The following is a 72,089-nucleotide window of genomic DNA, read 5'->3' as shown; positions in this document are numbered from 1 at the left end:
AAAATACAAATTTCTTTGTCTGGTTAGGGATGGTTAATACTAGAGATTTCCTTTCAGCTCTGAATTCATATGATAAAACTTGTTATTAAATTGCTTTAAAAACAAAACAAAACCACATCTGATGGGTTATTTAATGCTTGGAAGTTGCCAAGAAAATGTATACTTCCTTTTCCTTTTTTTTGGACTTGACAAGCTCTCCTACAATGAAAGAGCGGTGGCAGTCTGACAGCCATTATAGCTACGAACTCATTTCCCCCCCGCCTTTGCCATCTGCATGTTTAAGGTGCGCGCTTTAAAAGGAAGAGGGTTGCTTTCCATTTTTTGACATTTACAAATCCACTGTGAAAAGGTCAGCTACTTATTAGAATCCTTTATTAACACAGGAGAAAAATCACAAGGAAAATGTCACACCTTTTACCTAATATTTAAAAACCTCTTTGCAGTGCACTTTACAGAAAAGCCCAGTCTATTTGATAATTTTCTTTTTCTTATTATTAGTGGTAGTAGATGGATGAGGGGGTTAGAAGAACAATAGCTTTTGTATATGGAAGATAAATAAATAAGACACTGATTTCTTTTTTTTTCATTTGTATGAAAACTATGGTTCCTTTCTTCATTCAGATCCCATTGTCACTTTCCCCGTCAAAAGGGCAACAGAAGGTCCTCTGCTTTCTCCAAAGAAAATTGATCTTTAACCCGTGTGTACTGAATCACTGGTTAAGTAAAGCCTCGTGACTTTTTCAACAGCCTCTTCAACACTGACCTCAAAAGCAACCGTCTACGGAAACCAAGAGGTGGTTCACTGTTCACTATTTCAATTCATGTCACAGACTGGGCTATGGGATACAGTCTCAACTCAGAAATGCCTCGTTTTCCAAGAGCAATATGCTACATCATCCATAAACCAAACAAAATATTTGTCATAAGTATTTCCATTACCATTTAGTTTTTCTAATATATGGGATAACTGCCCAGGGCAAAAAATACTGCATTGGCTTACTGTAGTGTTTATTCTGATGATAGTTATAGAATTTAGCTACTTGATGTAAAATATGCTATGTATTTGTAACACCACTGTAAAGACCACTTACAATATAGTTGACTTACAATATAGCTCCATCTTAATGGATGGGTTCACAGTGGTGCATTTAACCCTTTGTACTGATCCAAAAATATAAGGACCAAGACACCATTGCCTGCTGTCATAAGAGTGAACATATTATTTAATCAAATTATATATATCAGGATGAGGACTACATTCAACAGGATATGAAACCAAACCAAAACTGACCTACTCATTCTAAAATTCTAGAACTTAAAACCACATCCCTCATTTGATTATACAGGGCTACGATCCAAATTACTACCAAATCTTTCTGTCTTGCAGAGGCCCGACTTAAGTCATATTTCATTAGCTGTTGCAGACTCTACCGAATAAGTGAGTTTGAGTGCACTTTTCAACTTGATGGCTCCTTGCCATGCTACAAAAATACAGACAATCACAGCTCAATTCCAAAAGGTGTCACAATGCATTTTCTCCTGGTTCCTCCGTCAGACACATTTTACAGCATCAGCAGCTTATCGGGAACCTGAGAATAGACCAAACTTCATTGCCAATAAAGGGGTAATTGAAACCAGATTATGATGTTACATGATGAATGCTAGATCGTAGCAAGGACACTGCGCACCCAGGCTCATATCTATCCTTCAAGGTACATGCTGTACAGAGAACTGAATGACCTTATGTCTGGAATAGAGGAGATTATGAGGGGACTTAAGTATTCACAATACTGAAAGATAGTGTCAAACCCAGAGCCCAACTTTAGCATCAACTCAATAACTCAAGGACACAAGTGGAAATGAACAGGAAGTGTATTTAAGATGGAAAATAGGGGGTGTTGCTTTACACAAAGAGTGGTAGCAGTCTGGCACCAACTACTCCAGCTGATTGCGTCGGATCCTTCAGAAAGAAACAGCTCAGATCAGCAAGCTGCAGTTGAACAAAGGTAACTTTTGATTGCTTTCTAATACTCTTAATGGAACGCCTACCTTGATACCCTTGAATTCTGGGAAATGCCTGTTGTCCAGTACACAAAAGCTACATTTCCCACACTTGTTACTACAGCATTAACACTGCTTCTGAATTTTTGTGTGGTTTTTGCACCTCTCCAGAGTGTTTCCCTGGTAGCGCAGTAATAATGATTAAATTGCTGTCAGATGCTTGGCTGGACATTTGCTCTGCACAATGCACCGGGATACACTGCTGCTCCCCAGCACCCATCTGCCTAAAGGACGTTCCTGGATATTGACAACGTGGAAAAGAGCCCCATTTAATTGACGGTTTAATAATCGAAGGTTGTTTCAGTATGCCAGTCTGCCGGGCAAACGTGGGGCTCAAGTGGATTGTTTCACAAGAGCTGTCACACTCACAGAGGCAAGCAGGGATGTGTCAAAACATGCACAAACTCAAAAAAAATATTAAAAACAAAATGAAACAAAAAGAAAAGGATTCAAGGAGAATCGTTGCAGAAGATTGTTTCAGCGAATCTCCTCAGCAATCGCAAAGATGTTTTACGAGGGCCTGAAGTTACAGGCAACTTCAGAGAGCAGTTGTTCTTTCCTTTTTCTAAACTTCAAAATCTAAACTGATTTTCACAGTCTACATTGTTGAGAAATATAAAAAATACTATTATTGGAGACATTGTTTTTTTCACAAAGAGTTGTGGGGGTTGAGAACAAGATACCTACCCAAATAGTTGAAATTGACTCTAAGAATTCAAATTCAAAGACAAGTTGAATGGTCTCTTCTCATTTAAAATTTTTTCTAACGTTCTTATAATCTATAAAGTAGCCGTAAGATACAGGTACTGAAGTAGCAGCAGTATAAGTGGTAGAGGTAATAACTGTATCACTCAAGAAAAACAAGACTACCACTACAGGCTGCGAGAGGCAACTCATAAAAGAATCTGAAACAGTTTCTGCAAAACACAAAAGGTCAAACTCCAACACTGGAAATCGCTAAGCAGCAGTAAAAAATTTATAAATAAATCGGCACTTGGAAGCTGGGAATGATTCAATGATGATAGCAAAGCAAAAACAACTGTTCAAAAACAAAAATGTGTATTGCAGAACAGCAAACTCATCAACTCTAACTCAATTAGCACATTTTAAGATAATACATTAGGCCATTTCAGACACAAAGTTTGCATTAACCAGTCCTGAATTGCAAATGTATTCAGAATGAGCATCGAAAGATTACACTGGTATTAAGAAATAATATCTTGCTGACCCCCTGACCTTTGATCTTCACCCCCAGTGGCTTTTTCATCAAGGCGAGATATATGGCTCGTCTTCAGTCCAAATTCTCGCCATATCAGGAGAAATTAAGTGGTCTGAGTGCCTCTGTACAAAGACCCTGTCTAATAATCAGTGAACTGAACACACAATATGTCTTTCTTTTAATGAGAACAATATAATGAGTTTGGTAAACCTTTCAACTCCCTCAGACTCCCTTCCTGTTCCTGTCACCCTCCCCTGCGCTGTTCTCTCCTTCCATCAGGGACACAGAAACATCCACTCCAGGATCCTGATTTGTTTCTTCGCTTGAAAGAAGGGGTGGGAGGTGGGCGGGTTGATGGGGGCTGGTTTTCCTTGACAGGGCTTAGTCAAAGCACGAGGGAGAGCGAAACAAAGCAATGCAATGTGATGCAAAAGAAAAAGGACAGTTGGTGCACATCCGCAGTTTCCAATTTAGCAGTACTGCCAGAGTGAGGACACAAGACCCAGTTCTTGGCAGTTTGTTCTTCAAAGACGGGTTCACACTGCGTTCAGCATGGCACTGGAAATAGGAGGCGTACTGAAGGAAAACCAACTATAAAGAGCAAGCGGATCGATATGCATCCATTGGGTGGGTGCCTAAATTGCACTTCATTTCCCTGTTTCCATTTCGATGGGGTCAAACGCTCTCTTTTCATCTAGTGCAGTCATATTGGTCTTTTTTTTCTGTGTGTGTATGTGTGTTGTGGTACTCATGTCAGCTGTACCTGCTTGGCTAGTCTTTCCTTGTTGAGCAAACCCAAGAGACCGTGCCAGGTTTCATGTTGACCTCTTGGCTGAACACACTTAAGGGAAATCCGTCTCTGATATCAGGAAGTGAGATTCTGAGAAACCTGAGAAAAATGAATGCCAGAAACGCGTCCGGTATATATGTTTAAAGATGTAACAGATTTCCTGTACATATTTCACCGCCACCTTGACGCCGTCCAGTCGCCACCAATCCCATCTTTTGTGGATTACAACTAGAGACCTTTTATTGGGTGGAGGGTAGGAAAAACACTCATGGGATTGTATCGACAATGTGACACGGACTGGAACATTGCGGCAAGCGCTCTGTTCACGCTTTTATATTATTTTTGTCTCCTCCATGTTATTACAAGATAGAGTCAACTGCTTGCAGCCATCTGTGAGCGCTAATCCAGTTTATCCCAGTACGCAGAGACAGTGGCATTGCTGGGGATCAATTTACCAATTGCTCTGTGACCTTAGAGATGACTGTGAAAATACTGCGGAGAAGCAGGAAAAAAAACAATACAATACAATACAATAAAATAAAAGCCTTGTTCTGACATCTTCCCCACTGCCATCAAACCAGCAGGTGACTCAACCACAATTGCATTAGAACCCGGAAAAGAAGACCTAATTTCCAAACAGTATGAACCAAACCAAAACAAGCCATTTCACATGCAACCAAGAGTGACTTATGACCTATATTAACTGTCGTATTTCCCCATCTTGCAGTACTGTACTAATGTCTCCTTTAATAATAAGAAAAAGGATGAATCTAATATACAGTAAACTCCCTCACTCCCTCTCCAACCTGAAACACAGCTGGGGTTAGATGAAACGTAAGTGAGGGCAAAAACGACAAAACTAACTTGAATCACTCAATTTCCTCATTGGGACGAAGAAGACCTGCAGTCTGATTGCTATATCACATTCTGGACAGCAACATCCAGTGATTAGGAGATATAAAGTCTCCATCGCTGGACGACACAGACGTGTTTAGCATTCATTAGCCAGAGCTCCATAAATAATCAGTGCCGAGGTGCAGCCGTTATCAGAGTTGCAGTCGGTCTGTCAGAGTCAGGGCTTTAGGGGTTATTTTCAGCGCTTTCAGAGTGGAGAGACCGTCTGATCAACGATCGCTGAGGAGCACGGCGATGTCCTTTTACTCCTCTGTTACGAGAAGACTGTAATGAATCTTTCAGAACTCCGCAGGAAAAATTAAATTGGCAAAACGGAAGAAATGTCTTCCACAAAAGACAGAGAAAGCCTGTTTTTTTGCACATTTTGTTTTCCCATCATGCTGGTTGCATTGGGAATGAAGAAGAAAAAATGTTTGTACTATTAAGAGACACCTTTATCTGAAATGACTGTAGAAACGTCAATGGTACACTAGTCTTAAGTTTACAAATCCCTTCTTAACCCATTTCAGGTAATCAAAAATATGTAGTTCAGAGTCAGTGTTCAGGAAGCCCAGAAAAACAATCAGTATTCTTATATCACTATAGTATAATGATCAATATTAATGAAACAAAATGCATCCTCGAATAACAGAGTGTGAATATTTTAAACCACAACTGGACTCCTGACTGGACTTTCTCTTTCCTAGATGCTCAGAACATCTATACAGTACAAGGCTAATTAAGAAGCCCAGCTGAATGCATGCAAGTCCCTGTGCCCAGTATGGCGAGTCTGTAAAGATTGAAATGCTTAACAAAATCAATCTGACTTCACACAATCTCTGTCTCTGATCTTTACTCAGCGATGGCGGTTTTGGTTGCATCTGCTAAAGCAATTACTCAGTAGGTTTTTAAAAGTTTTCACAACACACACACAGTTTTTTTTTCACTTCTGTTTATTCTCCTGCTTTCCAGTCCCTGTGGTTCCTCTTTCTTTGAGACACTAACGGCTATGGCACTGCGCGACTGTGTGCTGCTGACTAAAGAAACCATCCTTTGTACAAGAAGGGCTTTGTACGTCTGTAACCAAGCACTCGGCTGAGCGATTCCACAGTGGCTGGTCCTCAAACACTGCAGAAGAAGGGGAAATAAATAAAGAAATAAAAACATGGAAAAGAAAGGAGTTATCCATTATGGATGTGAAGAAAGAATATGTACACAATGACCCACAAAAAAACATGAGTAGAGAAATGGGGGGAGGGGTATTTATTTATTTGTTAGTTAACCAATACAGTTTACTGGGCTTTTGATTTCAAAAATGGATGCTAGAATTCGATATGGTAAAAATAAAACTCAGAGAGGGGGGAATAACATACTTAAATCAGTTTCCACTTTCAATACACACTCGGCAACCTTGAATACAAAATGACAACATGGGCATCCAAACAATATCCTCAATTATTTCAAGTGGATTCAGTCATTACACAAATGCAGGAACACACAAGCTGTTTCACTGCTCTTACTGGCATAATATAACCTATTAGATCATGAGTCAGGTATTTTTGGGGGCATCTTGATTTTGAGAGAGAGAGAGAGAGGGAAAATAATGAATGGTTTCTCACTCCTCTCTGGTTTGGGAGTGACTGCAATTTGACACACTTTGATTAGGAAACACAAGAAGAATAAAAAAGAAACACAAACAGAAGACAAAGACATATCAACAGGGAAGAAAATGAATGCACGGTTTATTAGTAAATTGTTACCAAATAAGAAATAAGAAAATAAGGTAACAGAAATAAAATAAAATACAGCTATAGAGATCCCCCAAACGTGTTCCCTGCAGCTGAGCACAATGAAACAATTGGAGGAAAAAAGACCTAATCCTACTGCCATTATGACGGGTCCTGCAGAACACTATAACCAATTAATCTCCCGAGCCATACTGAGCCTCCCCCCCATCTCTATGGCTTCTACACAGCCTGTGAAAATGTCCATGACGCGAGGAGAAACATCCCAGCGGCAAATCCTACAAAATCGATACTCCGGCCCAGCCACCCACCTTGCGGAAGACACTTTCCACGCCACCCAGCGACCAATAAACCAATCGTGACGGCTAAAGCCATTTAAGACCCGGCCTTATCTCCATCTGAACAACAGCACCGAGTCCTGGCAGTAATAGGGTCTCGACCCCTTGGGGGGTTTTCATTACAGGCCCAATTAAATGGTGTGTATAGAGTGCATGTCAGCTTTCTGTGCGGTTCAAACCAATACCGACGGGGACTTGACAGCTGAAATGGATGTCGAGGGGGCCCCTGTGTATTAAATACTGCTCAAGACAAGGCTCAATTTCCAGGCCCACTATGTAGCCAAAGTGGGAAGGAAAGGCTTTAGGAAACGTTTAATCCTTATGATCTCCCAAGCCCATATGGGGGGAGATCAACCACCTTGCTGGGGGGTTGGAGAAGAGATAGACTCCAGTGGTTGATTGGGTGTCTCTGAGCTCCCCCACAGTGAGACAAGTGAGAGCTGCTAAATAAAGGAAATCCAGATTATACAGATTTGTAATAGGAGGGCTGCACTTAATCTCTGCAAAGACTCACTTCCATCTCCCTGATGCTGGGAGTGGAGGACATCAGAAATAAAACAAATAAAAAGTTAATTAAGTTTATATTTTAAACAAGTACCTCAGATTACAAATAAATCAATACAGTCAATCAGAATAAAAATAGAAATGCTGAAAAGGGTCAGGGCTTTGGAAGCTGCGAACGCTACATCAGAGCTAAAACTAAGTGCCGGTGTACTGTATTCATGTGACATGTGCCCAATGGGGGGATTATTAATCCAAATGACACAAAAGGAGGGCTATATAAAGCAGCCAGCGAGTCTGGGAGCTTGAGTGGAAAAGACGCTGTTTACAGTCTGGTAAGTCCTGATTTATACAGCTCCGCTGGGCTGGGGGAGGTCGATGAGCTGTGGCCACGGTGATGGCTTATTAAAGACCACTTGAATCCTGTGAAAAACCCCAAGGCAATTTGAGATATACCTTAGGTAAGAGCCGAGCGCTCGCGTCTCTGCAGCCAGCCCCTGCCCCTTCATGCGTTCGACAAAGTTAGAACACTGTAATTGAAATATTTGAGCAGACCGGGAGAAAAATTGCCTCCACAATTGCAGGATGCTGACAAATTACTGTTTGCACTTAACAGCTCCAGAATCTATATGTTTTTTTTTAAAGTTCTCCAAATACTCAATGGGAATGGTATAATTGCAGTTCTAAACAATAGTGGAGACCTTCAAATTCCAGTAATTGTGTCCTGGCAATGTTGAAGTCCAAACTGGTAAGATGCTCCACCTCTAAATCTTAACAGGAGAGAGAGGAAGTGAGAGGGGGTTCCTTGTGCACTTGGAAGTATCCAGACCTTTATTGGAAACTATTATTTGGTGATTTGTGAAGCTCAATATACAAATTGTTTCATTAAAATGTATCAATTATCTTCCTGGATACCAACTTCACTTTTAAAACTGTTCAATTAACTGGAACTTTCCCAGCTTTCTCTGGGATGAAACAGTGTGCAACAGACTCTGACAAGAAATCACTCAGTAGAGTTTAATGAGCAATATTTACAAAACTAAATGAAGAACATTGCTTCAAATGATATTTGAATACTTTAAACTACAACCGTATGTACTGCAATTCCTTGTGCTATAGCAGTACAGGGTCAGTTTTCCATGGACAATATTACAACATAACAGTACCTAGTTTTAAGCAAAGTAAAAAGGCTCAGTGCTTTCTGTAATGTTTTATTCTGGGGGGGAGAGTATAAATTTCAGGTGAATTCTTGAGAGCTTTAAGTAGGCTGCCTTGAGATCGAAACATTATACACCCCTCACGCTGGCTTGCTCTGAGTTGTGGGGGGTGATCCTGTCAAAAGCAGCAGGAGACTTTGCTCAATCCAGAAGGACTCTCCATTGCTTTAGGGGTAATCTTCTAAAAACCCAACAGTGATACAAAACAGTCCAATCCCCCCCCCTCTCTCTCTCTCTCTCTCTCTCTCTCGTTTTTTCTCATCTCTTTTCCAAGGTTAAGAAAAACATCAACAACTTGTTATTACCGCCGTGAACTGGAAAATACTCCAAATGGGAGTCTGGAGATCACGGCTATAACTGCCGAGCTACGGAGCAATTGCATTTGTGATAGTCACCTGATTCCAAGAGACTGCCAAGACCAAACTTTGCAGCCTGTCAGTCAAGTAGTAGTATTTCCTCCATCTCACCGATCAAGAACTAATACCAGGCAGAAACATGGAATGGGAGCATATTTCTAGAATGGCAAATATATGTCAATAAACATTAAGCCTCTTAATTATTCCACTACTGGACTAAAGTAACAGTCAGTGCTAATACAGCAAATCAAGAACAGCTTTTCTCATAATTACATATCGACGATGAAACTCCTAATGATATAATTACGGTAGGAATCGCAACGGCTGGGTTAACAGGCACATGAAGATTGTCTCTCCAGTCATTACTTTGTGACACGCGTTCCACACATTCCTCACAATAAAGCAAAAGCTGATCCCCCTGGTGGCATGTCTTAAAGGGTAGAGTCAATCACTTTCTCGTGTTGAAAACGCCTTTTACAAAACGTCGCACAACCCAGAGCAGGAGTCGTAATCGGGTCTTCAGCACTCACAATCCCATTTAATTGGTGCGAGCACACGTTCCTCCATAGGACAACTGCCAGGCCAATTTAAAAACCATGAGCAGAAATCCAGCAGGAGTACAACTGCACAAGACACAACGTAGGCGATCAAAGTTCAACAAAACATGCTGGTGATTTGATGTTCAGTGACAGGCTGTGTCTGCCATTTTCAAGCCATTTTCCCATCCACAGTTCTCTGTGTGTATTCGCCTGATCAATGCCATCTCGCTTATTTAGTATGCCATTGTGTGTTTTCTGTTGTGTATCCTTGCTCGCATACTTTTAGCTGCGTGAAAAGCGATCAGCTCCCTGTTGGAAACTGAATTGAGGACCGTTTTCATCTGCACTCTTTATCCTTTAAAAAAAAGGGTCTTATGTATAAAAGTCTCACACTTCTATTCTGCTTTCACTCTGCCCAATTGAGCAACAATTTGTGGGCACGAGATTCAACTGGGAAAATTGAAAAACGTGTCTCAATAACATATAAATGGACACAATACAATGCAATTGTTTGGCATTCATTTGCTTTCTTGGTTTCTGACGTTCCTCACTTGGAAATTAGGAATAAGAGAGCCGTGTAAGAGGTAATGCAATTATAGCCACAAGGCACCGACACTGGAAATGAAATTATGACCGCCTGTCGTGTCAACAAAATGAGAGAACAGTAACTAGTGAGACCTCAGCTAACAACTGCTTCAAATGAAACCCATGCATTTTATATCGAAAAAGGGTTTCGTTTTTTCCCTTTATGAGGAAAAAGTGGATAAAAGACTATACTTCAATGGAGTTGTGCTGTGTTACAAACCCAGCTTTGAGAAAGAAGTGAAATATGCTGTTGGTAAATGTGTAGTTTCTTAATCATTACATTACCTTCAATGCTGGCAGTAACACAGTACTCATGAGGGGTATCTTATATAAGTTTACAGTAGTATATCATGGGGAAAACACAAACGCAGAGAGGTATACAAAATCATGACAAAATGACAAAGCAAAGTAAGTGTGTGTTATAAAATTTGAATAAAATATGCAAAAACTGTCAAATTACTGTGGTAATAGTTCACAGGGGTACACTCAGCCAATACTAATCTCTAAATAGCACCAAAACAAAAACCACAACAGCGCTGTCCTATTATATTTGATAATCTATTGTGTGTATTATATAATAATGAGAAAGTGTTCTAAAGTTCCTCGTTGACCTCATCCTAGCAAGGCTATTTACTTGTGGTCGAATCTGTCCACAACATATAGACTTAAGTGAAGAGGCAATTTGGACGGAAGCTCAAGGCCTATTCTGCTCAAGCCAAGCAAGCTGATAACTCGGTGCAGTAGGCGGGGGGCATCCCAGTAGCAGGGAATGTAAATACTCTTGGCAGGATTAGACATAAAACAGAGCTGGAGCAGATCTCTGTAATGAACTGTAGAAGAAGGCCAGAACTTTTCTCTTTTTTTTCTTTTCTTTTTTGAAAGTTGCTGCAGCTCAAAGTCATTTATTTATTTCTACAGTTAATTTGGTTGGTAATGAGCAGAGTTCTCAGTAGACCATTCCTACCTTCATCTGCATCCCTAATTCATACTTAGCATGGACAAATTTCATATTTTCATTTCTTTAATAGTGAATGGTTTCTGATATATCCAAAAACTTCAGTTCATATTCAAATGGTTACTCATTAGCCTAATAACTAAATGATATGCCACATCTTTATACTGAACAACGATACTGTATATACCCTTGCATTATTTATGTTAACACTTCACTTCATTTTAATGCACAGTGTAGTTACATCATTTAGTTTGGACACACAAAGATTAAATAAATAAATCCTAACAGAAATACACAACTCTGTAATTCAGGATAAACCCAGGGTTCTCCCTGAAAGTCAATTTTGTTTTAAAGGGGTGGAAGATTGTGTCCCCCACAGCCCTGCTGCAATACAGAACAAAAAAGAAAAGAAAGGAAAAAAGCGACATATGACCTATAAGCAAGACAGAGTATCCAGACTGCCAAGAAAGAGAACGGGATCAATCGGGTAGCTGGGCACTTCCTGGCAATAGATTGTGTTAATGTCAGTTATATTAGTTTCTGTCCAATTGCATGGCTGAAGGGACATTCGTTTACCACTTCAGTCTGCAGGTTGCTTAAAAAGTGAGCTGGCCTGTTGGACATATTGTATTGTGGAAGCTGTGCACTGCGGAGCGCTGGAATTGGGTCCAGTTACAAATGGATGCATTGGGTTCATGCCATCTAACATCAGATTGGCCTCTTGGAAACCAAACAGCTTCACACAGCTGTGCTCTGTGTCTCTCCATGCATGCGAGCTGCTGGGGCCGATTATCGCTGTCCATGGTCCTGCCTGTAAGTGTGGCCAATTTCCTCACTCCAGGGTGCGTGGGATTCACAATACAGATGTTCAAAAAGGCCAGCTCACTTCATAGGCACATTGCACTGTTCAGTCGGGACTAAAGGGGTAGAAGGACTACAGTGTAGTGGGACAAATTATTTGTATCATAAAATTGTATCATAATCCTCTTCAGAAACTGAGGTAACACACTTTATATTGTGGTGTCATTAATAAATTATTGGTAAATGGTTTATAACACCATTAGTAACTGTAAATAATTCCATTTATGAATGATCAATAAACCTTCATAGAATATCATTTATCATTTATCCAAAATCAATTGAAACAAAGCAGTGTTTTGGGAGCTGCCAAAAACACTCATTTGTTTCAAATATGTATTAAAGATGTTAAACCATATCTTATAAAGGTTTATTGATGATTTATAAATGGAATTAACCTAACAGTTTAATAAAGTATTCACTAATCATGAATTAATCTTTAATGTAAAGTGTTACACACATTTAAATAAATTAGATAAAAGTGGGCCAAAAAGCGTCATGTTTAAAGGGCTAAGAGAAACAAAAATGAGTGCCTGTTGTAAAAATGAATAATAATGAAAAAAAAAACTACAAACAAAACACTAGAGCAACTTGAACAACCCTAGGCGTTGAATATTAGTCATGAGTTTTCATAATCTATGACTCAAACACATCATTCTTTCCTCCCAAAGAGTCCTCCTGACAGGCAACTTATTTGGATGGATGAAAAATCTGCCAAGATTTTAAAATAAATAAATAACCAAGCAAATAATCTCTGGGCCAATGGAAGAGAGGAGAGAGAGAGGGGAGAGAGAACAGAGAGAGAGCATAAAAGGAAAAGAAGGAAGGAGAGACAATTTGTTCAGTCACTGAAGAACAAATAAGCCTTTTCTGCAAGTCCCGACAAATTGCTTAACAGGATGTCAACAGAGGTGAAAAAAGAAGAAAGAAAGAAAACCATTTTGGCATAACAGTAAGAAAAAGCCTTCAAGAGGATCTGCAATAATAGTCATTACCTCCTATTACTTGAAATATGAGGAGGTATTCAAAGTGGCTGAGTGTCTCTTCATTTGATTTTTGTACAACACTTGCAATCTATGACTTGTACAGGGCCAGGGAGACATTATTGTTGCTTTTCCATCTCATGGCTTTCCATCATATTTGAGCAACAATTGGAGATGAGGGATTTTAAAAGAAAATGATCTGCAACCTTGGTCACAGAGAGCCCCAATCCAGTTACTTTTATAGGTCCCCAATTTCTAAAGACTGGGGACAAGTGTTCGTTGGGGATCCATCAAGCATATCCATTGACTGGTTCAAAGAACACCCGTGCTTGAACAGCGAAATATACTAAATGAACTGGAAACGTATGTGCAAGATTGTGTCTAATGATTTAAGGGTTCACAAAAAACTGCATCCACTGTTTAACAGCCAAGAGAATATTGACGTTAAAGCCATTCTTTAAACAGGAAGCATGTCAAAAGAATCACAACTCTAGTCCCAACAAAAAAGGAAGGCGATCTCACAGTGTAGTTCACAGTGCTGCTACACCGAATAAGCATAAAAATCATTTGGCAGAACAAACTCTCAATGGAGACTTGTTCAAATCCTCCATTCAATGGACCTCGACAGCACTCGAGCTTTTCCCTGACACTCTTGCCAACTGGCGCTGCAGGACACTGTCTTGTTGACTGTCATGTACGGGTTTACCCTTGCACCTCCACTTCAAACACAGACTACAGCTGCGTTCTGCTTCAGAGATGCAGGGATGATAGGAAACCATGCCCGTCTGTCTTATTCAGAGATTGGGATACCTGAGCGCAATTTGGTTGTTATTTACGCCGCCGGGTGTAGGGAGATGGGTAAATGGTGTGTTGGTCAAACTTAAACACGAGAAAGAAAGAAAAAGAAAAAGAAAGGAAGAAAATAAACTGACACCCTGCCCTGAGTCCTTTGCCATTAACACTTCTGAAACTGAATGGTATAATATTCTTGTTGAGACCCATTTATGCTACAATGCCAGGCATACCAGTCAATGTACTTTAGCTTAAAATTGTTTCAAAAAAGTCTATTTAAAATCTAATTAAAAAAAGCATAATAGCAGGAACAAAACCTTTAATGTACAATTCTCTTAATGAAACAGAAAATGCTCCAAGGCTGAAGACCTGGCCACAGTGGTTACTTAGCCCAGTTAATTCAATAATTAATTCAATTAAGCCATTAACAAATCAAAGGGGAATTAAACCCAAAGGAGCCTGCAGATTTCCAGGACCAGGGGTGAGTGTATCTGCTGTGGCTGGATATCATTTACTGGGCCGTCAGTGGAGGCTGCCAGAGGGACAGACCCGACGCCCCGTGGATTTGGACACGACCTCACTCATCCACTGGTGGAAGAAAAGAAAAGAGCACTAAAAATGATCATTCTACAAGGTCACAAATGTGTGATTTGTAGCCAAGAAAATACACTTGCAAGTGCACATTAATATACATGCATTCATACACACAGAGATTGACAGATATAGAGGAGGAATAAAGGGCTATAGATAAATGCAACCCTCCAAAACAAATGAGACTTAAACACAGGAATTGTACCAAGATAATGCTCCCCAAGGGCATTTTATTGCTCTATAAATTGTTGTTTTGTTTGCTTGTCTGTGCCAATCTTAAACAAATTGTCAAGTTATCGAGATGAACAGATATTTACATTGGGTCAATGTCAAACTCAGGCTACTGTAGTAGTTTTCTTCACAGGAAAACAAAAAGCAAAGACCGAAGGATAGGATTTAAAAAAAGCAACAGTAGAGAAAATTCTAACAGTTCATAAATACTTGTCTTGTGGGCATATCTTGATTGTGTCTGGTCGGTATCCAGTACAACATTATTGCAGTTCACAATAACCTGCAGATGGCAAATTGAAGTTACAAGTTTACAACAAAATGTTTTTTTCTTTTTTTTTAAGGGGACGCCCATTTGTCTCATTCAATCTGTGTACAATTCCTCTCTCACCCCAATGGGCTGAATTACAGAAACACACACAGACCCCAGTAGCCAATACAATAGTGAAAGAGCCAGCAGGGTCCAAGGTTACAAGTTTTCCATCAAAAGAACGATTCCTTATGCACATAACCATTTATGGTACTAAACGTCTCAGTGGAGTTTCCCCATATCTTTCATTTTCCCATTTAGCAAGCTCTTATTAGAAGAATAACAATATCTCATTTAAACAAATATATCAGATCAGTGTTCATGAGCATTTTTACAAAAAGCATTAGCGTTGTGAGCTAAGCACCCTATTGTTTGGTTATAACCTCTTAAAGACCCTTTAAAAGCCCAGACAAACCCAACAGACCTATAAAATGGCCGTTTTAAAAAGGTGCCATGAAATGAGAATAAAACCCACACCATTAATTCCTCCGATGTTTGCAGCTGTCAAATGCTATTGCCTGCTTAAATGATCATAAGCCAAATGCTTTTATCTGTACTTTACCAAGCCTAAATCATTATGTGCAATGGGACACTGTTGACATTATAATGTTCTGTGTTAAAAAGATAGAATTGATCTGGGTACAGGGCAATACATAACTAGACCTTCTTCTCAATGTTAAGCCATAATTTATATAAAAATAAATAAAAATCCTCTTCCCCCCAGATTGTCTTACACCATTATCCCCGGGGATTGATACTACTGCACTGCCTCAGGTATACAATTATTGGAGATAAATCTCCTCGTTCACACAATATAGTAAAGAGTGACAACCCGAAGTGCAGCTGTAGACCCAATTATCCCATCTCTCTGCTTTGCAAACCTCTAAACTGTTATCGCCAGCACTGCTCTACTTCACAGGTCCCAGTTCAGTTCAGCTACATTTATAAACTGCATTGTACAGCACTTTGTTTGCTCTGGCTGCACTGTACAGTATGTTTCCTTCACAATGAACTGCATTGTGATGTAGTCATATTTTGTATTACTACACCAAATTGCAACTTTGTCATTCAGACTCTACTGTGCCTGTAACTTTTATAATTGTATTCCACTGGATTACAAAGAGAAGGAGGAGGTATGCTGTACCATGTTTTGCTTCGGTTTATTGTTATACAAAGCATTTATTTTGCTAAAGCACTCTCGGCTATGACAATGTTCACATCACGTATCATTCATCCAGTTCCTTGTACCTTGATAATGCAATTTATGTTTCTGAATGAGAGTGACCTTCCTCATAAATAAAAAAACAAGTAACCATGGTAATATTATTCTAACGCAAGTCACACTACACTATGGTATTGTACATTTAGGAAAAGGACAAAACATTAATTGAAACCAAGTAGGCCAAGTTAGAAAACTATTCACTTATTCATCACGAACGAGTGCAAAAGTGCTTTATACTCTTCAAATTGTCCTTATGCACAAAACCAACAGTGTTTTATTATGCGTGTATTAGATATCTGACTTTAATTGGCACCTGCTTTCAAATAGTGACTGGTCATGATGTAAATTAAGCCAACTATAAACGTCTGACGTTGCTTTCAAGTGTTCCCTTTTTTATTTAAATAAAATAAAATCGAGATCGCCTACGGTTTCTTTTTATACTCACACAATTATACAGTATCCTCTGGGGAGTTCAGGGCCACAGTTGGCTAAGAACCCAGATTCAGACAACTGGTAGGCGAACTGCATGTGCCAAAAGAGTATTAAGTTTTAATATTGAATACAGCACCTGTTTTTAATTTGTTCGTGCTTGATTCAAAAGAGACATCATCAAGATGGAGTTTCTGATAAATAGCAAATCATTCTGAGAAATGAAAACTAACATTTTATTTGAGTTCTGTTGGGGTACAATTGCCCCCTATGTATTGTATATACCCACTGTATAATACTCTGCATGTTGGGAGAACAGAGTACAAGGATTTTTATATAACATATTCTACTAACTGTTAGGAATTATTAAACTCATTGTATTGTATTCTTATTGTAGGATTAGCCTTTAACAGAAGTTGCAGAGTTAACATTGTTATATCTCACTGGAAACGTTGCCGTGGCAAGGGGGGCTGAAATTTGTCATTATTGCAGAAATAACAGAAATAACATACTTGCGCATAACTATTTCTGTGAAAGTCTAGACACTTGAACTCACGGCCATCCCCTCACCTCTATTTTGGAAATGTCAAACCACAATCTCGCTATATTTATATTATATTTTGAGGAACAGCTCAGAGCTGACATCATAAACAATATACAAGCTGCTCTTCACACAAACCAGCAATAAGATAGAGTCCCACGTCATCTAGTGCCAGGCAAACCGTGCAGACGTGTCAACCGAAAGTCTTGAGTGTGTTAGGAGCTATGATATTGGACACATCCCATGTCTGCCCAGCAACTAAATCTGTAGTATGTCCTGCCCCGAAACGGACTTCTGACATGTATAAAACTGTGTGCTGTGGCATTGTGTCGGTGACTTGCGGAGGATCCACCATCCTGCACTGACGGCGCTGGGTTATCCTAGTCCAGGGAACCTGAAGGGTTTACTTCTGGTGAAGTGGTTGTACCTTAACATGCTCGGAAATATTCTAGCTGAAAGATGTTTTTCTATAATTATACCCTATTATTTTGCATTCTCCTCACTATTGTACATTTGAAGGCTACAGCTACATTATATTTAACTTACTGCCAATCAATGCACAGTTGCAGACCTGCTCGGTTATTGTATAAGCTTGGATAAGCTATATGAAACTCTTGCAAAGGCAATTGTTACAAATCGTCTATAAAATCTACATAACGTGCCTGCAAGCACGCACTCATATTTATTCGAGTATAAAACTCTACTTTCTTAAGCTTTCTTTTTTAATGGAAACTACTTTTACATGCGTCTTTGTCTGATGATTTATGACGCAGATTGAAACAGGTAGGTAATCTGTAAAATAAAAATGGATTTCCCAGTTGTCTGGCTGACATCTGACTGAGGTGACTGACAGATCTGCTGTGCACTTGACATTGGACAGGACGAATCGGATTTTAGCCCATTTGATGAAGAAAAACTTGTGACCTACCGGTTTAAGACGCACAGACTGTCAGTCGCCATATAAGCGGACAGATCAAGTGGCATTTTAATGACTTGACTTATATTAGCAGGCGATTTACTTCATGCATTTAATGATGCATAGCTGTACTGTCAATAAAATATATCTCCCTCCCTATCAGATTAAAATATGTCAATTCTAGACTAGAGGGTCAACTTTTTGCTCAATGTTATTACAGTGCATGACTACAAACAAGCATTGTACTGTGCATGAAGCAGATACAATGTTATGCATTAGAAGGAGAAGGAGCAGAAGAAGAAAAACCAACAGATGAATACTTGACTATGCTCAGGTCCAATCATATTCTGCATAACCTGTTCCTTCCCTCGTCTGGAGCAGACCTGGCTATAGTGGCGTCTATGGCACAGCAGTGATGATTTACTGCGATCTGCTCTCGTCCTGCTCCCCACAGCTACCCTTCAGCACATGTCCCACGGCAGGTGTCTGCGGAGGAGAGGAGAGGAGAGGAGAGGAGAGGAGAGGGGGATGCGCTCTCAGCCCCCCGGACACAGCGGACCCCCGGCGCTCTTCTGCTCCCCGCGCACTGCGCATGTGCGCACAGGCAGCCGCCGCTCGGCCAGTTATAAGCAGCCGATCTGCTGGGAACTGCGGGAGAAACGTGGGGCTGGGAGGCAAGGAGAGACGGCGAGGATGTGGATATAAGGATTGGCGGTGTCCGAGTGCGTCCACAGCAATGGGAAAGACGGACAGGACAGCGGATTAGCGACACAGAGAGAGAGACGCAGAGACGGGCTGAGCGCTGCAATGCCCGGCACTCAGCCCCGGTGATGCGCTGCGCTGCCGGCTTCAGGCTGGATTGTTCTGTCGCTGAAACTTAAAGCCCTGCAGGAGGAGATGTGTTTCCCACCAAACCGCACTGGACACAAGGTAAGCAATTGCCGCATGCATCTCCTGCCCCAAGTTTGCACATGTCCAAATGAAAGTGAATCTTTCAGTGTCCTTCCTAGGAGATATTATCCCAATAGGCTACTTCACACATTGCGGCTCATCAGTAGCGACTAACATCCTCAAATGTCATCCAGACAAAATATAATGTTATGTTTTTTTCTTTGCTTGCCCTATATATACATAAATATATATATAAAAATATAAATAACTTAAAAGTAATATATCAGTGGAACTGAAATAGTTTAGGTTACTTGGATTGATATGCTGTGATCGCATAGAGAAGTATAGCCCACACACCAATGCTACAGTGACTTATTGTGCCTGGCATTGCAATAAGGACTCATTTCATTTCAAGGTGCATTTTATAACTGGTTTAGGCGAGGTAAATGGAGTGGCATAAATATGTGTTAAGTTAGGGTTAGTGTTAACTTTATAATTGAACATATTAAAATTACACAACTCTTGCCAGATCTACATTTAAATGCGTACTTGTATGCGCTGTGTGAGCTGAAATAATTACCTTTAGGGGAAGCTCTGGTGACAGCACTGTAGTGCCTACTTAAAATGATTTACATTTCTCTTCCGTATTATTAACGATACACCTACTACTTTGAGTACTGTGTCCACTTTAAACGTGCTCCGTCATCGACATCCAGCTATATAGTTATTATCAGAAGTACATCAAATCGTTGAAGGTTGGCATTACGATGATGCATAAATCTTCAGGTGTCCAGATCGCACCGATAGTTATTGGTGCCACAGCACGCAAAATGTGCGTTTAAATATCGATGAACTGGCGACACTGTTTCTCTAAAACATGACACAATAACTAAACAAAATGTGCAATTATACATATACACATATAATACATTTCTGTCAAGATTTAACTTGGGAAAGGGTATATCCAGATTATACAAACTGAATGGATGTGAGTCCAGGCTGCGCCAGTGGACAGCGGATTGATACGGGGGTCATTAGTGGGGGTTTACTTGCAGTTACTCCTGGCAATGGAGGCTCAGCAAACATTCATACAAAAGTAGTCCTGCTGTTTTTACCTTTTACATTACTGACAAAACAGTAAAGTAAGGGTCTCCTATTCGTTTAGCCTGGTATGCACGGAACAGTTCAAATACAATAATCGTCCTAGTGCAACACCGGACTGATCTAATGGACATGATGAGGCAGAAGTCGCGGTCATGTAGCGCAAATTTCCGCAGCTCTGCACAGATCTGCACTTTGCATGTAATGAAACTGGTTCACAGGTGCAGATCTGCGCAGAACTGCGGAAATTTGCGCTTCAAGAACGCGACCTCTGTGACGTGAACACAGCTATTCCTGTGCATGAAAAACATGTGACCTATAAACTAATAATCAGAGGTTATACCTGATTTCCATCTGATTCCAAGAATAACGAGAAAACCGTCAGTGGCACTTACATGGTGTTTCTTGTCGGTACTTTGCACGGCTGAGATGCGCTTGTTCACAGAGTAGCGCTGTTTGGACCCCAGTGCTGAGCTTTTGTATTGCGATGCTGTTTAGAGACGTGCATTGACAAACCAAGCTACGAGTTAGTTACATTTCAAGTACACTAAGCTAATTCAGATACATATTTGAACATACATGGTAGCGCGTAGAAGATGCTTTGGAGACGCATTCGTGTTTTTGTATTCCGAAAAAATACATATTAAGAGACCAAACATTTACATTGCTGTGTTGAACAAGCAATCGCTCCTGAAAGATATACAACATTCATTTGACATGCTTGTTTTGCATTCGTATTTGCTGAATTTGAATTAATTATAATAATGCAAAATCACTCTGGTGGTTCTAAACTCAGTATGCAAGAAATAACAGCTAATAATAATCATAGTTATAGTAACATACAAAATGTTAAGAACTTGAAATGTTCCAGTATGTGCTGTGGAAGAGCTGGAGGTGAAGAATAGACTCCAGTGATGCTGTCCATTTTAACTGACTTTCAGGAATGTGGGAGCAAAAGTCAGCAGCCAGTCTGTGTAGGTCTGCAGTCGGACCCCAGAACTGAATCTGCACATCTGTCTAAACTGCAGCATCCTCAGCACTGACTTGAACTGGGTCACCTCTCAGTGTATACTCCCCCAACTGCACAGTGCAAACAAGCGACCAACCCATTATGAAACAAGGAAGCCCCCTGAGATGTGAGGAATTGGTGCAAATAGCAGGCTACATTCACACACGGAGAACCCAAGGGAGTGTCTCCATTGTCGCACTGTAGCAGACTCTTCACACACGTTGTGCCCAGTTACACTTGCTTTATAGGTCAGAGCAAATAACTCCCCTCCTCCTCCCAGAATACAGCTCTCTTACAATCACCAGTGCAGCCCGTTAAAAAACCACTCAGAAGATCCCCAGATAACATAAAGTTAATAATTTTAAATCTGCATGTTCAACATAATTGTAGTGTGAGGCCCTGCTGAACGTTCTGCTGCCACGGCAGTTTATTAATGCTCGCTTTAACAAGACACACAAAAAAAAGCAACTTCGGAAGGGAGCTGTTATTTATAGTGATATTTCACGATCGTGGTAAAGGCGAGCGCCTTGCGATCGGTCATCATTGATATAGAAAAGCAGCCGAGTGCCATTGAGCACTAATGTGGGCCTCCAAAATGCTGCTCATCCTAAGTGCACTTTGGGTAGGTGATAAAAGATAAACACGTTAATAAGAATAAAATGCAAATGCACTTAAAGCAGCTTTCTGTGTTGGGAGAACCAGGGCTGACAGGTGCTTATGAACTCGTACCATTACTCCCAGTGACTGCAATGGGCTGTCATAATGGGAGTACCACACCTTTAACAAACACGGAAATGCAAAACAAATTTTCCAAAGTACTAAACTGGATTTTCCTCAGCAAATAAGTATTGAATGGGATGGATTACTGGAATTCCACATGCTTTAATGGAGAAACATGACAGAAATGTCCAAAATGCAAACACAGTAGTTTTCAGGGGATTCTTATTCCTCTACTAAGAACAGACTGAGGCAAGGTTTGTTGTACATAAAACCAGTTGTGTTACATGACCTTGTAATGGTCCGCTTATACAGTCATTCTGATGTCAGCTCAATTGATATTAACCTATATAGCTGGATCCATACGCGGTAACAATCACTTTCAAATCAGCAAAAGGCTTCACTGTGCACGATCTTATTTCCGTCATATGTTGGCCATTATTGAAATGCAAAAGCAAAACAGCGAGATTTGTTTGTATGGCGGCATATTTCCATGCGTTCCAGTGTTGATTAATCAAACATCTCCTAGGGGCAACTTTTGGTCTTTTCCACTGCCCTTTAAATGACCCAGTTTGCATCTGTCAGTGTACGGGCTTCTCGGTCTGTGCAAATGGGGTGTTACGAAATAAATGAGCTGTACTGTGCCCAGCAGTCGTAATTCTCCTTCTCCACTGTTCAGAATGCAGAACTGCGATTTTAATGTTCCGCCTCTCTCCCTGGAAGAGGAATAAAATGCAGCTCGTGACCCCCAGACAGTCAGGCAACAACTGCGCCTGCTTGGGCAGTGTCCTGGATTGGAACGGATGGCAGGGGTCAAGGTTAATTCGAAGGCTTTACACTCCTGTAGGCTGGGGTTAGTGTATGAGGAATTGAACACTGCCAACTACCTGACGCCTCTCTAGCCAGTACTGTGGATGTTGTGAGTCTCACACGAACGAGACACACAGATGCTCAACATATGGGTGGTAGGGAAGCCGTGAGATTTCTAGGGAGTGATTCATGTGCGCTGCTTCTTCCCTCAGTACCGTTAGATTAACATTATTATTTTTCTCTTTCTTGCACTCAGGATGATTTTTCTAGCTTCTAAAGTGCAGCTGAAACTAACTGGCAGATCTGGGGGTTTTCATCGGACACACCCCTCCTTCCATATTCCCTCTAGAGGATACAGGTCAAGTCAGGCCGAACCTCTTTTAATAAAGCTGTTCACTACGGGGATCTCAGAAGTGCCCACCTCTTCTTAAACATGAATTTGTTTGGGGGAGAAGGGCTGGTTTTTAATCCTAATTAAGCTGAGACAAGCGCTGGATTGTTTTGAACTACCTAAGTGGTCTCCGATCCACTTAAGGTAGAGGCAGGAACCTAAGCCTCTCTCTGACATCGCTTTTGCCAGATTCATCTGAGGCAAGAAGCAATAATCTGTCCCATTAATAATTGATTGGGCTGAGCCCTTGTTACATGCAGTTCACTTGTTCCTTTTTTGCCTGGCTGTGTGAGTGTGTTTGTGTATTTTATTCTATTTTTCATACATCATATATTGCAATCCCAGCAGAAAGAATAGCCTGACCTACTACCAGCATGCTTGGGGCAATACCGGTAGACATACTGAATGCAAAAGTGAAACCACTACTGTAACTTGGAATGAACTAGAACTTAAACCATGCAAAAGACAAGGTAAAAAAAACGGACCGAGTGTCGTCCAGTGAAAGAAATAGGGGAAGCAGGCTTTTGTTTTAAGGGAATGTGAACACAATGACTAAATTGCTTTAACAGCTTTAGGCTTGGTCACCTCTTTAGTCTTTTTGGGTTTCAGGGCTTGGGTTGAGAGTTTGGATGTGGTAGCTACCCCAGAATTAAAGGGTTGTGTGCGCTTGTGTGTGTGTGTGTGCATTCATGAGTGAGAGCTTAGGGTTTCCGACATATAGGCTTTTTCCTGCATTATCTCCAAATGATTATTCGGAAAGCACAGATTTGGCAAGTCAGGCTAATAGGACACTTTGTGAAATGGACTGCGATATTTGAGTGCAAATCAAAGTCAACCTTCCATTGAAATTAGTGGCAGGTTGACGGAAGCAGCCATTTGTGGAACAGCAGTTTGGTGCGCATGAAGTTTGCCTGTTTTTTTAAAGCAACAACGTTAGCGAACACTCAACAGGACATTGCGAACACCAATCGCAGATTAGTTATGGAACCGGGAATCCAAGTGCATTCTTTTACGTACACATTCCGACAGAGTGAATACAAAAAAAATTAGCGAGGCCTTTTATTGCAGGCATCCATGGCTATTCAAGAGCCTTTTTCAGTCTGTGGGATTTATTTGCAATCGTCAATAGAAGAAGGAGCTGCATTGTCAGTTAATTGTGAGGCTCTGGCATTCTTTGTGGGTCTAATGCCGCCGGAGAGGGACTGTGATGTGAAGAGAGAGGGACCATGAGGGAACAGAAGTTTGTCGCCTGACTCAGGGTTTTATTTCTTCTGTTTCGTTTGGCGACGGAAGCTGCATAGAAGGTCATGGTTGCCTCTTGGGGGCCAGAGTGGCAGACAGTCAAGCTGAGAAAAGATTGTCAGCTGCTTATACCGTACCCACTCCCAAGCACTTTCCTGTTATGATCACAATGTAGGCTGCTTAATAATGTGATTACAAACAATTGTGGCATTATTTCTGCAAGACGTCCAAATAATGATCATTCAATCATTGTCTTAATGCGTTTATCGAATTTCCTCTGGTCATAAAAATATATTTGCTCTGTGATTTTGTGCAAACCTCTGCTTTTCGCAATTGATCCTGCAGCAGAGGGGCTGGGTATGGCATACCCCAGCACTTTTCACATCCTGTGAACCCATCGATGTCCAACGGCCGTGTAAACAAATTGCTGCGCGGTGGGGAGGGACGGCAGTATCCTTTCGCGTCTTCAAATCGAAATCAGCATAGCGAGCGCAGCTGGAGTTGAAAATGTTATTTGGTGAGTAATTTATTGCAATAAAGGATGTTCATTATACTACATGTTAATTTCTTTGTACCTAACAACCACACAACCTGTAATTACAGAGAGATGACTGTGCCAATGCAGGGTTGCACTACTATGAACAGATCCTGGGCTGTGATCTCTGCACAACCGGGACATTGGGCTAGACCAAATCAAAACGTTGGCCTATCTGCGAATCGCAAAGTACAAATTCGTATTTTATCGCGGTTTAATTTATCGTTAGAAGCCACGATATGTCTGCTCGAGTCGAGTCCTGGTTTGAACTGTGGGATGAGGTGGCGGGTTCATCGGAGGGCTACAGTGCGCCCTTCTTGTAGGCCGCCTGGGGTCACTGCATATGGAAATAAACGCAGTGCATTGAGGGCTCTCTTGCGGATACGGTTGATGTCCCCAGTTCCATGTGAACTAGATACACGGGCGCTTGAACACATTTCTTTTCTCCTGCTCTGGACCCTAGGCAACAGTCTGCCGTGCAGTTAGCTAATGCGAAACTCCCCAGGTGCCGCGGAGCTGCCGAGAGACGCTTCTGCCTCGTGTCTGCAACACAATCTCGGCTCTGCAGCTTTTCTTTTCTTTTTTCTCTTTTGGACGCACTTCCATTTTATTTTAGTGGTCAATAAAACCATGTCCAGGGGCCAGCATGTGTGATCACTTTCAGCAGGCATTTATCGACCCGTTTTTAGTTATAGTGGCTTGTTTACGGGCTGGCTATAAATCTGGGAATGTAAATGTGCCTATAGCAACACAAAGTATAAATAACTAAGGACAGTCCATTTCCTAACAAAATTTTAATGCCTCGGTTAATATATTTCCATACCCCCCCAACAGTCCTCACCCACCCCCTTAAGTAACTGGTAAGTCTGGTGTCTGCCAGTATAATTCGTGACATTTCCACAGGTCACGTAAGGGGCTGCTGTAAACTGGAAGCAAATTTATGACATGGGCTCCATTTTGTATATTTATTTTTTAACGTCTTGTCAGGAGGTAATGTTGCCAACTTACAGATCCGCTGTCGTAAGTGGATTTATCAGTATCACTTATCTTATTAAAAGAAAGAAGCTATTTTATTTCATGATATTAATTTTTCGCTACATAAAATCCTGTTTCCTTGCTTTCCTTTTTTTTTTGCTGCAATCTCTTCCAGATCTGTTCACGCGCAATAAAGATTTGTTTTGTCTTTGTTGCTGTTGCTAATTAAAGGATGGCGCAAGATTTGTTTTAAAAAAAGAAATTTGAGCTGCTGCCGATTGCCTTTAATTTAGTTATTACAGAAATATGTATCCGCTATACATGCTTCACACTCTGTTAGCTCTCTCTGCTTCTGGCAAATGCAACAAAATAACAAAAGAAAGGGAAAAAAGAGATTATATGACTGTCTTCAGCATTTTGATCTAAGACATCTGTCAGAGAACAACTCCCTTCAAAAAGTACAGAGAAGAGAGTTTTGTGGTGCTGTTTTTTTCCCCCCTCACCCTACTTACAACAGTGTTGGTTGCCCTGGGCTGCTGTGCATTCGTAGGACAGAAATACACAAAGAAACTGATAAAGCTTAGTCTAAAGCACAGCAAAGCCGGCAGAATGTGATGTATTTGCCTTTTGATATGTTTACTAGTAAGTGTTAGCCTGTATAAAGTATAGCTATAATATGAAGTTCCTTGTCAACCTGTAAATATAGGATCTAAACTTTGCAAGTGGAGCAGGAGCTACAGACTCCCCGGAGAAAAGGCATTTTCAAAGCAAGGCAAGGATGGGGGAGGGAGGGGAATAAAATAAAATGAAAATCAAAATAGATGGGTTCATTTCAGAACATAAGCAGGGAGGGCTTAATCGATACTGACAAGGAGATGCCTCTGCTTTAAATCCTAAATTACTCTGAGCCATAAATGAAAATATGTTGAACTCTGGCAGTAATCAGGGTCACACATACACACACACACACACACAACACACACAAACACTCACACACACTCGCAGTAAGCTGCAGCTCAGATTCTGTGAGTGAGTGATAGGAACTTTAATCTCCGCACACGGCTCGCCTTATTTTATTTTTTCTCTGGCAATAAATCATATTGTGGGTGTAGGGAGACAGATGGGGAGCGCTCCAGGCTGGAGTTTATCCCAGGGAGCAGGTACAAGATGTTCAGTCTCAGTGGCACTTCTCCCTCTCCGTCACCCGCAAGCCACTGCCCTCTCCGAGCGACCGTCGTCTTCCACAGAGTCCAGCGCACCATATAGTTAGCGTGGAGGATTTAAAACTACCCTTAGACTTGAAAGAAATTAACGTGTAAAATCAGGAATCTGTTGATTGTGCCTCCAAATTTAAAATAAAAAAAATCTTTACACCCAGAACCCATACAGACACGCACACAAACACCTCTCCATGCCAGGCTGAAGTGTTTAAAAAGACCCCCGGAAGAGACGAGGAAACATCCAAGCTTGAGAACCACTTTCCTCTGACAAAATTTCACACTCACTCCCAGATAACAAAGCTAAAAGGTTCACCTAGCGTTGTGCGCTGCAAGGAGACAGCGTGCCTCCACACCTACACACTCGACAGAGACTGAAACGTATACACAGAACACAATCTCGGTGTCTGTACAAACGACCCAGAAATAGAATCAATCCGGAGCGACGTGTGAAACAATGTCATGGAAGATCAACACTCTGTGGCAGGGGAGCAGACAGACACTGGGAGGGATGGCGACTGAAAACACAGCACAACAGTACAAAATCTGACATTTATATATCAGTAAGTCAGCCTGAACTCAATAGTCTTTTGGAGAGATTTGAACACAAGAGATCAGTTTGTCCCAAGCTGATACATATATTAGAGAGAGAGATAGACACAGAGAGAGAGAGAGAGACACCGAGTGTGTGTAATTGCAGTTGAGGTTAAGTCCCTCTGCTTCGATTCATACAACACGGCAAAATACACAGGAGACAGGAGTGAGAAACCATGAGAAACATGTTATCTATTCATCTGTACCAAAATAAATGCTATATGTCTTGTAAATCAAGAAAAATAGAACTCATAAACCATGTATCTATCTGGGTGACTGCTTTAATACTCTTTTGAAACCTCTGAACTATTCCAGGTACAAAAAAACCCTTCAAACCGCATTCATTTAGCTACTGATTGAATAGAACTATCAATCAGCTTTGTTGCTCGAAAAGTTTTCATTATCTTTTTTCTTCCTCCCATTTCTTTCAGTCTCAAACTGTTTTCTTCTGCTCTACAATATTGCACACCTAATTGAAAAATGAAAGAGCTTTGATTCTGGGCGGCTGTACCAAGTTTGTTAAAGGTTTGTAAAAAAAACAAAACAGAAAAAGAGAAAGAAACTGTTCGCAAGTTCCTTGTCACAGTACTGCACATGTGTGGAACAACTACAATGAAATCAAATAAATTACAATAGATAAATCATTCCAGGTAACAAAAGCCGAGTTAATAAGCTTAAATAAGGTTAATAAGGTTAAAAGAGGACAAAGTACCTGTCAGCTTAGGTGGGCAGCGAACGAGCATTCTTGTTGTGTTGTGCGTTTTGGATTCGTCAGATATTGAGATGACATTTGCACAATACGGGGTTGAAGTTCTGAATATTAGCTCAACTACAGCAGGCAGTTTGACTCCTTTATCCTGGCGTGGGACCTTTTATTGGGACAGGACAGGCTTGAGTATTTCACGCACTGTTTGTCCTTACCCATTCAAAATCAAGACAACCAGCTCTCAGCCATGTGCATTCAGACTTGTTCCCCTCGGCACAGAGATCCCCCAGGCACCAATTTCCTAAATTATTGCTGTTTACTTCACCTTTTACAAAACTACCAAAAGCAAATGTGCCAACAGAGCTTCCTAGGAAAATAGTTAATGTATAAAGCCAATAGCAATCTGTTTTTCTAATCAGTATTTTTAGTATTATTGCTTAATTATTTAATAATTACTTAATTGCTTAATAATGAACAAAGGCTCGTGGCATATTTGGATTATTAGTATGTTCATTTGTATTTTTCATAGCATATATAAAAGTCAATGTGCAATTATGCCACCAAAATACTCCATTACTCAGGAACAGTGAATGTCAGTATTATATTTTTCCTGCTGTAAACAGTGGCACCACATGGTCCCTTTAAAGGTTGGGTCAGGTTGGTGCCATAGAGTTCCCGAAGGTCTCAGCTAGTGCCAGGGAAGGGGTGAGTGAGTCTTACTGAAAAAGAACCGGGGTAAGCAACAATAACTCTCACACCAAGGGATCTGTAGTCTCTAAGAGCACCATGGCTTACCCTGTAATACATACACTTCAATAGACCTGCAAAGAGCTCTGGTTCATGTGAGAGAGAGAGAGAGAGAGAGAGAGAGAGAGAGAGAAAGAAAGAGAGAGACAATTGAGCCCCTTTGCCCTTTTCATCTGCGGAGGTAAAGGAAGAATGGATCTTAACCACTGGTCTTGATCTTCATAGAATGCCATTTGGTTCTTTGAAAGGGTTTTGTTATATATGGTGGCTGGAAAGATGTGTGGATGCATCTGACAGAGTGCTGTCGCCGATAAAGCACATCCAGGACGCGGAGACGCCTGTCACTCATGCATCTCTCTCCTTCAGACACTAAATATGCCAACAGCCAACTCTTAAGATTCAAGCACCACAATCCCACCAAAACCGATCCCGACCCATTCTTCAAGGGTACGGGGGCTGTGCCATCCCCCTAGGTTAATGTACACAACAACCACCTGTGAACTATCAGGGGAGTCTCGTGTAAGGATCTGGAGCAGTTAGCTACACATTCGTTTAAAGACGACTGTATATATGTCAGGGCTTCTCCAAACTCACCCATGCCACTGCAGGGCTATGACAACCACCTCTTTGTCTCAGAAATGCAAATTAATCGGCCCCGATCTCAGCAGCTGACAGTCTTATTGAGGGAGATGTCACAAAAGCAATCACGTTCTTCTGCAAATGTGCTTCTTATTTTCCTTGTTGTCTGCAAAGGAAGCTAATTCACTCTGGGCCCTTTTGTGTGTGTGTGTGTGTGTGTGTGAATCCAGGCGCCTTGCCAACGTAGGCTCAAAATGAGAGGTGAAGGGTTACCCTGACAAAAGAAAGTGTTTAGTTAGCGGAGCAGTCTGGGCCAAGGGGGGCTGAATCGCAGGTTTGAACAATCTGACAGTTGATACATCACCAGAAAACCAATTACCCCTCTGGGAACCAAGTAATTCCTTCTATTCAAAAACTCAACCAGACCAAGTAGTACAAATCCCTTGGTGTCGGGCGGATAGGAAACTACTTTTAATAAACGGCACCATCGCCAGGGATACAGGTAGAGAAACGGAGAATTAGATGTATTAATTAAAAAACTGAAAAGGGTGAATTGCTCAAACCTATACAACCAAACGCCAAAGTGAGTTAAATGAGTGAAGGATTAAAAAAACTAACAAAACACAGAAGGAAATAAAAACCTGAAGCCCTCTCCGTGTCCAGACTCTCAAGCAGCGTTCAATCAGTTGCTATGCATTCTGTATGGGTCTCTCGCTCGGTGTAAAAGGAGTAGCTAATGGCTCTACTGATTCTCCTGCCCCAAACAACACCACCATTTAACAGCCCGTCTGCACTTACGCTCTCATTACCTCTCTCGGAAATTCATTAATTCATGGCTAACTGCTTTTTATAGGAGACCCCAAAGCACTGGGTACAGATTAAAAAGGGCCAGAGAAGAGCTCTCAGGGGTCATTTTTGCAGGCTGTTCGCCAATTTGGAAGGAGACCAAACTCTCGATATCCCGATTTGCATTTCACCCCTAATGTGGGAGCAGACCGGGGCAGAGACGAAGGGCTCACCCACATGCTGCAGGAGATTTATCGGCATTGGAGACCCCCACGATTCTGCACAGCGTGACCCAAATGATGGGGACAGTCTAGCCAGTGCAGCGATTAAAGACCAAAAGCAGGAAATGTCACCCTGAAGTGCAGGGGGTAACTGAACCTGATTTTGAGTCTGAAACTGAGAAAAAAAAATACATTTTAGTTGTTGTTGTTGTTATTTGTTGCAAGAATACTGTTCAGTTGCCCTTAAATATTGGTTACCCATACAGAAGACTCAAAACATTAAGCAGGGCTGTATCAAAACTAATGTCTTCTTCCCCCCCGCCCCCCTCCCCTACAATCTGGAACTACATTAGTCCTACTGAGCGTCTCTTTTTTTTTTTTTTTTCACCTCAATCCCAGCGTGATTTGCTAGGGCTGCACTTTAAGCCTCTGAAATTAGTCGGATGCTGCAGATGCGGAGCTACTGTTACAATTAACACGACTCTTTTCAGACTCATTAAGCTCCGAGTTCCTGACTGGAGACCTGGCTTCCACCTCATCCCTCCACCTGCTCGTGTTCCTGCCTCGTTTACGAGCGCGCCGTAACCCGCTGCGTGCTCCTCTGCCGCTGCATGCTTGTTTAGTGTTCATTAATGCAAGCTGGCAGCCCGCACTCAATTGTCCTGCTTTCTCCGTTAATGGGAAACAAGCTGGAGAAACGGCCCGCGAAGGCCCAAACCTCTCATTATATAACCTGCCTTCCCAAATTTATTGTAAACGACTCCGGTGCAGTATAGATTATAGCCTTCACAGCTGGAGAGCATGCTTCCCTGGCTGACTCCGAGTTCTCTGTGGATTTTGGACACCAGCTTGGTAGCAACTTTTTTTTTTTTTTTTTTAGCTAGCACTGTTACACATTGAAGAAGAAACATAACACACAAAAACATACAGTACATTACTGTTACCAAGCTCTTTTGGCAGGCAGATTTATATTTTCTTTTTTTGAAGACTAACCTTGCATCCCTTTTTTGAAGCATGCTGTACTTGTTGTCGCTGTACGTTTTCTGTAAGAATCCGGAGACAGGTTCGGTAAGGAAGGACACAGTGTTCTTTCACTAGGGGGCTCATTACAGAGAAGCGGGGAATCATTCCTGCTGTAATTGATATGTTCAACAGGGGCACACAGGCCGCATCCAAGCCAGTCTGCTTGCAAACAGCAAAACAACTTGATTTTTGAATCTCTAGTTATTTTGGCATCAGTTCGGCAACCATCATTTTGAGAATTCCCCAGGCAGGTTCGGGTGGTGACTGAACACAATCTGCCAAAAACAAATGGGAATAAAGTGTACTGCAGGATAGAATTGATGTTGAAGAATAACTAATGCTGTAGTAGAATGTGTCGGCGAGCACAATTTCACTTCTTAAACGCTCTGGATACGGGTGTCTGCGAGGAAATAAATCATGAACATTGTGCAGCATTTCTAATAATAATCATTGTTAAACACTTCAGCTTTCAAAGACCAGTTCCTTTAATTCAGATCGTGACTTTGGCAGTCATGTCCGGGAAAACGTTTGGGTCTACAGTGATTAGGTTAAAAATATCCAAAAGGCATTATAAGAAATAATAGGAGGGGATTGAGACGTGTCTTATGTCATCTTTTATCTCTCAAACAGTATTGAAGAAAAAGCCTTCGTATCTGACTGGCATTCTGTTTTTACCTCAGGGTTGCTGGCCCACCTGCTCTAGAGACGGCTAATCAAGGCTTGTGCTGTGGAAATCTGGCAAGGATGGAGTCAAAACGCCTCCTACTCTCTGACAGGAGTCCAACCAAGCTGACGGCTTTGTGAGACACTGTGTTGCGGTCGTCCGAAGTCACCCAGCGGGATAATTGATAAAAAAAAAAGAGAAAATCGACCCATCAGTAAGCAGTGAGGCGCAGGATGGAGCTGAGGGACTTGCTTGTGGGGTCTTGGAGGATGGAATGAGTGGACCGGGAGCCCCAGAGCGCGCCGCAGGGGATGTTGCTGTAGAAGAGGGGGTCTTTTCTTTTTCCCACGGCGTTGGGTGAGGAGTGGGGGATGGCCAAACCCTTCTATAGACTCCAGAGGTTTCTCAGGCGAACGCAGCTCCTCTTCCTCTTCCTGGGTGCGGCCTACATCATGGCCGGGAGCGTCCTGCTCCTGCAACGGTCTGGGTTGGCCGTCCCACTCTCTCCACGGGGTGCCCCCAGCTTCCAGCCCCTGCCCTCCTTACCCACGCTGGCCAAGAGCACTGTGTTGAAGCCAGCCAGCCTGGGGGATGTCTACGGCCCTCGCGGCACCCACAAAATGCTGGGCAGAACGGATCAGACACAGAATAACTTGGACCCATCCAGCCGGAGGAACGGGCCTCGCTGGCTCATGTCCCGCAATCTGGAGATCAGACACCTGCGGCGGCGCTGGTTCCACAGCCTCATGACGGAGCAGGAGCCCAGAGCCGAGCGCGGGCCGCCCAAGAGGAAAGTCCGGCACAAAGGTGGGATACCACTTAATTCTGTGGTTTTCTCACATGCTGTTCAGAGTGATTTTAATTAAACAATTTAGAATTAAAATCACTCCTCAGACACAAGAGTGAACATCACTTATAGGCTTATAGGCTTGTTTACTTTTTTCAGCTTTTTCCACAGTCTCTGCAGAGTGATCTTTAAAGGATAATTTGAATGAATACAGAAAACAAAAAGTTCTTGATGTTTCTTATCTTTGTCACACACTTTTTTGTTCTGTTTCTGGATATCCATTAGGCACCTACATTGGCTGCTTCCTGGACGACTCCAAGGAACGGGCTTTGAAGGGGACGGTGTTTTACGATTTCCGGAAAATGACCAGCACCTTGTGCCAGGACACCTGCTCGGAAAGGTAAACGGGACCCGTGAATCACACGCATTGGGAGACATAGACAGTAGCCAGATAGATTCTTGTGCGCCAGACTAGTATGAAGAAGTAATGAAATAGTGCCGGGGAAGAATGCAAGACTCTTACCCTCGTGCCAGCTGGCATCGGAAGGCTGCAATTTGGCCGAGAGCCAGTTATTGCAGAACAGTGGATCCTCCAGTCTCACAGGGCGGCAGTCCTGGGGCTCGCACGGTGAATGATGAGCAGCAAAACAGCCAACACCTGTCTGTGTTCCTCCAGCTGCATTAATCGAACAATAAGAGGTAGAAAAGTGGGAAGGGACTCGAATGCCCATCTCATTAATTAATCCTAGTGCCCTGTACAATCTGCCTTAAGTGTAGACATGCATCACACTGCCAACACCTGGACCGTGGATACTATGAATAGCAATAACGGGGTTTGTTTGATTGTGCACTTATAGATCAGTAATCAGGCAGTGCAAATGAAAACATGAATGCAGTGTTGTAGCTCGGCTCATGGTGTGCAGGAGCCAGTTACATTCACTTCAGTTTTTGTGGGGAGTTTCAAAAAGTCTAATCCCCTATGCTGTGGAATGGGTATTTCCACACTCCGGGTAGGGTGCAGAGGTTTGGTTTTGTTCCGCATAACAACTGCGGAGTTAATATGTGCTTATAAAGACACTGTAAATAGAGAGGGCTTCCTTTTGTTTAAACAAAGAAAAAAAGAAACCTTACTCTAGTCTTTCCTGTTGGTGTCTGTAGCCCCGGCCTCTCGGTGTTCATCGCTGTGCTTTAGCAGTATTGTATTCCCATCCCCGGGAGGACCAGCAAACAGCCACACTCTGTTAACAACTGAAGGGGAGAAGATAATTGCATGCTTCCCGTTTCTGAAGGTATAGATCCACTTAGAGCTCTGCTTCTGTGCATGCCACATATTGAGGGCAATTAATATACAAAATTAATGAAGGGGAGCTCGAGGCAAGGTTGCCACAGCAACATATAGAGAGCGGGTCGATTCCGGTGGAGTTGGATCGCAGGAACGATTTGCTGGGGGGCACCGGTGTTTGAGACCGGGAGAGAGCCGCGTTACGCAGGTGGGGAACCGGAATCCTACTGTGTCTGGGAGAGGCGTAACTATGGAAAGATGGCTGGCACGAATTTTGCAACATTTCAAAAGATCCGGATTCATCGACCGGAAACCAGGGCTTTAATAGCGGCAGCTGCTGGGTGGTGCAGCTAAGTAGTGCTGCAGAAACAGACAGGAGCTGGGTTCTCGTGCTGAGCTAAGCTGGGAGATAACCACATGTTAGCCTCCCAGGCTGGGTGATAACCAGCTGTGAGCCTCTTGGGACGGCCATCGATCCGTGCAGAGGGAGCTCCAGGCCTGCCTGCCTGCTTTCAATCAGCTGTTTCGCTGGGGCTTTGTCGATGCTCTACAGCACAATCCCAAAAAACAAAGACCTGCAGAAGATGGCACAGAAAGCCCTCTCCAGCGCCAGGCCTTGGCTCGCACTCTACTCTGGAGGTTTTGTCAATGCGACCACCTGCAGCTGACAATCCATGAAGAAAACATTGTGCAAAATGTCTCTCTGTCTCGTTTAAGTTCTAGTGTGTACAGGTATATCCACACATATCATATCTATCCATCATCAGAACACTGAGGGAAGTGGCCATGACTCTGTCCTGTCCTGTATACACTGTCCTGTATTGCACATTTCGGCAGACTGGGTTCGAACCCTCTACCCTAATGTTATCAGTCCTTTGCTCAATCCCCTCAGGCTCCCAGCTCCATACACAATTTTTTCTGCTCCAGAACTGTTGCACACTTTCCACAGAAACCTTATCTATATGAGCATCTGATATCAATGATAACCACACTGGCTCTATCAACACGCAGCTGTCTGCACAGAGGAATGCTATCAGGGCTGGGTAATAGACCTTTCAGACATCCACAGTGATGTCTTAGGCTGTGCCACACGCTGAAGAACAAAAAGCCTCAGAACAAAGCAGCAGAAGAAAACAGTCTAGTTTTCACAGCTAAATGAAAACATGGCAACACAAATTCCCCCGAAGGTGGAAAGTAATACAATTCTAGCTAGGAACAGAACGTACTGCCACATACAAGTCCAACACTATGATTTCTCTTAATTAAATTTTAAAAGAACTTAAATGGCCACGGGTTCTGCACCTCGATTCGTAGTCTGAAAGGTACAGCTTCATAGCTACCGTGTTGCGTGTCCAGAACATTCACTGTGCATTTCCGCATGTCCTGACGAAGGATATTTCTTGAGGATGTGTGTGAGTGAGGATGTGCGTGTCTGTGCTAGAGAATCACTGATCAAGAGCTATGCTTTTAGAAACACCTGCTTCCTGCTTGAATCTACAATGATTTTGATCTCGGACTTTGTGTCATCAGTTCCAACTGCCTCCCAAAACTCACACCACAGCCGTAAGTCCTGACCCACCACCACTTCCCTCCCTATGCAATCCTTGATTCCGGATCTCCGACACAATATACAGTAGTAGCTATAGACATCAGTGTTAAGCAATGCCCGGACACCAACTTGATGTCTTGTTTCATCTCCCCACAGTGGGTACCAGTTTGCAGGTCTGGAGTACGGGGCAGAGTGTTACTGTGGGAACCGCATCACTAGCCCCAGCACCAGGGAGGAGGACTGTAATCTGGACTGCAAGGGGGAGAAGGGATCAGCCTGCGGGGGGGTGGAGCGGCTCTCTATCTACAAAGTTGAGGACCAACATCCCGGAATGAAAAAATGTAAGTGCATGCATTTTCTACAATCTGTCAGTCAGAGAGGGGGAAAAATGCTTAATTTCTCATGAACTGTCTATGCTCATGTAGTCTCTAGGTGGATCTGTAACTACATTTAGAAAAACACGCTGTTAACAATGTGCATTTTATACCACTCAGCGGCTGACCTCCCCCGTTTGCAATACATAAAAATAACAACATTCACAAAACAGCTGGTGGCTCTCCGAACACGGTTTAACACATGGTTGCAGATTCACAGAGACTGAATGCCATAAGAATCTTTTACCATAACCTATAGCCCGAGCTCTTGAGGTCATTTGAGTGGAGTACATCTGTTTTGGTGAATGTCATGTCAAAAATCTATTAAAAAAATCTCTTTGTCTCTCTCTCTATACATACACACAGATGTACATGATTGTGTTGTGCAAGGGTTTGAGTGCAAGGTCAGTGGTAATGCTGTTTCTTTGTCTACTTTAGTGGAGTTAGATGGGTTAGCAAGCCCCAGCACTTGAGTTAAATTACAGTGGCTTATTCAAAGGTGTGCAGTGGTGGGTTTTTATAGCATGTAATGGCATGTGGCTAAGAGCTGAGCTACGATAAAGCGCAAAGTTCACTCTCTAATAGTGCTGTAAGTGCCTAGCTTAATCAGACACGACGCAGAGTCACCGGGAAATTGCCCTTGAAGACGAATGACAGAGACAACAGCATCTCTAATGCGCGCCGCTCCCAGATCCACGAGGAAACTTTACTCATACAGATGGCATGTATGGTAAAGCGTGAGACAAAAGCGCCCTGGATAATGCTGATCTAGCCTGCATCTCCAATGCTCAGCCCACAGGCTTCCTAGAGTTATCTCATCTTTCTGAAAGGGCAGGGAAGAAAGGAAAAAAAAAACTGCCATACAATCTGCAAACAGACATGACTGCAATTTCCTCTCTTAAACAAACGTATCACATTTATACTGCCGACACACAGGGGCTGCTGTTGCATCAGCAGTTGCCAGCGCCTGCATAAATCCCGGTTTACATAAATGCATTGATGTGAAGTTTACGAGGCAAGGAGAAAAAAATAGGTTCGAATCCACCAAAAACACAAAACTTACAAATGAGATATGGTGCCACAAGTTACTTTTCCTTCCAAGAAAATTATGACGATGCTTTTGTTGTGTTATAACTGCAGTTAGAGACAGAATACCGTGATAATCATGGTATGTGTTTATATATACACTTTACTTTTTACTGTATACAGTATACTATATACAGTGAAGGCCAAAGGCTTGTAAACTACAGATTATGGGCTAGACCAAATAAAAGCCTTGACCTAACCATGCATTTATTGCTTGGTCCAGCCCTATGTATTAATGAGGGAGAAAACAATATTATATGTGTTACTATATATGATTAATATTAGACCAGAGCACTGATTTGTCTGAATGCCACTATAGACACTGTTGAACAAGAACTGCAATGGCAATCCAGTGTGTCTTCCTTTAACTAGAGAAAGTGTACTATTCGGTAAGGGGTGTCTTGACTGATCAATCAGCTTAGAGTGCTTACATTTTTAAACACATTGGTTATTTGATATGCACAGGAAACTAGATGTATTATTCAGGTCATGTTTACCTACGCTGGCAGGCAAACAGGATTTACATCCAACTTACAGGATCGTACAGCGATGCTTCTGCTCTTCATATCTGCCTCCGTACTGTTTTTGTTTTGTTCTGCTTGAACAAAGGGCTCTAGCTTGACTGATGTCGGACTGTTTCTGTCCCGTTTCCAGACAGGAATGTGCGCTATCGGGGCTGCCACAGACGGCCAAAGAACACAACCGCTGCCTTCCCGGTTCACTGCGTCCCACCCAACGGAACATCCCAGTCCTGCATTGAAGTGTGCACGGATCAGGTATCGAGACAACAATAGCCTTTTGCGTTCCAGGCAGCCATTCTTTCCCGTCACTGTCCCGTTTTTTATATTGTGTGAATGAGAGTTTTTGCTGTGTTTTTTTGTTTGTTTTTTAAAGCCTCCTTTCTCACGCAGAGATTACCATTGATTGTTCTCAGCGCCCAATAATAGCTCGCTGGATGAAGCTCCAATGAAGATTTGATTTTGTTTTTTTTTCCCTTCTTTTCTTTTTCTCCCAGAGTCACTGAAAACAATCTTGCTGTTTAAAATTTAATGCGTTTATTACAAGAATCAATGGCTTCTGTAATCAATCTTTCACACCCATGTCTGCAATCTACTCTAGCCCTTATTAAACCTGGATTGTGCTGTTACATGCTCCAACTGCAAAATTATTTAGCTTTTTTTTCTCTCTCTCCATAAAAAATGCGCCAAGGCCAGCCTCAGAGAAATACATAATTTCGCTTGAACCAACATCCTTGATTTGGACTTCGATCAACCCAGTATTTCGTCTTCTGATGAATTTATGCATGTAAAATGTAGATCTGCTCTCAAATACACAAATGCTGTTGCACCTCAAAGCCAAGTCTAATATTTATAAGAGATCTGAGCACTTTAATCCAAACCTGTGGCTAAATACATTTTTCAAAACTGATGTCGGGGCCATAATTGTGCAACACGTGAAAGTACACACAGGAACTTTACTGCACTTTAAGCATTGCGGTCATCAAGGTCTGGACAATATTGTGTTTGCTTTGCAGTTTCAGTTTTTTTTTCAATGACAAATCCATACACGTCTTTTTAAATCTTTTGAGTTAATGTAAAGTAAACAATTGTGCTTTAAAATATAATATATTAAAACCAAACATTGCCATTGATTTGGGGGGGAACTGCATCATAGTCACTTTGGACTGTAATTGGAAAAGTCAAACGCATTCTTTATTTCAGATTTGTCCCGCTGTTTCCCTTAAGTACTTTATAAATGAGATTAGTAAGCTTCCAACTACATCTTAACAGCAGATGCATCTTTTACATGAAAGCTTGACACTTTCTCTCTGACAAGCTTTAGCAGAACAAATGGCTGAAACAATCTATGTTAAAAGGGGGGGGACCATCTGCAAGTCTGGGCTTTTAGAGAAACTGTTTTCTCAGTTTTGTACCTGTGAGTCTTACTCATGCTTCACCCTGCAAGAGCAAGGACAGCGTCCCATTTTATAAAACTTAAACAAAACGCTTTACAAATGCATATAAGCATTAATAATGGAAACCTTAAAAGATGCATCTGCTGTTAAGATATAGTTGGATGAGTATTAATCTCATTGATAGAGCACTTAAGGGAAACAGCGGGACAGATCTGAAATAAAGAATGCGTTTGACTTTTCTCATTACAGTCCAAAGTGACTATGATGCAGCTCCTGCCAAATCAATGGCAATGTTTTGTTTTAATATATTATAAAGCAAAATTGTTTGCATTAAATAAGCTTCCCTCTAGCTACTCAGAAGGTTTAAAAAGACGTGTGTGTGGATTTGTCATACAGGGCTCGTGATCACACTAAATGTTTCCCATTGTCTGTTTTAAACAGGAGGGCTGTTTGTAGATTGTACTTTATAAGCTGTGTACTTGCTGAGGTCATCGCGCCACTAAGATGATATCACACTATGGGGGGATTAATTGGCTCTTGTTGGTGGCTCAGCTGTTGTTCTTGTACTTTTGGCATCCCAGCTGATTCCCCTAAAGAGAAATTCAGAGATTAAAAACCGGCTTAAAAGCCCAAGATGTTCAGAAAATAATAAGCGGCCGTCCTGACTTGTCTGGCTTTTAAACTGTTTAGTAATCTCTGAATAAAGGAGAAAACATATCAAGACGACATTGCCTGAGCTTGATCTATCTGAGCGATGGTGCCAGACGCAGCTGTCCTTTACAGCCGGAGAAGGGATGTAATTGTCGTTCCTCGCAAAGGGTAACACTAAGACTGTTCCTTAAAGGTGTATGATGATATCTGCTTTCAATTAAGCTTTGCCTCCGTGGCGTGGTTTAACAAACAGATAATCGAGCAACTGTTTTGTCATCAGGAGTTCCCCCTGGCTGTTTTTCGGAGGCCGGACTGCTTCTGTGGCTATGCCTCCCCCCACTTCACACTGCACCACCCAGCTGAAGATACGAGGTGCGAGAGAAACCCCAACAGCACCAACACAACCACCCCCACAGACCCGGACTACTACGCAGTGTACCAGACCCCTGTGCAAGGTGAGGACTGGGTCAGGCGTTGGTTGTGCAGTGCTGTACAAATTGGTTTCCAGAATAACAGCGTGAATATGGGGTCAGCCGAGACTCCAAATCAAATGTGCCAATAATGCCACCGGGCAGCATTCAGAGAACGTTACATCAGGGTGTTCAGGGAAAGTTTTCAACCATGCGCCTAACTTCTCTGCGCCCGTTCCCCTCTGCCCTCAGACACTAGATGCATGGAGAGGAAGTTCCTCCCAGAGAAGACTACCAAGCTGGTGGCTCTGTCCAGCTTCCCTGGTGCGGGAAACACATGGGTGCGCCATTTGATCGAGCTGGCCACGGGCTACTACACTGGGAGCTACTATTTTGACGGCACCCTCTACAACAAAGGTAACTATAGCCAACTTGGAATCCACTGCTCTTCCTTTAATCCTGGGAAGGAGGTATTGTGGTCCCTGAGGGCCACCATCCAGGATGTTCTATAGATTGTCTTTATTGACCAACAGCTTAAAAACATAGTTGATTTGTTAACCTGGTGCAGTTAACCCCATATTGAGTTGAATCAGGCAGGTAAGAGCTCAGGTGGACCGCAAAACACGAACATCTCTACTTCAAACTTTCCGCTGACCTTTTTCAAAGCATTTCAAGTTAAGCATCTTATAGATAGTGCAGGCTGGTTCTTAAAGTCCATCATTTGTTGACTTTGACTTGGTGCCTGGGTGGTCTCGAAGATAGCCAACGTTATTGCTCATTAGCACCCCCCTGTGGTTTGTCAGGCACCTATGGCTGCAACTTAATTTTGCCTGCAGCCCAAGGATTGTTATTTGCAATACGGGCCTTCAAAGCACATTTTGGAGGATATGTGTATGTTATCCGTATCTCTTCCTTGCAGTTACAGGTGAGCCAAGATGATTTACAAATTGAAAATCTTAAAAAGGATGAATAAAAATAAAAGTTTTCAGGATTATTTATATATGTATGTATATTAGAAATATTTGTCAACCTCTTCACATGTTAAGGCAGTTAATAGAGTACTTGTATTAAGAAACAACATCTACCATTATGTGTAGTTTATACTGTGTTTTAATTGAGAATATTCTCTAGCTAGTGTTTATTTTCTTCTGCGCTGTCCAAAGGTGCCAAATGGCGAATGTGAATCTGTCACTCCCTCACTTAGTGCCTAACTGTAGAAGTACCATCATACACCACTCAAAAAAGGCAAGAAGCATTCTGTTTATTTCAAGCACTAGAATAAACAGCGGGGGTAAAATGCTCCTTGAAAACCCCTCATCTCCTTATTGGATTGGACTGCACTCTTACAGTACGGTGTTCTGAGAAAAATCGCCCAAGCAGATTTCCAGGAAAGGGAACCTGCGATGGGTGCCAGAGCCTCGTTCGCAGTCAGTTGCGTCATGTGTGTCCTGCTCTTAGGTTTCAAGGGGGAGAAGGATTACTGGAAGAGTGGGCGGACCATCTGCGTGAAAACCCACGAGAGCGGAAAGAGGGAGATCGAGATGTACGACTCTGCCATCCTGCTGATCCGAAACCCGTACCGCTCGCTGATGGCTGAATTCAACCGGAAGTGTGCCGGGCACCTGGGATACGCCTCTGAGCAGCACTGGAAAAGCAAAGGTTGGCGTCTCCCACTCTGCATCACCCACACGGCCTTGGTGAAACGCTTAACATTTGCTCCTGTTAAGAATGAAGGAGAGTTAGCATGGGTCAAACATTTCGGTCAAGCCGGAGTTTTGCAAGAGAGTTTTTACTCTGCGAGACGAGACGAGCGTACGATACACAATACTTTGCAATGCTGAAAGAGTTCTATTACCATGTCTATTGTTAAGTTGGGGTTGTGCGAATGCAGAGATGTCATTCCCCTTTCTCTGTATAATTGCTGCTGAAGAGTGCATAGGCACAGCCGCTTTCATTATGCAAATGTTTCATCACTTTGTGTTTTTTCTTTGTTGAAACACAGTCAGGTAATGCTTTCTAATAAGTGACTGGAATTGCATTGCCAATGAGCAACACTTCTTATATAGAGTTACCCAATGCAGAGATAACTGGCATCTCGGAATAGTGCGAGGATATTAAAGATGAATGTGAAGGTGCTGTAGTGATTAAGTTCAGACAAAACCTCAGCTAATCTCTTGTTTTTTTGTTATCGAGTAGATGCCTATCTAATTGAGATGAATGGGGTCCCCTTTGGAGGGCTGTAACTCCTTAAATCTCTTCTGAATTAGATCCCTTCAGAACCAAGATGGTGGACACCTAGTCGAAAGATATGGAAAACGGACTTAAAGGAATGTAAATTGGAAAGACAAGTCCTACCAGACTGGAGTTATCAGATCTGATCAGTTCCACTCGCCCTTCGCTTCTGCTAATGGTTGTCCTGGCTCTGTTTTGTCCCTCACAGAGTGGCCGGAGTTTGTGGGCAGCTACGCCTCGTGGTGGGCGTCCCATGTTCTGGACTGGCTGAAATTCGGCCGGCGGGTTCTGGTGGTGCACTACGAGGAGCTGAAGAGATCGCTGTTCCCCCAGCTGCACCTGATCACCGACTTCCTTGACATGAGCGTGACGGACGAACGGCTCCTCTGCGTGGAGAGCAACCAGGACGGCAACTTCAAACGCTCGGGGGCCCGGCAGAGGGCGTTCGACCCCTTCACGGACGAAATGAAACGGATGATCGATGGCTATATAAAGGCCGTGGACGAGGCTCTCAAGCTGAAAAACTTTACCGGGCTGCCACAGGAGTACGTCCCCAGATGATGCCGGAGGAAGAGAGGACCTAACCGACATCTTCTCCTGTTGGGCTGGGGGGCCCAACCTTGCCACAAAACTGATGGCACAACCGCCGAGGACGTAGAGGTGAAAGGGCACAAGACAAACCCCTTTTTAAAGCAGTGGTGGGCTTTATTAACAAGGTGTTTTTTTCCAACTTTTTAATGAAAAACTTGCAAAATAACAAGTCTTAACAGGATTTTTTAACATCTTATTTTCAGATTGCTTTTTCCTTCATGTTCGCAGATGCCAAAACTCACTTGTCTGTCTAGAAATGTACCATTCTTTACTGCCTCATAGAATTCTGTGAAATCTTGATGATGATTGATATATATATATATATATATATATATATATACAATATATATTGTATATATATATAAAGGAGAGATTAATCTCAACCTCTGTTGCCTGATTAAACTACTAAGTATATTTCAGCTGCATGCCTTGCTTAAATAATTCAAATCTTCCTATTGTACCTGCACTTGTACTTCCATTTTGAGGTGAGGGTTTCTGTCACCTAACCCCCTGCATCAAGGAATCCAAGACTCGGTCCAGTTAAGTAGGTTTGAATTCACACGGCACAATAACATCCCTGATGCAGAGAGGCACGCCAGTGGGATGAAAAACACAGCGTTCCCGAGGTTTAATTGCAGACGAAAGCGGTGCAGCATGGGACTTTGCCAGCAGAACATGTCAAGTGCACCTCCAGCTCTTTAGTAGCTGCATTACGGAGGCAGCCCCACATCGAGCCTTCAAAGCCCTGGTCGCATGTTTTAGCTCCTGCTGGTCTTAAGAACAACAGACGAGAGAGCAGCTGGCGGACTCCCATCGTAAGTGGAACAGGCTCCTGTTAAAGACATTCCTAATATGAATTAATGAAGCCCCGATCACCACAGAGCTGACGTGATGAATAGCTTCAGTGTGCAAGTGGTTCAAATCCCCTGTAGAACCATTACCAGTTGAAACAGAAAAAGAGGGGAAAAAAATGTACCAAAATAAAAAAGGCATTTTACTGTAGTACATCAGGACTTATTATGAAGCAGATGATGATGTTTCGGCTTATTTGATTACGATGATGATGATGCATCTCACCAGGTTAACACTCGAGAGGAAGGCATTGCCGTGTGCCTCGGGGTGAGACTAATGTTACAGTTTATGTATGTTTTCATACTAATCTGCCCCCAGTCCTCCAGCTTATTATTACCACACTGCCGGCTGTACTGGGATCTGTTCGCTCGCGTACCGTGACAGCGTTTCACTGGGAATCAAAATGGGAGCTGAAGGTGAAAAATGAAAAAACAAGAGCCGTGTCTGCAAATTACAAGCCGGGTAATTACTGTACCTATTGATAATTCAAATGCAAATGCCAATTCAGTCAGTTTCCTGATTTGCACCTGATGCATTAATTGATCATGGCTAAAACCAGAGCAGAAAAGTTCAAGCAATCATTGCAAATGTCAAACCAGCCCATTCCACCATGTACAAGCAAAGGCAGCAATACGGATGTCATATGTATGTATATATTTCTATGACATGCAGGAGCTGTAGGAATCACCGTGATCTCAGATTCAGATTTTATTCAGACAGGTACACACTCGGCCCTGGGTTTTGTCAGCGGCTTTTAGGGACTCTATCCTAATGAAATCCAGAGAGGGAAAATGCAGTCTGGAGAGGAGGAGCAGGCAATCTCTCTTTAGTACTGTGACATCACAAAGAACAAATCCGGTTTATACAGATAAATATGAGAGTCTCTATTTTTGAAATTCATCAATAAAACATGTGCCTACACATAATACATCCTCTCGATTTTACCCTGGGTTCCAGAGTGCATCGGCAGACTGCGATTCATTTAAAAAGGTGATTTCATTGCCAGCTCATGTTCTGGATTGCTTTAGTGTGTGTGTATGTGTGCGTGCGAGTGTGTGAGCGAGAGAGACAGACTGTGCATGTCTGAAGCATGTTATTGTAAAGGCATTTTTAGTTTTTTCCTGTTAATGGCAACAGAAATATTATAATTGCCCCAGTTTTGGTTAATGAGGACCAGCACAGTATTAACACTATGGTAGCAATCACTGTTTTTTTTTTTTTTAAGTCTACTGTCTGAACTAAATCTCTGCTAGGCTTCCATGCTAGACACTGTCAAGGGTGTTAACCATTCCTTGGTAAGAAAAGAGATTGTTTGGATCAACCTCTGTCGGACTACCATGAACTGAACTCCCTATACCCCTATTGACTGTACTGCTGTATGTAGTTGGCCTAAGAACATCAATCAAATGTAGTTTTTAAAAGGGGCAGGTTCCCCTTCTGTTTCAAACTGTGCATTGTAATATTGAAACATTTAAAATACATAGAACGAAGCACACTTTGTCTCGACTACTTCTTTCTAATTGTTTTATACCTCCCTTCCCAGCCTCCCTCCCTCCACCCTACTCTTTCTCCCTGGAAGTAATGATTAAAAATTGTGTCAATTACACAGTGATTCCAGAGAAGGCTTAATTAATTAGGGTGAATAACTGAAGTCAAGTGTACGAAAAGAAAGAGAAATTTTAATTAAAACAAACTGAATGAGGTCTTTAAGAAGAGGCGTGACGGTAATAATTCAGGGGTGGAAAATGGGTGGGGGGGTGTATGAAAAATAATAAATATATATTCTGTGTATTGCTTTAACTGTGTTTTTGTGTCTGGTTGAGCTATTGACAGAGCTCTCTAAGTGGAACTGAACCAACATTTTAGCTGATGAAGTTTTGGTATGTTGCAAATGTATCTAATTAGATTTAGCAGAAATACAAAAATAAGGGTCAAACTGCAAACCAATTATCACAGACATTAACAACAAAACAAACAGAAATTCCTATGAATTGCTCTACAGACCCTGATCACAAAGTGCACTTTTAAAATGCAGCATAAAAGCAACAGCAGCCAAACAGCTCTTAAAATCCATTATTGCAAAACTCATTAGTGACCTATATATCTCTTTCAGGTTATTACTTTTGAATTGAGTTGAATTTTTATGAGGTGTTATATATGAATGTATAGATTTGTATAATCTAATGCATTATTGCTAGGCTTTTTCCTTTCTGACATACATGTATATATATATATATAACATTTCAGATGTGTAGGCTTGATCATAATCAAACACCAGGCTTTTAAAATAAAGTGTTTCTCTCACATTTCAACACTTGACAATTTACCATTTGCTTTGCACCTTCTGAAAGCTATCAGCTCCAACACAATGGGGTTGAGACTCCAGCAAATTAGTGACATGTTTTTATATAAAGCCTAAGGTCACATTAAGTAAGAGTTTCACCTTAGAGCTAATGTAAGTGTTTAACAGTAAGTGTTTAACAGTAACAGATTTAAAAGGACCTTGCTCCCAATTCCACTGCATAAAATGGCGAGAGTACATGGCAGCTTTAGGTCTGACATGGTTTAGATCAGAAAAAAAACATTTACAAGCATATTTTAAAGGTATATTTAACAGAAACTAACACAGGTGTGGGAGTTGGCTGAAATAAAATCTTAGAGAGGTGAGACATAATTTGTGCCCTTCTAAGAAATAAACTTGAAAACAGAGCAAGCCTATTTATTGCCCACGGCCAGACTCAAACCTTTAGAGGCAACTCAGTTGGATACCATAATGAACACATCTGAAAAGATTCCTCGCCTGCAGCATTAACTGCCACCTCATATTGCTGTACTTGGAAAACTGCCCACCTCTTATTAATTAACCCACCTCTGTCGCGCAGGGTCTCGATTACTAAAGTAGTGAACATCAGAGTAAGCTGGAAAAACTATAGACGGGGAAAAATGTGGATCACGCCCCAGTGCACTTGCCAGCTGTGTTTTTTGATTCCACCCATCTTGAAATCTTCAAATGTGTGGAGCCTGCGCAGGTCTCTCTCTCCCCTCCAGCCTCCCTTGTGGTTTTGAGGAGCTTGGAGGCAGAAGGATGCAGTTTAAAGACCCTGAGCTTCTCCACGGGGAGTCCTAACTCTGCAGCCACCCCCCCCCGGCCCTCTCCCCGTGCTCAGCTGCGGCTCAACTCCCAGCTCTGGGCTCAAAAAGGCCTCCGCTGAGAAGCTGAAAGGCTCTTTTCATCCAATCTCTTTGGCGGACACTCGCCCCGTGTGGCAGAGCCATGGCTTCCAACTTTTCTTATCCAGCTTTCATGGATCAAGCGATGGATCTCATTTCATGGTTAACCTCCCTGCTCTTGTCGAAAAGGGTCTGGGAAAAACAGGCTACATTTCTGGTGTAAATTCCGCCGACTGAGATGCACCAAAATGTGGCCTTTGAGAATTGTCCTGTTGCATTTGTTTTTTTCCTTGCTGTGGCATTATTGTCTTTTATTTTTTGAGCTGTAGAAATCAATGGGCCCATTCCCACCCACCAGCCTAGGAAAAGGGTCTTGTTCTATTCCCCTATCCCCAAAGGCCTGTCCTTTCCTTGACTCATTATACACTTGGAGAATGAGAAATCAGAAATATTACATGCTATTAAATGTGTAATTTTGATCATGTGCACATTATTCTCAAGTCACGCTCTGGCCATGTATTGCTCAAGTGGGACTCATCTCGACATCATCAATTAGAGGTAACAGTCAGAATCCTGTACAAGTGTGAAGGCTTTACAAGAAGGTTTATCTCTTGAATTGCAGTTTGTATCAGCTCCAATCTCCAACCCTAGTCCCACAGAGCACCCAATGCAGTTAGTTATAGATCACCAATTTCTAAAAGCTTGGAACACATTTTAGCAATCGATCCATTAATGAAATGTAATCTCTTGTCCTGTTAAGGGAAGTTCAGTTCTTGTAGTCTAAAGTGTATTCGGGGGTTTGAATCAAATTTAATGGAATTTCCCATTTACAACTGATTACTTTTTCACAAATGGATTTAAAAAATGACATACAGTGAGGGAAAAAAGTATTTGATCCCCTGCTGATTTTGTACATTTGCCCACTGACAAAGAAATGATCAGTCTATAATTTTAATGGTAGGTGTATTTTAACAGTGAGAGACAGAATAACAACAACAAAATCCAGAAAAACGCATTTCAAAAAAGTTATAAATTGATTTGCATGATAATGAGGGAAATAAGTATTTGATCCCCTATCAATCAGCAAGATTTCTGGCTCCCAGGTGTCTTTTATACAGGTAACGAGCTGAGATTAGGAGCACTCTCTTAAAGGGAATGCTCCTAATCTCAGCTCGTTACCTGTATAAAAGACACCTGTCCACAGAAGCAATCAATCAATCAGATTCCAAACTCTCCACCATGGCCAAGACCAAAGAGCTGACCAAGGATGTCAGGGACAAGACTGTAGACCTACACAAGGCTGGAATGGGCTACAAGACCATTGCCAAGCAGCTTGGTGAGAAGGTGACAACAGTTGGTGCGATTATTCGCAAATGGAAGAAACACAAAATAACTGTCAGTCTCCCTCGGTCTGGGGCTCCATGCAAGATCTCACCTCGTGGAGTTTCAATGATCATGAGAACGGTGAGGAATCAGCCCAGAACTACACGGGAGGATCTTGTTAATGATCTCAAGGCAGCTGGGACCATAGTCACCAACAAAACAATTGGTAACACACTACGCCGTGAAGGACTGAAATCCTGCAGCGCCCGCAAGGTCCCCCTGCTCAAGAAAGCACATGTACAGGCCCGTCTGAAGTTTGCCAATGAACATCTGAATGATTCTGAGGAGAACTGGGTGAAAGTGTTGTGGTCAGATGAGACCAAAATCGAGCTCTTTGGCATCAACTCAACTCGCCGTGTTTGGAGGAGGAGGAATGACCCCAAGAACACCATCCCCACCGTCAAACATGGAGGTGGAAACATTATGCTTTGGGGGTGTTTTTCTGCTAAGGGGACAGGACAACTGCACCGCATCAAAGCGACGATGGACGGGGCCATGTACCGTCAAATCTTGGGTGAGAACCGCCTTCCCTCAGCCAGGGCATTGAAAATGGGTCGTGGATGGGTATTCCAGCATGACAATGACCCAAACCACACAGCCAAGGCAACAAAGGAGTGGCTCAAGAAGAAGCACATGAAGGTCCTGGAGTGACCTAGCCAGTCTCCAGACCTGAATCCCATAGAAAATCTGTGGAGGGAGCTGAAGGTTCGAGTTGCCAAACGTCAGCCTCGAAACCTTAATGACTTGGAGAGGATCTGCAAAGAGGAGTGGGACAAAATCCCTCCTGAGATGTGTGTAAACCTGGTGGCCAACTACAAGAAACGTCTGACCTCTGTGATTGCCAACAAGGGTTTTGCCACCAAGTACTAAGTCGAAGGGGTCAAATACTTATTTCCCTCATTAACATGCAAATCAATTTATAACTTTTTTGAAATGCGTTTTTCTGGATTTTGTTGTCTCTCACTGTTAAAATACACCTACCATTAAAATTATAGACTGATCATTTCTATGTCAGTGGGCAAACGTACAAAATCAGCAGGGGATCAAATACTTTTTTCCCTCACTGTATCAAACCTTCTCTCCAGGAGCAGCATTGGAGACCCCCGCTGTGTGGCACACGTTCTCCCAAAGAGTGATGAAATGCACCTAAGCCTAGGACTGCCAGCCGATGCCCATCTGATTAACACCGATCGGGGGGGGGGGGTGTCATACACTGGGGCTGAGCGTCTCTCAATTATCTAGGCTCATCTGCGCAGGCATATTCTGCAGGACTGAAAGCTGACGTCAAGAGAAATCTAAGACAAGAATGGGGGGGAAGGCCTACAGGTAATACTGTCCCCTCTGGCCATACCAGCAGTAATTGAGAAGCCTCTACAGGCACAGCAGATAGTTTCTCTACTTCACTTGACAGCATGGTAGTGGAGAAGATTCAATTAAAGCTTGCTTTTTTTTCTGTTCTGGTTTTGTTTCTGTTTGCAGATGTGAGTTGTGAGCAGCAAGATTAGGTATTAAAAAATAAAATACAAATGCACAACAACAAACAATTGAAAACGATTGCATTCCATACGGAGACTTCAGAGAGGCGCAAGAGGGGGTATTCACAATTACGGATTCTAACAGATGTCTGTCTTTTCGTTCAAAACACGCAGGCCAGCTTTCATAAAAAAATCGGATTTGTTTTTTTTTTCAGCCTTTGTATTTCGTAAAAAAATAATCTGTTTCAGTTGATACAGCTGGGTTTTTACTGGAGCAAATCAGTTTGTAGTTGATGTTCTTTATTTTGCCGTGTGGGCTGTCTCTCTATTAAACAGTGCTGAAAGTGAATATTTGTGTTCATTGTAGCGATTTACATCATACCCCCAAATTGGCATTGAAAAAGGCAGTATTCGGGGCTGGCATTACAAGAGGAGTTGCAAAGACAGACAACTCCACAGTGGCACCAAAACCTTTCCAGAACGAGCACTCGACTGAGACATTACAAAGGGAGGGAAGTATAAAAAGACACCAGGTAACTTATCTTTTCTGGGATTGTCATATGAGTTCAGTTATTCAGTTCAGTTCAGTTCACCACTGTATAGCCAACCCTTTCCGGGTTGTTTTTTTTCCTGCACTTACCCTGTCAATTCATGTTTTTATGTCTGGAAATCGCCTAGGTGCTTTTCTGCATGCCCACCGATTATAAAACCATTCCTTTCCGGCGCCACTGCCTTACGAAACACGGAGCAATCGAAATCACCCCTCGCAACGCAGCCGGATACAATTCCAAGATTGCGAGAAAGGTGCACTCGGCACAGGGGGCATCCGTCTGAGAGGGCGGTGACCAGAAGGTGGTGGGCTGTGAGTACAGCAACACTCTTCCAGATATTGCATCAGCAGCTTCTACATGCTCTCCCTGTATCGAAATAAATTGGATTTTGCTGGGACAAGACCCTAATGTTCTATATACATGCACACCGGATTGGATAATATATATATATACACACACACACACACACACACACAAGGGTTAAGGGGGGTTAGATCCTTAATGCACAAGACTACATGCTACAGCATCGTCAAGGAGCGATGAAAGCACATTCTGCCCATTAACCCCTCACAACTCCACGGGCTCCACGGGAGACCCGCCAGCTTAATGTACAAAAGCCGACCACGATGTGACACTGACGGCGGCACGCTGGGATAAGTCTTTGAATGTCACCAGAGCACTAGCTTCATGCTCACACTGTTCCTTTCTTAATCCTTTCTTCTTCACTGACAGGCTGAGGTGTTGCCCCAAATGCACCTTGGAATAACCGGAGGAGGAAATCATTATTCCAGCAGACGCTTTCACATATGAAAATATCAAGAGTAGGGATTCCCAGTTCCTTCTGCAAAGGCCACACACGTAGAAATTTTGCAGTCCACTGTCTGCAAGCTCGTTTACAACCTGTTAAGGTTCACAATTGCACACACCTGCCTTTTTTGTGGGCTTCAGACACAGGGACGGCCAACAGAGCGGAGAAAGGGAAACATAACCTTATTTGGTGATCCGAATGGGGCTCTTTTATGACCAAGTCAGTTGTAAAGGACAGTGGTTAATAAAGGTGCTTTGGAATAATGTTGGCATTAAAACCAGGGGATCTGTGATTGGCAGCACTAGGAAAACCTAAGAGATCAAGGCTAATTGCTTGTTAATGTGAAAGGTGTCTTGTAGTTGGTATATCATCGTTAATATTTATGGCCTTCCAACTTCACACATCTTTTAATAAGGCTGCACTGAACTACACTACAGGGCAATTTGCATGTAATGGGCCTGCTTTATTAAATCTACAAAGAAGGAGTGGGGGGGAATATTTCAACAAGGACTATTATTAAGGTATATTACAAAAATGCATGTATGAAGGAAATAAAAAGGCAGCATGTACTTCAGTTTAATTTCCAATATGAAAAAATAAATTGTAATTTATTTTAAAGAAAAATGAAGGAGGAACATGAATTAGAAAAACTAATCTGTCTTTCTTCACAATCTACAATCAGTCATCTTTGGGTTAGATGTATATAAATACATTTTCTAAATCTTTCAAATGGGAGTGCATTGATCATTCCCTCTTTGTTGGTTTTCATGTTGTTAATCAGACTCAATTAACACTCGAGGATTTTTCCAAACAGCCACTGATGACTCCTTATCGATCACATCTTTGATGTTTGGGTTTGAGCGTCTTTATTTATTCCATTTCTGTTTTTGGAAATATTTTCAATTAGTCCGCTTTGAGCACCTTCAATGCCATCTCTCTCGTCAGGAGTGAAAAGCAGCCTGTTTCCTCTCCTCAAAGCAGCGCTGATGAAAAGCTGGGAAACATCAATGGAGAAGACCTCAGAGTCATCTTCCTTTCAAACTGACTTACACAGACACAAACAAAATGCGCCTGACGGTGGCTCACATCTATCAAGTGCCTTCCACACGCAGACGAAGTGGACTTATTGATGGGATAGTGTCATAGTCCTTCCTTCTCAGACACTTAATTATTTTAGAGCGCATATTAAAAACCCAACAAAAAGAACAAAACAAAAAAACACACGCTTTGTTTCTTGAGTGGAAGTAGTTAGATATCGGAGCAGCAATCGCAGTAGAAGAAAAACCCACTCTGTAGAAAAGTGAAGAAAAGAAACAGACAAGATAGGAAGCAACAGAAGAAATAAAATAAATGCTGCAGACACGCCAGCTGAATGGGAATGACATGACGGAGTTTGGCGTCTGAGCCTCAGTGTGCTGGTGCTGTTCTCTTCCACTCGACACGCCAGCCCTGAGCCACACGCAGGGCCGTGTGACAGTGACGTGTTCAAACCCACTAGTTATGTTGTAAAGTTGCCTGCCACCATAGTTATTAAGCAAGCAACCCTGCAATTTCACTGGTGCAATCATGACTCCAGCTAAGAGGAAGGGGAGCAAATGGAAATGGAGGCAGAGGACAACTATCTTGAGGAGTCCAGCTAAACTGCATCCTCAACCACAACATTAAATAATCCAACAAATTACCTACTACTACCTCATAGCTCCAGTCACCCCAATCCTCTTAAAGAAACACACAGGATATCTTGAAATAAAGCTGTATAACGTTGCTATCGGCACTGAAGTTTTGAATGGTCCAAAACCCAGTTCATCCACACAGTCAGACAAGAGCAGAAAAAAAATATATTTCAAAAGTAATTTCTCCCAAGCAGACAGGCTGTTTTCGTTCTGTAATTCTTGTTGTTGTTATGGTGTTTTTTTTTTTCCTCTGCTTTATCCGACTATAAAGATTGAGACAAGAAAAGAGAAATAATAAATCTTATCTGCCTCTCAGCAAGATTCGCCAGCGAGACAAATGAACGTCTTCTGAGCTGTTACATTGCACTCGATCATTAAATACACAACCTGGTTTAATGAGCTATGCTGGAATGGGTCTGAGACAACCTCCTTCACACGCCGGGAACGTGAGATTTGTTTGCTCCTGCAATGAATTATTCTCCTCTGTGTGTGGCGTATTCCATAAAAAAGTACATTTAATAATTGAGCCTTTTATTAATTTATTAAAAAGTACAACTGTAGGGCTGTAAGGCAACACAGTGCATGAGAAACCTACAATTAAATAATCAGGTTTGGTGGCTCATCTCATTGCAAAAGACCATTAGAAAAAGACGTTGGCAGAAAATGGACAAAAAAAATTGCTTAAGAAGTAACTTTAGGTGCCAAATCTGATTGACAATTAGCAAGGCCTTCTTGCTTCACACCCTGCAGATGTAGTCCAGGTATAGTGAATATCCTTTCTGCGGAGCAAATATGATACAAAACACCATTTGTGTGCACCGGTCACTTCTAAGCTCCACCTGTCCCCTTGGGAGACAAGCTGGGCAATTTCACTCAGCGGTGAGTGAGTGAATGACGGAAACGAATAGATTTTCACCACCAGCTTCTGAGCTTGGAAGGCAAACCTCGCCCCCCAACCCCCCACCCTCCTTTTCCTTATCTTCCTTTAACGGTTAATGAAGCAATTAGACAGAAATATGGAAATCACACTTAATCTGTCTGAGTGCTACACAAGTGGTGTTGCTGTTGTTTGGTGCCTCGGAACACAAAACGAGACGAGCTGAGGACCAGACACATTACATTAACCAGAGCACATTACTGGCGGAGGCACTTAAGAGAATGGTTTATAACGAAACTAGATTTTTTTTCTGTGTGTCTAACACATACATGTTTATTAAGCTATCGACTATATGGAAACCAGGGCTGTAGAACATATCTTGCTCACTAAAAAAGCCTGGATCCTGTAATTTGAGAGGTCTGAACCCTGTTCTCAGTCAATTGTGTGGTAATAACATGGTAATATCCCATTAGTTATCTTGTAATTACTAGCATGCCAAAAATAATGAGGCACAGACAATGCATACAGACTTGCGGGAACTAAATTAAAACCAGGACATAGAAGGTCAAACATATTTGGATTTGGATTGGTGTTGGATTGGCTCACTGTTAAAACTCATAGCACCATTCTTCACAAGCCTGCTGTGTAAAAAAATCATTTTCAGGCAGGCTGATGTATAGGACCTTAATATCAACAAATGCCTTCAATACCAGCAGTCCAAAACATCAGTAAACATACAGCATTCAGCATTGCCCTTGCAAATCCTTGGATGGCAGGTGGAAGCTTGTGCCATTACTTTTGATTCGATAGCGCAGAATTAAATCCAATTTAGGCTGGCAAACATGAGGCCTTTCCTTCAATGTATAGCCGTGTATTGATCAGCCATCTTCAAAGGACCAGCTGCAGAGAAAGCCTCCAACCAGCTATTGACAAGCAACCTGTCAAGTGCCGGAGCTTACGGTCACCGTTATCTGGAAATGCGTATGTTTTTCTTTTGCGAGGATCGGATTTAAATTAGACCACGATTCTGGCAGAAAGCCACTGCAACACAGCGTCACTATTAGTGGGTAATCATTTCACACGGAGACTACACACAACACACATTGAGCATGTTAAATAAACAATTTCCTGCAAAGTACACTATATTATCATGCAACGGATGATGTGCAAAGGAGAAATTTATATTTGTGAAGGGCACTGTACTGTTGGTGACATCGTGCTATTTTGCAGTGTCACCATACACCTGAACACATTATTCATTTTTTTCTTTCTGGTTTTCTTCTCTTTTTTCATTCAATGGCATGATTTATCCTTTTTTTTCTTCCTTGGGCAACATTCCAATTTGAAACAGACTGGAAATGACTTTTAGAAAGGGGCACAGAGAGAGAGAGAGAGAGAGAGAGAGAGAGAGAGAGAGAGAGAGAGAGAGAGAGAGAGAGAGAGATTAGCTTATATCAGCTGATAGCATGAAAATGGTTATTTATGGTTGGCCCCGAAAGGCAGAACTATTCTAACCTTCACTCTAAGACTTTCATGAGAGATAAAACAGAGTGGTAATCTCTACACGTATGACAAATCGCAAAGAAAAAAAAAGGAAAAAAATACTTCTGGGAAAAAGTGCCTTGGAGCATTGTATTTGCAAATGGGTCAAGTAAAGGCTTTTCTTCAAAGTCTCAATTAAGTCCAATAATATGCATATGGTAATAGGCAGTTTAAATTTTTCAGGAAGCCTGTGAATTGTAATTACTAAAAGGACCATTGAAATTCTGAGTGTGTCGGGGAGGATAGGCACAGAGTACCGCCGCGATCTTCTCATTTGTAATCCAAGAAAATTAGTGTTTCACCCGGCGCCGAGTTAAACCCTTTGTACATAATATCAAAGAGGAATCAATGGAAGGTCTGAGCATTGCCTCTGATATGGAACAGGTCAAACCAAGGGCTAAACAAGGTACAAAAAAAAAGGAAGAGAGACAAAGAAATGGAGAGGGCTTAAAAAAAAGAGAAAGTTATTGCCAAGTTTGTCAGGGTTTCAGTAAATCAGAAAATTTGCCAGGTAAAGACAGAAGGGAGTGTGTAGCATCCGTGTGAAATACATTCTGCGTTTGTACAGATTTGTATGTTGAGTGCGAACTGCCAATTGTATGACACAGCAGCAGCGTACAGCAGTTTGCAGGGAGCAAATCAATTCTGCTGCTACTCCTCACACCCTTTCACTATACTGCTATGCCAGATTTTCAGTACTACTAAAAAGGCATTCCTAAAAGTGTGACTATTGAAAACATGTATCCCACAAAGATATACAATGAAACATACATAATAGGCAGACTTAAAACATTAAAACTAATACAGTGCTATTCTATATTTTTAATCTTTAGCACCTTTTGAAAACCTAATTTCCATTGCATTTTACAAATCTGATTTACACATCTAAAAGTAATTTATTTTCTGAGGCGTGCAGCCGCGCTCCACACTATTTGCATGAAACAAAGATTGAGGGATAAATCAATGAATTGTTTGAAGGTCAGAACACTAACATTTTGAAAAAACACCTTCCACACACACATACACACAAAATGGTTTTATGAACGCATATGATTGCCACTGGAAAGGGGGTTTCAAAAATGTCCTCCTTCCACTCCTTTAAATGGAACACTTTGAGATGTCCAGTTGGATCAGCGCGGCTGAGGACGTGCCCTATCCCATACAATTTGAATCCTCTTAAAACACACAGATTATACAGGAAGGGGATATCGTGTTAGTTTTAAAGAAGCAATACTTAAACACCTCCTGCTCTCACACAAAGTAAGTGTTGTCTAGATTACAATGGGAAATCTGCTCAATCCGAATCAGTGATATAGCACCTCTAATAATGTCAGGGCCTCCGTAGTGGCGGTGTGGCTCTTGCCTCCCCAAATACAGGCACCTGTTTAAAACCCATCTCTCACAAACACACTTTCCCCATGTCTGAAGGCATGAATATCAACAGAGCAGGCCACCCACTTTCACCCCATTCCCTACACAGAACAAAAACACATTAATAAAGAGATCGGGAGAGGTGACCAAAGTGCAGCTGGAGAAAAGGGGAGGGAAAATACATTTATCCAAGGAATGAGACCATCACAGTAACTCAGCATAGTTCAGTACAGTTGAATCAATATTTATTACACTCAAGGAATTACTGAATAGCAATGTTTCAAAAGAAGGGTTTGAATATATGCAAGTACTGTATTAGGTCTATACACAATCACACACAAATATACATATTGTATTGAAATATATACAGTTCATGCCTTTCTTCCATATATATAGCTATGAAACTTTACAGTAGACGGCAGTTTTATAAAAGAGGAGCTGACATTTAAAAAACAAAACACCCCTAAAGGAGGTATTTTATTTTATTTTCAAACAGAAAACTAAGGAGTGACTGAGGTTCATACAGATCGCGGTTTGTGTTTGCAAATTGAAGTCTGTCTGGCTTTTGCCTGGAGAGATGAAAATTCTTCAAAAAACACAGAAAGGGGAATCTTGCCTTTCCACTACCAATCAATATCTAGATCCGTTTATGAGGGCTGTGTGCGAGGAGATGATTTAATGAGCCAGACTGCGCACAATAAAACAAGTAAAGAGGAAAATATATACATGTATATATATTGTTCATCAGACGCTCACTGCCTGAAACTAAATTCAAACAGCGCAATATAAAATCTGTCACTAATCTGCAAGCTTTCCAATATCACTATCTTGCCCCTAGACTCTGTACTGATTATATATAGATATTATTGCTACTTTAAATACATCAGGGTCTACAGCTCATTCTGAAAAAGGGAAATAGGATGACGTTTGTGCTGGTAAACTGTTCTGGTAAAGGATGCATTCCTTTCCTAGCTGCAGAAAACCGTGTTGTCACTTTGGCAAATTAAAATGTGTAACAGAGCTTTTTAGTTTCCTGTAAGCGCAGAATGCATGTTTTCCTTATTGACATCTGATTGCATTTTAGCACCTAGAGATTTGCAATCATAGATGGCGTCCGTATGAATCTTGTGGTATACCGGTGATTGCATCTTGCATTTCACCGTTGCTCGAGTTGGCAAGGGAACGAGTCAGGACTCCTAATAGATACAGGAGAGGGGGTTTGATCAACTACACATTTTATGAGCTTGTATTTCAGCCAGTACCAGGAGAGAAACCCTTCTGGCTTGCTATTTCACCCTCAGTAAACTGGCATAGACAGACACATGATGTTCAGATATTATTCAGTCAATTACATCACCGCCATATGAGACGTTTGGACAAACCTGACGGAGTGAAACCACTATTGAACTGCTATTGAATGTGTTCCTGTTGCTTTCCTGTTGACCTCAGTGCTTCGCGGTTTACAATTTGTCTTTCTAGATTCCTCTTTGATCAGCTGTTACTTAAGATTTGGTGTGTGTGCAATCAGGTGTTAAATAACTTGAGAATTCTATTATTTTTCTTTCACTTTTAACTAGAACAGACAATAGTTCGTTTATTTTTCTCAAATTGACATCTGGAATAAAAAAAAGGTTTTAACTTCCCCTACACACACACACACACAAAACATGTGTAATCTCGTCAAGTAACACATCTCAGAAGTATGAATCCTAAATGCAATGCCACCTTGCTTTTGCAGCTACTGAGGATGGATGTCCAGCAAATATAGACAGACAATATGCCAGGATCAATCCCGATTCCTCCATGTCTGAATATGAGTATAGCAGCGATTCGGAGATATATCACTACGCATGGCATATTTCAGATGGTCAGGATATAATATCACGGATAATGGCACAGAGGAAAGCTAAATAATTCCCACTGACAGAAAAGACGGTAAATCTGAAATCTGGGTTGTTTGATAAACATGTCTGTAGCGCGATATGCTTGTCATGTTCTACTAAGAAGACTAGACAAGATATGGCTGAGATTGTAGCAGGAAATAGAAAAAAGCAAGACCCGTGCTTAGTTAAGAATGGTCCACTAACCCACAAGGAAATCTAAAATTAGATTACAGCAATGGAGATCGTGAGAATGGGCGTCTTTGATGGGCTTGACAATGCCTTTGAGAAACCAGATCTGCAGTTCCTTGATAAAGTCATTTGAAATAAATGGTGTTCAAACAGGCAGTACAATACAGTGCAAGATATTATTTATTTATTCATATTTTGGCTGTAGAAAAAGGGGTTAGCCTTTCAACTCAGGTCAGTTTTCTTACTTTTGTGCTGACGGGTAATCGCTCTCTGCACAGCGTAGACAATACATCAAGAACAGACGGTTATTAATACCGAAAGAACTTTGACAGCAATGAATTAAATTCCTTTTGCTTTGTAAAATATTTATAAACTTGGGGAGCCAATAATATATATATATATATATATATATTTTTTTTAAACCTGCATTTCACAAATGATGGCACAAACCTGATATTTGTGCCATCATTTTTAATTTATTTTTATTTCAGTATTATATATATATATATATATATATATATATTACAGATGCCTCCATAATAAATGCAAAATTAAACCATAGTACTTTGTTATTCCTAAGTGTTTTCAAGTGAAAACTCAAGATAAGTCTTCGAGAGAGACAGATTTAACTAATGATACATTGATCGACTGCTGGATGGTGTGATATGGATGTAGAATGTTCAGTAAACTAGACCGAAAGACATGGGCAGGTGACATAGACAGACCTAGGATTAGAAAAACATGCATATTTTACTGATAATGGGTCCATCCCACTTTTAAAAGAAAGAACAATCAGCTTTCTCTGCACTGTAATGCTATTTGATTTTTATGTTACTTTGTTTTTGCAGCTCCATTCTTATTCCCTTCAAGGCACCTCTGTTTCTGGGGTTAATGAGCTGGATGTGAAAGCGGGGAGCTGGTTTATATTCAGCTCCTCAGCCCATCAGTAAAGACTGCTTGCTCAGAGCAATAAGAGTTAACAATCAGAATCTTTACTTCTTACTGGCCTGTTCTAATAACATGAAAGTCTGTTCAAATATAAGATCTGCAATATTTCCTCGAAAAGGACCACAGGCTTCTACACAGAGAATGTTACATATTCACGTCTGTAAGTATTATTCAGTAGCTTAATGTATCTGTGATGTTTCTGACTGAATACACAAGATATATTTAAATGCTTTTCAAAGTGAGCTTTTTCCACTTATACTACAGCATTTTAAAGCATTTAAAATATTTAAGAAAGACCATGCCAGAAAAAAGGAACAGGGAAAGAAATCCCTACAATTTATATTGCAAACTGGAATTAAATTGATATGAAATGCTTTGTGTTTCTGCTACATCAGTGCCATTTTTACTGTGCGTGGATGTAGCTCCTCTGATGTGAGATGGATCAGACCTTTGTGCAATGCTACACTTCATGTTTTTGTTTTCATTTGCAATGCGCAGAGTTATGTAAAAGTGTAACTATAGGAACAAAACAAAAAAAAAACAGAACGAGAGAAATGTCTCAGTGATTTCAATATTTCAGCATAGCAACCGGCCTTCTTACCCCACATCCTGTAAGGGAATCAAACCCTCTAAAAACGCAATATATTGCCATTTTTGATTCGGAAAGCCTTAGAAGGTATTCAAACATTCGTAAGAGTTTGAGAGCAGAGATAGCCACAATCCTTTCAGTTTTTAAGCATCCTCGATCAGCATCTAAGGATAAACCACATAAACCTATAATGGGTTCACTATAGTATGTCAGTGCTTGACTGCAGTAAAGACCAGGAGACACTGTGGCTCTCCAGAACCAGGACTAAAGACCCCAGGAGACTTGATTATGATGAATACTGGCTAATCTGGACCTAGTTCTAAAGGTGTGGGTGATTGAAAAGGACCAACAGAACCTGCCCAGCCCTGTCCTGATTGATTCAGATGTCCAGGCTAACACCAGACTCTGGCCTGCTTCCAGCTGTCCTGTCAAGATGCAAGGTGGTGTCACAGAGCGAGAATGGCAAGGAGCAGCTAAATCCACAGGCTAGGCTGGGAACGGCTGTCAAGCTCCAGCAACGTGTGATATAAGCGACCTTGTCACTCTCTATGGCACGCAGGGAAGAGGGCGCTCGGTGGGTAGCAGAGTCATGCCAAGGACACACTTGCTTGTAAGCCTGCAGACTGGAATTGCAGAGTGCAGACTCGGCGGCATTTACACAAATCATAGTTGAACAGACACAGGCTGAGGCAAAACCACCTCATCTCGGTCAAAGCCCGAAGGAGTCTATAAAGCTGATCAGTGCTGTTGTTTTTCTTTTCGTTTCTCTGTGCTTCTCTAGATCACCTGGCAACCAAGATCATTTGTGTTCCCTGGAACTCAGTCTGACTCTGTGTGTCTCGAGTCGTGAATTGCTTCCAACAGACTGCTTTTAATTTCAGAGAAATACACTGCCCAGCTTTCTGCACACTGAGCTGTGCTATGGGGGGATAACCACATAAGCTGGATTCTCACATACAGAGGGTGACAGGTTTTAGCCCTAGCACAGTCCTAGTCAAGGGGAATTGGAGTTGGAGTCTTTTCGGGTTCAGTTCTGGAACTGGAATTGATAAACAGAGTTGCAGAATTGGAATAAGACTTGACTAGGACTGGCAATTGAACAAAACGAGTTGATTCCTACTACTTAAAAAATGACTACACCGAAAACGGTAACAATTTAGAGGTGTCATCTTGGTTTTCCAGCGGCTTAATGATCCAAAAGTCCTATTCTCCATCAAGGAAGTTTTCCAAGTAACAGAGTATCTGCAAAATGACTGGACACATTTGTTTCACATACAAATTTAGGTGGGCCTCCTGTTGACAATGCTGAAATGAAGCAACAGGGCTCATCGCGAACATGAGCCTATGATTGTGTCACATCACTCCCTTAGACTCACAAGAACCCCCAATTCTGGTGTTTTATCTTTGCAAGTTCGCCATATATTTGGAGCCGCATCGAATCAGACACTCAGCACTGTGCCAGTCATCTACTTATACCCTTCAGCCCTGATTACAAAGTTGACAGAAACAAAAATCTGGGCTCACTCTCTCAGTTCCCTCTTGCACATTTTCGGGATGGTAGGAGAAGGGAGGGAACCTTGATCAAATCTTCAGGGTAGGACTCCTTCGAGTTACATTTTGACAATGTTTTCCATTTGAAGCAGGATCCTATTTTTAAGAGATCCTCAGACGTCTGCCTGTTTTCTTTTCTGCTTCCAAACAAACTCACTTCTTGTAGGACTCTGCGCTCCTGTCGTGAGCAATCAGCGGAGCAGGATTTGGCAGAACAGAACAGTCCCCACGAATGCCAGATGAAAGAGATGTCACAGGCAACAGCATGCAAATGTATTACGCTGTCACGATGCTAAAGCCGGCTCGCTGTATGATAAGAGCTGTATAAATATGAATTCACGCTAAATGTTTAGGTTGTACAGTGTGTGTGTGGAGGAGGTACGAGTGAAGAAAAGTCTGAAATTGCCTTACAAGCGAGGTATCCTCAATTATCCTTTTACTCACTCTTAAAGAATCCCTTCTGAATTTCATCAGCCGGAATGAATCAAAGCAATCAGGACTCAGGTGCCTTCTTTTATTTTCTCTCAGAAATCTCATAATTTACCAGTATTGTGATGTTCGGTTTAAGAATTGACTGCAAGTTCAGGATTTTAAAACAGGAAATGAGGAAGAGCATGTAAAGATCATACACAAATATGCACAAGAATTAAATATCTTGGTGTGTTTGTCATGCTATCAAACTAGTGGAGGGGGGATTGTCTTCAATATTGCACTGCCTCACAAACACTAAATACACACCAGTTTATTTCCTTGGTGTTACTGATAGAAGTTGCCGTTGCGAATACACAAATTTGATCGACACTTTTATAGATACCTACAGTAAATTGCAACTAATATTCATTAGAAGGAAAAATAAATGCATTATTCAATCCATTTGTTTCACTACACCTTTTTATAGTACCTCCTCATCTCCATAGACCGGTTCAAGCACTTCCTTGCTTGAATAAAGACAGACCGTTTTTCTTTGTGATTAGTATCTCAAACAGTATTAGTCCAAGGCAAGAGGGACTCAGATGAAGGCATGAGACCGCAGGTAAAAAGATCAATGCAAACGGCTTGATACCTCCAGCAATTAGAAAAGTTACTGGAGATAGCAGGTCCCAGAGTCCTGGCTCAGTTTCACTTATGCATGCAGTAGCCAAGTCAAAACAAAAAAACATCCCAAAAATCAATCCACTCCTCCTGTCTCAGACTTCCCCAAATGACATGCGAGTACATGTAAACCCCAAAGCTCATTCCCAAAGTCCGGCTGGGAATCAAAAGTCTTCAGATAAATAAGGGCCTTTTTAAATGATTTCACTGAAAACAAGAAATCCATTTGTAGGTCAGCGCTACCAAATTCGCAGCGAGTCAAAACACAAGAGGATATAAAGGCTCTGCGATTACTGGAGTGAACCGATCAGTGAACCTCAAGGTCACATAATGAATAAACCTTAAATGTGTATACTGTGTACGTATCTTTATCACATTTTCACGGCTTTGAAGTACTCCGACTCTACAACGACAGGTGTTCTCTAAATACAACAGATGCTGTTCTAATTACCCGAGGACCAGTCCCTGGAATTTCCACTTCCCTCCTGCTTACTTAAAGAGCTGCCCGACAGACTCGCCGAAGTCTAAAAATACTGTGCTAGCATTTCGAGCCAAGGGAATGCATACCTAGTCGAGCTCTTGTAAGTTTTTTACGGGGCGCGGGATTGTGCATGTACGCTGGTGCCAAGACTGAGGATGAATGAAAATGTTAGTACAGAAAAAATAGTACAGAAAGCCGATCTCCAACTTGTTAGTTCTCATAGCTGGTATTCAAATATTGCTTATATGGTATTAATATATTAATTCATGAGGAATCACGCCAGCTTATTTTAAAGTGGGACCAAATAGGGAATCGAAATCAATTAATACTTTTTCACTGAAAATAAAACAAGCAGGGATGTAAAAAAAGAAATCATCTTTGCCTTTGATACAGAATGGAGGAGATGGAACAAGTTCACATTACATCTTCAGATGCAGTTAAAAATAAACACATAAATAAACAAAGAAGCAAACTGCCACCATTAATTAGGATCTACGCTGGGTGAGAGACCTTACGATAAACAAATAGAAATTTGCACGCCTAATTTTTCATCAGAATTCAACTTGATTTCAACCCAGAGAGGAGGGAGAGGCCAGTGGTGATGGTGAGTGAGATGGAGAGGATAAAAAACTGCCATGATACTTTTCAAGCCTCACTTTATTCCTCTCTGTCATGCAAATTATAGCTCTGAGCCTGTTTTTAATGAGTTTCGCATTATGGGAAAGGGGGGGGACAAAGGCCCCTTGTGTTATTTGACTGTCATATGTATGGAAGTGTGCTTAATTAACTTTCAATATGCATGCTTCAGGAAAACCCTATTATAGCTCCATTCCCCCTACAAGCAAACTCTTTCTGATCAGGGGACATGACACGGAAAAAAATAAAAATTTAAATCAGACGCGTCGGGAGCTGAAGTGTCAAACAAAATAGGCAAGCTGAAGATCAGAGCGGATTAACTATATACATATGTGTCAAAGCCTTACTTTTAATTAATTTTGTTACCGACAATGTGTTTCAGGTAACTAATGAAAAACTTGGACAAATTGGAAGCACAGGTCTGCGATCTTCTCCGATTGCGGTTTCATATTTGGGGTGCTTAAAAAAAAACATGAGCATGTGGGTTACGAAGGCAGGGAGACCCACATGGCTTATTTGGTTTATGGTAGCAATTTCCCAGAAAGCCTGCTAAAAATTATGTCATATGGAATTCTTCCCAAGACTCCTGTTAGCATCAGGTGTCAGACATTTTATAATCCTTCATAATTACAAACAGCGATCCACAATGTGATTAAGCAAACCAATGGCACTCAGACCTCACATTTATAAGAACTGGCGAGTGTTAATGGTGCATATAGACTTCACAGTAGTTTGAAAGTAAGTATTAAACTCTAAGTCCTTTGCCTCAATGGGTATATTGATCTTACTGTGCTCAGGGACTTGGTACAACACCCTTAAAATCTAGGAACACTTAAGGAGAAACCCAAGGGGAAATGTAACTTAAGTTGCCATATGTAACTGGCAACTGTTAACCTGTTAAAAATCAATGGAGTGGCAGTCAAAAGTTTAACTCAGATCAATCAACTGGAATCTGTGCAGGTTTGCTCGAGGCTGAACCCGTGTTCAACAAGCTGTGCAAAGATATCGTTGCTAAATAAGTACAGTGTATCAAACAATATGTGTTCAACTCTGACTAACACGAGGTTCAGATGAAGGGTGTGCATACTTTTCGTGGGCAACAGTGTGTGTCGCATTCACTGAGAGGGAGGGGGAAGAGAGGATGCATCTTACTCAGGTCTTGATCATGCAGAATGGAGCAACGGGGCCATGGAAATATTAGAACGACCATTCTCAACAAAACAAATTAAAATCAGCGGAGCACAAGCTGCCAAAATGCTTTTGAAAATGCACGCACTAAGAACGCCACACATCTGGTGCATCGAAGGAGCTGTGGGTTTCAAACGACAGCACGTCAGGTACCTCTGAAGTAGCAACAGCGTCTCACACGTCATGTCACTTGATATTACTATTTGATTGATCTGGAGTAACTGTGTGTGTGTTGGGAGGGGGGCGGCAGCAAGGTCTGAGATGTGATTGTTGGCAGCTGTCAAAGAGTGATGGACTTAATTAGAGGTTGCCGAAATCACTTTGCAGATGAAGGGGGATGAGAGAAGCATCTGCTCTCCAGTTTGCAGAGAGGGAAGCATCATGGGAAATTACACAGCGCCAGAGACAAATATCAGGGTGCTTTCTTGTACCAATTATGCTTCCATAACTCTGCATTACAGAAGACCGGATTAAACTTATCCCCGCTTGCAAGGTAGTGAAAAGGGGCTATTTTCAACCATCTAAATGTTCCTAATCTTTCATATGTTATAGACTAAATATGTCCTCCTGCTGAGCAAGGCTTCATTACGGTCCATTATGCACTTGTCAAAGCACATAAAGATGCAAACAGCTCCCTTTTTTTTTCAGAAGGGAATTATACCATTTGGTTATTTAAAAAAATAAAATGCAAAAAAAATAGGTTACCTCTGTAAAAGAACAAATGAAGGCTGCATGGAAAAAGCCACTGGAAGAAAGATCTGTACAGCCGTTAAGCAATTTTGGGAAATACTGAGCTATCACCTCGTTTGAGGAAATAGGTATGAAAAAAAGAATTAAATATGATGATATTGGTATTGGTATTGATGTTAATGACATCAGGCAAAGTGGGTATGTACTCGGTAGAGCATCTGTACTTTGTGTTATTGAATAAAAAGTAAAAATCTATTGCCTCACAAGGGGCTTAACCAGTAAAAGCCCCTGCTTATAGTCCACACAGTGTTGGATCTAAACTGGGTTGTGTAATAAGCTGGATTTCCCTCAGGGTGGCACGCTATTGGCCGAGGACTGCTAGGGTTGGGCGGCCTTTGTTGGCCATGGTTTCGTCAGTTTGCCAGGCAGCGGAGAGCCCTGTGGCTTTGTGGCCACCTGTGAGCTCCTCAGCGTTAATATTAATATTGGTATTGCAAAGTAGGAGGGTAGAAACTAATTAAAATGCAGCATCCAAAATAAAAACAGACGGACATTTTTAGTGGTTTCTCTCAGACCACAGTTTAGTGTTTCTTATTCACAAAATTTCACCTACTTAAATGTCTCCCTCTCCAGTGCCTGTGCAGTGCAGAGCCTTTCAATTAATTCATTAATTGGGTAATTGAAGGACATTTCAGGAGACTCAAAGCCCCTGTGTCACCGGTGAGCAGGTTAGTCAGTATCTTTGGAATGAGGAAAGGAAAGTTAATAGAGCAGTAAGAAGAGGAAATTTAAAAATTAAGGAGAAAAAGTAGTAGAGCTTTTATATCCTCACTGCCTCTGTTTGCCTGCACTGCCTGTTTGTTGCGCGTGTGTGTGTGTGTGTGTGTCTGCGTGTGAGTGTGTGTGCGTGTGAGTGTGTGAGTGTGTGTGGGTGGGTGGGTGTACGCGCTTCTGTGTTTTTATGTATCTTAATATAACTGCTGGGTGGGATATATTAGGCACCAAGTGAACATTTTGTCCTCAAAGTTGATGTGTTTGAAGCAGGAACAATTGGCAAGCATAAGGATCTGAGCGACTCTGACAAGGGCCACATTGTGATGGCTAGACGACTGGGTCAGAGCATCTCCAAAACTGCAGCTCTTGTGGGGTGTTCCCGGTCTGCAGGGGTCAGTACCTATCAAAAGGGTCATGGGCGGCCAAGGCTCACTGATGCACGTGGGGAGCGAAGGCTGGCCCGTGTGGTCCGATCCAACAGACGAGCTACTGTAGCTCAAATTGCTGAAAAAGTGAATGCTGGTTCTGATAGAAAGGTGTCAGAACACACAGTGCATCGCAGTTTGTTGCGTATGGGGCTGCGTAGCCGCAGACCAGTCAGGGTGCCCATGCTGACCCCTGTCCACTGCCGAAAGCACCTACAATATAGCATCACCGCCCACTGTCCTGGGTGCTACAAATTCATTAAAAATACATAAATCATTAATACCATTAAGTATATTAACAATGATATATAAATGAAATGTAAAATAAAAAGCATCAATGCTGGAGAGATAAAGGTCAATGATGGTGACATTTAGTGCAGTCCCAGGTTAAATGAACCACATGGAAAAACGTATTACTACTTTATGAGTAAAATGAGTGGGGGGGGATTAATTTGAAACGACTAAGAGCTGGTTTTAGACAATTCAATGGTTCTGAGAGCTATTTAAATATAATATAAGGGAAAATGAGCTGATTGTGATTATTAACACCACTAAAAGAGATAAGTAGGAAGGGAAGGAGCCCACACTGAAAGTGGGACATTTTCTCAATCTCAGTGCAGGTCGTGGGCAATTGGAGTAGCATGGCACCTCCTAGTTTGGCACTATCGTAGAGCCAGCCAGAATTACTGTGATGCAGACCTCCCATTCATACCAATACAGCAAAAATAATGATGACTCAAAGCTGGCGATGCTGGGGAGGCGGATGGGAAAATCTCTTCTATTTAAACCCCAATGTTTTTTTTGTTTTTTTTTATTTATTTAAAAGAACCATGGTGATTAAAATGATTCAGAATCAAATCTGACATTTTCCTGGCCTTTTTGTTGCAGAGGTATGAACATGGTAAATTATACATTTATTAAAAGCTGCTTCTAAACAGCTGCCAACCGTAGGATAACTTTAATGCTACCAGACAATGGTGCGCTGGAATTATAGTTCACGGTGTCTTCTCTCCATCTCCACCTCTGGAGGAGGGGACCAAATGTAGAGCCTTGCATGCTTTCAAAGGGAAATCTCCAGCAGGCTACTACGGGGGGCAGTTTATAGCAGCTGTACATACCGTAGTTCAAAGTATTCATCACTAAGGCTGTGCAAAATTCATTGGGACATGGTTATGTACTTCTGTTTTGTTTTTAAATCAGTCTGTGGACATGTTTTATGTGAAAAGGGAGTTGGAAATGATACTCTTTTATAAGCCTCTGGCTGGTGTGAGGATTCCTCAATATTCATTTGTTAGATCTAGTGAACAGCAGGTTTGACGGCTTGACGTTTCTGATTGTCGAATGCAGTTACTGTTTTGTGGTGCCTACAAAGTGACCTTTGCAGTGGTCTTTAAGTACAAGGTAGTTAGTCACAATTCATGTCATTTGATCTTACCGAAAGCTCCAAGTGGCTTTTCCCTTGTGTAAAACTTTCTTATCTTGGCACTAGAGTCTCACAGTCAGCACAAGAAACGCCGCACACATTTCTCTGCGCACAGGGAATCGAGTCAATCCCTTTTCAAAACACTGATTAGACAAATCAAAGCTGCTATCTAATCTACCAGCAACCAATACCCCCCCCATTATCTCGGAGATATCTGCATTTCCATATATGCTAATCAAGCCCAATTAGTATCTATAGCCCTCTCTATTTCCATACATTAAAACCCAAGTTCCGCAGATCAAATAACTTTCAGTGCTCCCACAATGCCTTTAGGTGTGACACGCTCATCAAAGCTATAGCGAGAGATATTTATTTTCCCAGACTTCTTTTCATCTGTATGCCAGGAGAGGTTCCATTCAATAGTCTGGCGATTAAATAGTGAAGAGCCAGCGAGCCTTTAAAGTCATCACATTTATTTTTAATTAATGGAGATGCTAAAGTAATTCTTTGATCCATCCTATGTAAATAGCCTTCAACGTTTGTCCCTCCCCCCCACCCCTCACCCACCCAGCCACCTGAGGGTATTTGCAATTATCTGAAACTACGCAGCACGGGTGAGCAAGGTTTAAATATTTAAACAACCTTCAAGATCCAAAGCAGGCCCAGTAATGAACACACCTGTTAACGGGGCAATTGTGAAGGTGTTTATGAATAACCCATTAGCACAACAGACTTGAGCGGAAATAAAGCCCCCTTGAGCAAGGCGACAGCATATAATAGCAAAGTTTTGAGCACAAAGTTATTTGATAATGAAAAGGTAACGCCAGTGCCAATATTCTTCACCATGTGAGAAAGATCTCGACGTACAGGGTGCATGTCAAATCAAGCCTCAGTGTCCTCGTTATACTGTGGTTAGCGTGCAATTGATTCTTCGCCTAGCAAAGCAGGGGCACACAACTTTATTCCTCTAATTTGGCCTTCTTTGGCTGGTGCTCCTTAACCGAGCTCTAATGTGAGTGACCTGACAGGAGAGCAGGATTGTACTGTGAGGTAAATAAGTCGCACGCACCTCGCACAGCAACCGAGCCACAGGAGCACTCGATACGACCTTGCAAGTCACACACAGTGACATTTAAAGAGCACGTCTCCTTAACACACACAGTGTTTCATCCCCCTCTTTTCATTTGGATTTCCTCATGGATCATTGGACGACGACGATAACAACAACAATTAAAGAAAATATATTTGTATAAGGAAGAGCACTATAGACGGTGAAGCCAACAGGATTTTCACTACACAAAGATGAATTACATTTAAGTTTCTACATTTGAACGTCTTGCTTTGTTTAATTTGCAAGGTGGCGCCAGCTTATCAAATACAGTAGGGTAGAATTTATTATTGTTTTTTTCTTTAATTTTAGATGTTTTTGGGGGGTCACTCAAAGAAGCAAACCAGAAAGTTCTCCCCACCGTTAATCTGAAAGAAATGTAAAATCATTCGAGTCTCCAGTCCCTGCGCTCGCTCGGCAGGCATTGACCTTCTCCCACTGATACCAGGCTTGAAGGAAAGCTAAAAAAAGAAAGTGTTTTCATCACAGGCACCACGAGAGTCCTGGCGTTTGTATGAGCGCCGACAACAGGTCACAGAACTGCGCCTAGGTCGCCCGCAGTCCTAGTAATGAGATTCATAATAATTAGAAAATATTTCATTCATACATTCATTGAGACCAAACCAACCAAAAATATACATTTTCTTTATTTTATCATTGTCATATCTTGGTCTTGTTTGTAAAGGCTTGGGGACACTGTTTCCTTAGCTGTATACTGAAATGAACTTAAACTCAGATGGTATGAACTGATGAACAGCAGGCTCCCAACTGGGGCCATCAGTAAAAGCTTCCACACATAGTGGAGGTTGGACCTTAATATTACAGTTTGCTGGTGCTAATCTGGGTTGTGACATCTTCCCCACTGTTAAAGGTCCATAGAATTAAAGGTACTGCTGTGATATGGAGTCATTGCTTAAATAGGCCAATGAGAAATTGGGACGGGATCTGTGCTTTAACATCTGGGTTTAAAAAACACACAAAAAACACACTGGACACTGGTGACCAAAGACAGGAAGGCAGTAGCTGTCCATGTTTGATGGATAGCCGAAAGATGAGCTCGTGGCAGGGTTAAGCTCGCGAGTCAACTCCGGGATAACTAGATTCGAGTCACCGGAGTCATTTTTCATCAGGGCGCCGGAAAGGACTGTGCTAGTTTGTAGTACGGCTTCACTGGAGCACAGATAACGCTGCGCTCTGACACGCCACAGAGAACCGGGGACCGTGTTCGGCGCTCGGGAGTCTCTCGGCCGCGTTCACCTGCAGGATCATCAGTCTTGGTTTCGCACTCTGTGCTGCTCCTTAATGATGCATATCCACCTAAGGCCAAGGAAGATATTTTGGAAGGCAATAAAGACTGCAAAAACAAACAAAAGTTAAAAAAAAATAATAATAATACAAAAAAGAAAAATCTCTTAATTCCACACTGCAAAAACAGGGCCATGATTCTTTTTCTAAGAAATACAATAAAATCACAGCAGGTTTTTTAATCAATCTCATTTTGTCATTATGGAAGAGTCTGTCAGGGGGTTATCTGCTCAGAGAAGTTCACCTAGCTGTAGGCTGGGATCATAATACGATTTCTATATAGGGAATGTTGGAGATATATCTTATATACAGGAAATTGGAGGCAGCCCTTACGCTAAGACGGTGGGGTAATAAAGGGCCCAGGCGATCAAATCAATATTATGTTCATCACACAACTGCCTAAACTGGGAGCCATGGAGGCTTTGTGAGCAGATGGACACCTGCTTGTGGAGTTTGCTTTCTTGTGTGGGGATGACACCTGACAGAAACACCTGTTATAAAGACTTCTTATAGTGCACAGCTGTGAACATCTGGGAGGAGTCCCAGAAGGGCTCTGCTGGATACACTAAAAAAAATAATAATAGTGTACTCGTTTTTCATTCATTAAGGAATACACATTTTCCTGTATATTGTTGTGAAAATAATTATTGTTAACAACCTCCTGCTTTACTCTCTGAACACAAATTCGTGAATGTGTTGCACATTAATCGATCTTGTATAAAGCAGCTAGTAAGACATGATGTTAGGTGATGCAGTAGGTAAAAAGTAAAGCAAAATGCAGTAATAATACAGCAAATGCTGTGCAGGATTACAATACATTCAGTCTGAGTCACAGAAGTAAGATCCACAATTAAATAACGGCGCCTGTGATCCGATGTTAAGTAGGGGCCAGAATGAAAAAATGGCCGTTCTGGTGATAGCGGCTATTAGGTTGAAAAGAAGAGTAATT

At 41.8% G+C, this 72,089-nt stretch overlaps 1 protein-coding gene across 2 annotated transcripts; it reads left to right on the top strand.

Moving 5' to 3' along the window:
- The first annotated feature begins 17,572 nt into the window (after positions 1-17,572).
- On the top strand, positions 17,573-45,502 carry LOC136718137 (sialate:O-sulfotransferase 1). 2 transcript variants are annotated; one of them, XM_066695768.1, is made up of 10 exons: positions 17,573-19,000; positions 24,577-24,748; positions 32,295-33,085; positions 33,351-33,465; positions 36,053-36,237; positions 38,011-38,132; positions 40,203-40,377; positions 40,585-40,749; positions 41,791-41,991; positions 42,773-45,502. In XM_066695768.1, the coding sequence occupies exons 3-10, from the start codon at positions 32,650-32,652 to the stop codon at positions 43,123-43,125; spliced, it is 1,752 nt and encodes a 583-aa protein (XP_066551865.1). In that variant the 5' UTR covers positions 17,573-19,000; positions 24,577-24,748; positions 32,295-32,649; the 3' UTR covers positions 43,126-45,502. The 2 variants fall into 2 exon arrangements, with proteins under 2 accessions (XP_066551865.1, XP_066551864.1); XM_066695767.1 differs by lacking the exon at positions 24,577-24,748.
- The last annotated feature ends 26,587 nt before the right edge of the window (positions 45,503-72,089 follow it).

This window comes from Amia ocellicauda, chromosome 22 (assembly GCF_036373705.1).
Source record: "Amia ocellicauda isolate fAmiCal2 chromosome 22, fAmiCal2.hap1, whole genome shotgun sequence".
NCBI lineage: Eukaryota > Metazoa > Chordata > Actinopteri > Amiiformes > Amiidae > Amia > Amia ocellicauda.
The sequence above is the reverse complement of the archived record's forward strand: the minus strand, read 5'-3'. Positions and strand labels throughout refer to the sequence as shown.

Coding starts and splice junctions, on each gene's coding strand:
- LOC136718137 (XM_066695767.1), top strand. CDS start 32,650: ATGGCCAAACCCTTCTATAGACTCCAGAGGTTTCTCAGGCGAACGCAG. Junction 33,086..33,350: donor GAGGAAAGTCCGGCACAAAG/GTGGGATACCAC, acceptor GATATCCATTAG/GCACCTACATTGGCTGCTTC. Junction 38,133..40,202: donor TTGAAGTGTGCACGGATCAG/GTATCGAGACAA, acceptor TTTTGTCATCAG/GAGTTCCCCCTGGCTGTTTT.